The sequence below is a fragment of the Myotis nattereri genome (assembly GCF_964212035.1).
Source record: "Myotis nattereri genome assembly, chromosome: 10".
Classification (NCBI taxonomy): domain Eukaryota; kingdom Metazoa; phylum Chordata; class Mammalia; order Chiroptera; family Vespertilionidae; genus Myotis; species Myotis nattereri.
Window position 1 is genome coordinate 62,432,122 of NC_138085.1, and position 57,131 is coordinate 62,489,252.

The 57,131-nt window shown below is 41.7% G+C and overlaps 1 protein-coding gene across 2 annotated transcripts; it reads left to right on the forward strand.

The window, feature by feature from the left end:
- Positions 1-3,735: 3,735 nt before the first annotated feature.
- Positions 3,736-39,319, forward strand: KCNG3 (potassium voltage-gated channel modifier subfamily G member 3; the record flags this gene model as incomplete). 2 transcript variants are annotated; one of them, XM_081101201.1, is made up of 2 exons in its annotated part: positions 3,736-4,391; positions 38,674-39,319. In XM_081101201.1, the coding sequence occupies 2 exons, from the start codon at positions 3,736-3,738 to the stop codon at positions 39,317-39,319; spliced, it is 1,302 nt and encodes a 433-aa protein (XP_080957327.1). The 2 variants fall into 2 exon arrangements, with proteins under 2 accessions (XP_080957327.1, XP_080957328.1); XM_081101202.1 differs by having other exon boundaries at positions 3,736-4,358.
- Positions 39,320-57,131: the final 17,812 nt, after the last annotated feature.

The window sequence follows — 57,131 nt, forward strand, 5'->3', positions numbered from 1 at the left end:
AGTATAGATAATATTGTAATTCTGTAGATCTACAGACCTTTTTGGTTCTCCAACTCGGGAATGACTTGATTAAAATGAACAGAAGGAAGAGCTGTCTGGTGGCATATTACAGGATTCACAGGAGGAGGAAAGACCTGGATTGCAGGGAGATCAGATAGAAGGTTGTGGCAGCAATGCAGGCCCTAAAGATGGAGTGATTAGAGTTTGGAACTAGAAAACCTGGTTCCAGCCCATCTCTACCATGATGCTGCTGACTGGGGTACCTCAGGCAAGTTACAGCCACCACATCTCTGGAGCTTTCTTACTCCTCCCTAAATAATGGGTTGATAAATTGAGATGCCAAAATCTCTTGGTTCTTTCAAATTCTAAAATTCTGCCTGATGCCTTTAAATTTTAATGCATTCTAAAGATTTATATATGAAGGCCCTAAATATCATCTGGAATCCAAGAAAGAATTTAGATGTCATAATTCTTAACATAGTTTTCAAAGTACAAAAGAGTAAAATTGTTTTTAAGAAGGTTTTCTAAACCAGACAAGCCAATTGTTTCTGCACCTTACTGTTTCCTTTGTTTAAGAAAATGATTTGGGTATTGCTGCTACAGCAGTGGTTGATGAATCAAATAGGAATATTACTCTGGAAACAAATGAAATGATTTAAATCCATCTCTAAGAAATGTTGGAGGCACAAATTGTATTGCCATCATATTAATTTGTTTTCTGAGCTCATATTTAATTCAAAATGTGATATTCCTTTAACTGGTCCAATCAACAGAGTTTAGAGCGATTTTAGATGGAGAACACAGGAAATAAATACAGTAATGTTGGAGCAAATAATCAACAAAATAATTGGTCTGTATTCTGTGGCTTGTGATGCTTCTAGAAAGTATTTTTAACAATTCCCTGAGGAATTGGCTCTTGTTGAAGCCAGGCTCTTCTCTCAACTCATATCTGCAAACTTTTCTCCATCCTCATCTGCTATAACAAACCAGTGTCCAGGCTCTGCTGAGCCCTCGGCCTCCGTGTTTCCTTTCTCATCTACGAAGACTTGGGGATGGGGTTTTCATTCCTGGGTTGCAGAAATGGACTTCTCCTTAGACTAACCCAACAGGCAAAGGAATCTTCCTTTAATAAAGGCCATTTATATGATTAAAACCTTCTAGGATGAAATCTAAATTCTGCAGTTGAGATCCCCATCCTTACAGCCAAGCGAATGTATTCATTCGCTTTCTCTAGACTTGAATCCTTCACATCTGAGAGTTTTCTCCTTGGAATGCTCCGTTCTTTCAGCCAGCTCATGATCATCACCTCCTTTGATTCTATCCTGAAATTCACTTCCTTCAGGATGTTTTCCTGGTTTAGTGGCTACTTAGCAAAGAAACAACTCCTACTTTTGAGCTTTCAATCATATTAAATACTTTTAAGATAAATTATTCGCACCTAGGGGTACATAACTTACAGATTTCCATTCTTTAAGAAACCACCCACCAATAAACTAAAAAATAAATAAACAAGTAAATAAATAAATAAACGTAAAAAGGAAAGAAACCATCCAAACAAAATAGAAACAGCAGAATCATAGATACATAGAACTGACTGACAGCTGGGGGGGGGGGGGGGGAGTTGGAGGCCTGGATGAAAAAGGTAAGGGATTAGACAAAAAAAAACAAAACCCCAAACCCACAGACACAGACAACAGTATGGTGATCGTCAGAATGGAAGGGGGCGCAGGGGGATGTGGAAGAGGGCAAAAGGGGGATAAACGGTGGTGGAAAGAGACTTACTTTGGGTGGTGAGCACAGGATGCAGTACGTAGATGGTGTCATTGAGTTGTACACTTTTATTAACCAATGTCATCCCAATAATTTAATTTAAAAAAAGAAAAGCAAAGAAACCACGTAGTGATTTTTTTTTTTTTTTACTTTCTGAAAGAACACTCCCAATTTTCAGGTGTCTTCTCCGCCCTCCCCCGCCCCCCCTTCAGGAATCCATACTAGACCTAGAGCAAAATGACTCTTTTTGGTGACCTCTAGTGGGCACGAGACAATCCTACAAAATTACGAAAAGTGAAGGGCAAAGTAGAACCCTTCTTAGTAACCAGCTGGGTTACTCTCAGGTCAGATGACCGCACATCCCATCCAGCTCCACCCTTATTTTTTCTTCCAGTATTTGTTTTGCATTTAACATCGTTTGCCTTACGACTCACCTGTTTCAGCTCTGCGCGGGCTGGACTGCCGGTGTCAGATGTCGCGTGAATTGCTGGGAGCAGTTTAAAACAATCCCGGCCAAGCGGAACCCATTGTCTAGGCATGGACCAGAGCAGAGCACAGGGCAGTTCGCCCTGCGGAGTCTTCAGGGGTTCTTAGAGCTCCAAAGGCCGGTGCTGCAGCCAGCTTTGGGGTGCGCGGGGGCAATCAGGACTTTATGAAAAGGAGGGTGCAGACGAAGGCAACGAGCAACTCTGTTCTTGCCGGTGGCAAGGCGATTCTCCCCAGACTTTCACCCCACTCTACAGCAAGAGTCATGATGGGGTCCGGGCGCTCTACCTGTAGGCGCCCTCTTAGGACCGGTGCCCCAGAAAGCGGGGGCCGGGGCCGTTCTCCTCCGCGGGAGAGTGGCACCGAGGTTGGGCGTTGGGGTGTGTGGCCGCCCTCGGAGCACGCGGTACGTGATCTCCGCGCCGGGAGAGGAAGAGCAAAGTCGGCAAGGAAAGCAATTGCTGGGGTATCTTCTCTGAGAAATCAGAAACCGAGCTGGGTTCTGGATAGTTTCTGGAAAAAGCTCTCGTTTCAAACGCCGTCTGTCCCCGCCCCTCCAATCCCGCACCCCAGTCCTCACCCGTGCTTACCACGTTCCCTCCCTTTGGGGGCTGATAACGGGCTCTTGGGTACTGTCCAAGCCATCCCGATGGCCCCGGGCGGGACGCGGGAGCAGGTATCCCAGCCGCGGGGCTTGGCTCCCCCCTCCACCCGGGGGCTCCCCGCTCCTCACCTCCCCGCCCCGCGGACCCCTCCCGGCCACTGCGGGAGCGGAGAGGGAGGACGGCGTCACGAGGCGGGGAGCCCGAGGTCCAGGGCGGGGCGCCGGGGAATCCCAGCCGGAGCGAGCCCGGGAGGTGCGGGCGCGGGTGGGAAGAGGAGGGAGGCGCGCGTCGGGAGGTGAGCCGAGCGGAGCCGGGAGCCGAGGAGGCCCCGCCCCCGCCTCTCCGAGCCGGCTCCTCGCCGCCTCCGAAACCGCTCACTTTGCTTCTCGCCTCTGGACGGCGGCGGGGCGGTTGCCACATCCGCGATCGGAGGGAGCGCCGAGGACCTGGAGCCATCCCGCGCCAGCTTCCCCTCTCGGCGCCCGCGCCCCTCCGGGGGGAACAGCGACCCCGCCTTGGAGAGGACACCCGGCCTCTGCGGGGGGACCTCCCGGTCGCGAGGGGCGGCGGCTCTGAGCCTCGGTCGCCGCCAGCGGGGTGCAGAGCTGACGCCGGAGGGGACTCCCGGGACACCTGCAGGTACCGCGGCGCGGAGGGAGTGTCTCTAGGAGCGACGCTGGGCAGCCGGGGAGGCGAGAGCCCAGGGGTCCCCGGGTCGGCGTAGAGCAGAAGAGGAGCGCGAGGCAGAGCGGGCCAGACCGCGCGCGGGCCCCGACGGCGCGCTCCTGGGTCGGCCCGCGGCCGGCAGACCCTGCGCAGCGGCGAGGGGGCGGCGGCGGCGCCCTCGGGCCTCGGGGCTTCGGGGCGGCCAGCCATGACCTTCGGGCGCAGCGGGGCGGCCTCCGTGGTGCTGAACGTGGGTGGCGCCCGGTACTCGCTGTCCCGGGATTTGCTGAAGGACTTCCCGCTGCGCCGCGTGAGCCGGCTGCACGGCTGCCGCTCGGAGCGCGACGTGCTCGAGGTGTGCGACGACTACGACCGCGAGCGCAACGAGTACTTCTTCGACCGGCACTCGGAGGCCTTCGGCTTCATCCTGCTCTACGTGCGCGGCCACGGCAAGCTGCGCTTCGCGCCGCGGATGTGCGAACTCTCCTTCTACAACGAGATGATCTACTGGGGCCTGGAGGGCGCGCACCTCGAGTACTGCTGCCAGCGCCGCCTGGACGACCGCATGTCCGACACCTACACCTTCTACTCCGCCGACGAGCCGGGCCGCGAGGAGCCGCGAGCCGGCGGCGCCGAGGCGGCCCCCTCCAGGCGCTGGCTGGAGCGCATGCGGCTGACCTTCGAGGAGCCCACCTCGTCGCTGGCCGCCCAGATCCTGGCCAGCGTGTCGGTGGTGTTCGTGATCGTGTCCATGGTGGTGCTGTGCGCCAGCACACTGCCCGATTGGCGCGCCGCCGCGGCCGACAACCGCAGCCTGGATGACCGGAGCAGGTACTCCGCCGTCCCTGGGAGGGAGCCCTCCGGGTAGGACGCACTGCTTCTTTGCCCGTTGCGTCCGTCCTGTCACGTCTGTCCGTCCCGGTCCTCGTCGGTCGCGTCTCTGTCCTGTATGCCTCGGGGCGGCCGAGCCAGTCTAGGTTTGGGGCCCAGCGAAGCCCCGGGCGCGGCCAGCAAGGGACGGGTTGGTGCTCACTCCCCACCCCCATTTCCCCGGCACGAGGGAGCGGCTCCGGTACTTATCAGACGCCCCTCTCTTGGGTGACTCGCCAGGCATGGAGAGGGGTCGGTAGAGACAAGCCTCCCACCTTTGTAGTTTACTTTTGAGCAGTTCCCAACCGGTTAGTTAGGTTTCTGCAAACTTTTATTGGTAGGATTCGACAATTTAAAATTGAACCGAGAGCAGTTTGAATTATTTGCCGATTTGGGGTGGTCTTTGAAAAGACGGTCTTGTTATTGTGAATGAGGTCTGCTCTACACTGTGCACACATTCTATGCACGCTGCTTAAAATGCCCTGTAATGGAATTGTTATATTTTAAAGGAGATTGACTTAACTATAGACTCAGTCTAAGTAATGGATGTCATGCTCTTCTCTCTCCTTCTTCCCTACAAAGTATGGAGTTCACAGAGCGCCTGCCCACCATTGGGTACCAAAGATTTCACACTGTGACACGCAGAGGGATCTTCAGTGTGGAGAGGGGAAAAAACATCACCTTGGGAGAGGAGAAACATCTAAACTGCTCCAAATCCAGAACCAGTATTTGAGTAGTTAATTTTTTTTTAACTTTACTAGGATGAAAGGAAAATATTGAAATCTTTCCTTAGATCATCCTTGGCTGAGTAAAGTTGGACTTTTAGGGGAGACTGCCTGTTTGGGCACAAATACAGAATTGCTTGTTTGTTTTACCTTTGATACTGTTTTAAGATACCCCTCAACCCTTTTTTAAATTAGGTTGCGCCAGTTAATCTTTTCCTGATAGGCATGTGCATGTTTCTAATGGTGTTATTTCTCTGCCTTGATATTGCAGTGGGTGTTTTCCACATAATATTCTTCCTTTGGAGAGGAAAGATTTTTTTTCCTTATAAATCTGAGAAGTAAATAAAATTGTCTAGTACCATGGAGTGCATTACTGATATCTTGGCATGAAATCCAAGAAACATGCTTTGGAAGGAAATTCATTAGAAAACTAATTTTGTTTAATGTATTAGGTTTTGAGTTTTCAATTTATCAATAAGAATTACTTATTTGGTACTACAACAGTACAGTTAAATTAATTTAGATACCTAAATACGTAAGTGCCTTTGATTCTTTTAGAGGGCCATAGGAAAATGATTGGTCTTGAAACGATTCAGTAGTAATTGTAGAATTCTACAGTTAGTGAAGGTTTAAGCTACATTAGCAAAGGAAGCAGGAGAAATGAGTTAACTACGAATGTTTAGGGGAGTTGGCTAAACCAGTATATAAGCAAAAACAGTCAAATAAGCTGAATAATAATTTTTGGGGGGCGGGGGTGCTTGGGGAGAAGGGAAGGGCAGTCTGGAGAGCTTAATGTAAAGCATTTGGAAAGAAATAGGAGACAAGGATAATAATGGGAGGGAGAGAAAGAAAGGGGGGAGAGAGAGAGAAAGAGAGAGAGAGAGAGAGAGAGAGAGAGAGAGAGAGAGAGAGAGAGAGACAGAGAGAGACCAAAAAGGGAAGAGACAGATGGAAAAGAAGAAGACTGCAAAAGAAGTGAAGAAAGAAGATAAGAGTACTGCTTAATTTGTGTATATGTATTTCATGTATGTATATAATTATTCAAGTCAGAACTGTTTCCTAGATACGCAGATATTTCAGGCAAAAGCATCTTTTTCTTGGCTTAATGGCCCAGTTTTAAGCTTCACTTTGATGGTAGGTATATGGAAATCAGTATCTGTAATGCCAAACAGGTCAACTGAAGGATGACTAGATGACTGAGGAGGTTGCACATTACAGAGGGACCCTCCACAGGCCTCCTCCAACCCCGAGGGCCCTAAACTGGCACTTTGAGTATAACCTCTCAACGCCTGCTTGCTTATGGTTGCTGAAATTAATCTTTCTAAAACAACATTCTGATCATTGGTTATATTTGACATCTACCAAGTAAAGTCAGAACTTCTGTCTTGGCCTTCAGGGCTAATGTCACAATATGTCTTCTTCTTTTTTTCTTTCTTTAACAGCCCATTGTAATTTTTTAAAAAATATATATATTTCATTGATATTTTACAGTAAGTAAGGAAGAGGGATAGAGAGTTAGAAACATTTAGCCCATTGTAATTTGCAAGAATCTTTTGAGTATCTGCTGTGTTCAAGGCACAGTTGGTGTTTCAAATATTGTAACTTTTTTTTTTTTTTTAAAGAAAAGGTGTCAAGTTGGTGATGTAGGAATCAGAGAGTTGACCAACAGTTGAGTTGTTCAGAGAAGGCCTTCAAGGTGTGGGAGGATGGAAACAAGCCATCTTTGGAAGGTTGCAGAGGTTGTGCACTGCCCAACATAGGACAAGGTATTATTTATATAAACTACAGTGTTCGCAACCTGTACAGCCATGTGTGCCACCTGGGAACAAAATAAGGAGAATTTTCCAGGTGAAAGAAACAGCATGGACATAGGCTTGAAATTTGTATATTATGTCCAGTGGGTATGAATCCAGTGAAGGAGTGAGAGGTAGATGAGAGCAGATGCTAGAAGGGCTGTAATGAGAGGGTGAATAGTTTTGTTTTACAGGCAGTGGTTAGTCTTTGATGGGTTTGGGGTGACTGGGTTATGTGTGTAAAATGACATCAGGAGTTTTGCACTGTTGATTGGAGATGGGGGAGATTGAAAACAGGAGGATGAGTTTGGAGATCTACCTAGAGGAGGGAATGAGAGCTTGGATTGCTTTGAGGTAGTGAGAATGGAGAAGAAATGACAACTCTGGGAGATATTAGGAAGAATCAAAATTAATCTAGGGCATTGGAAGGATACAGGCTCAGGGACTGATTAAATGGGCTTCCAGGAGCTAGGAGTACTTCCGCCACCTGCAGGCTCCATTTGTCCAGACTGGCCTGCTCCCTTGTTCCCAGACCATACTGTGCATTTCCTTGCCTATTGAAACTGGATCATACATCAAGCCCAGCTCAGATGCTATTTCTCTTTTGAAGCCTTTTCTGATTACCCTAGTAAATGTGATTTTCCTTCTGAATTTCTTGAGGGATTGCTTACTTGTGCTACTTATTTGGCATCTATAATATCCTTTCTAGCATGGTCATTATTTTTTCAAATAAACATGTCCTAGCTCCTAAACTAGATGAGTTGAAAATCCCTAGGAGGCAGCTAAATTCTCTTATACTATTTATTATGAGAGCATCTTTTAGGGAAAAAAATGTTTATCCCAGCACAATAAATACTACTGTTTATATTACATTTCAGAATATAACCTTCCAGGAATATATCTTCTCTTGCAGAGATTGAAGAGCTGTGTGGAATAGGGCTGTGGCCTTTGGATGGCCCACGTCTTAGTTGAGGACAGTGGGATCCTGTGCTAGAGTGAGAAAAGTCTATTAAATCAAAGAACAGTTATTTATGATGTACTTACTGTGCAAAAGAAGTAACAATATGATTTCTTTTTATCGGCTTTTTGAAATTGTGGAATGGCACACAAGCTGAAGTTTGGAAGAAATCTTGAGAGGTTTTTCAAATCAGTAATTTAAAAAATCTGTGGATGGATATGGTCTTTTAAATTGATTGGGTTTAGATGATTAATAATCATATAAATGATAGTTTAAAGCCCATAAGCTACCAAAGCAAGCCTTTCTCCATTACTCACCCATTCAGTTCTTTCATGCAACCAAAGTTATTTTCTGTCATTTCAAAGACATTTTATACATTTACAAAGCATATCATATATATTTTCAAAATAAACAAACAAACAAAAAATCCACAGGATGATAACACTGCCCTGAAACTTGCTTTATTAACTAACCAACATGTCATGGAAATTGTTCCATCTACATATATAAAAGCCTAAGTGACCGTTCGACCTTTCAACTGGTAGCTGTGACATGCACTGACCACCAGGGAGCAGATGCTCAATGCCCAGGCATGGAAACATGGAACAGACTGATGAATCTCAGAGGGAAGGGGGGAAGGGGAGGATGAGAAGAGATTAACCAAAGATCTTATATGTATACTAGAGGCCCGGTGCATGAATGATTTGTGCACCTGTGGGGTCTCTAGGCCTGGCCTGTGGGGATCGGGCTGAAACCGGCAGTCTGACATCCCTTGAGGAGTCCCGGATTATGAGAGGGCCTTTAGCATGAGTATAAAGAGCTGTCTGATTCTCTTATACAGCTGCATAATATTCCTTTGTATAGAATAATTTCTAGATATTTGTATTGTTTCTTGTGTGTAGGATATGCTGTAGTGAATATCCTTGTGCATGTGCATTATTTTGCTTTTATGAAAGTATATCCATAGGCTAACTTCCTGAAAGTTAAGTCATAGGGCATGTACACTTTTAATTTTCATAGATAATTCCAAATTGCTCTAAAAAATATTATATCAGTTTATATATACTTCCACCAGCAATATGTGAGAGAGTATATTTCTTCATAATCTACAAAATGTCAATTGTGCTTTTATTCTTTATCATGCTGAAAGGTGAAAAATGATATCTAGTAGCTATAATTTATTTTTGCCTTATTTTGAGTAAAAAGTACATCTTTTTAAAAAATACTTTTATTGATTTCTTTTAGAGAGAGAGGAAGGGATGTGAGAGCAAAACATCGATCAGCTGCCTCCCACATGCTCCCCACTGGGGATCGAGCCAGAAACCCTGACATGTGCCCTGACCTGGAATTGAACCAGCCACCTCTCTATTTCCAAACAACTGAGCCACACTGGCTAGGGCAAATTGTGCATCTTAACATTTATTTCGGGGGTCCTTTATCTTACTTTTTGGTGAGCTATTTTACCTCTTGCTCATTTTTGTCAATGGCTTTCATAGTTAGAAGATTTAAAAAAAGAAAAAAAAGAAATTAGCCCTTTGTTTATGATATGAATTGCAAATATTTTGTTCTCTCATTTAGGATCCCATTAAAAGCAAACCATATTTGCCTAGAACATAGTAGCTGTACTTGTAATATCTTTTTACTGAGAAAAAAATACATAAATGATTTTTAAGAACTGTGAATTGTAATCATCTGTCAATCATTTCTTGACTGCTGGCACTGTACCAGACACTGTGGATACAGAGGTACATAGACAGGGTTTCTGCTCTCATGGAGCTGGTGGGCTCTGAGAGGGGAGATAGACAACAAAGTCAACAAATAAATAAGAATTTCAGATAGTGCCCTGGCTGGTGTGGCTCAGTTGTTTGAGCATCATCCTGTGTACCAAAAGGTCACTGGTTTGATTCCTGGTCAGGGCAAATTACCAGATTGCAGTCTTGATCCAGTTGGGGAGGCAGCCTGATTAATGTTTCTCTTTCATGTTGATGTTTCTTTCTCTAAAACAATCCATAAAACATATTTTAAAAAAAGAAGTTCAGATAGTAAAAGAAAATGAGTCTAGAATGCATAGGATGTGAGGAGGCAGCGTGGCCTGAGACCTGAATGATGAGAAAGACTGGCCTTGGAAAAGGCAGGGAGAGTGTTCGGGACACAGGGAGCAGCAAATGCACAGGCTCTGAGAAAGCAATGAGCTTGCTTCTCAACAGAATAGAAAAGGAAGGCCCATGTGGGCCAGCATGTAGTCCTAAGGATGGGAGAGGGGTAGATGAGATTTGAAGGAGGCAGGACCTATCAGGCAGGGCCTGTGTGCCCTGGGAAGGAGTTTGGCTTTTATTCCAAGCGTGACAGCTAAGACTTTGGAAGGTTTTAAAGTAGAAGGAAGATAGGATCTGATGTATTTTAAAAACACTAGTGACCCCTGGGTCGAGAATGCCCCGAGGGGGCAACAGTAGAGGTGGCAATACCTGGCAGGTGGGATAATGTGGGGCTCGATATAGGGGAGTAGTACTCCCCTGAAGATGGTGAGAAGTGATTGGATTTAGGTAAAAATATGGATGCTGCTATTGATGACTCATTTGCCAGTGCTAGACAGTATGTGAGGTATCATTTATTGGATGAAGGGGTGTTAGGACCCACAGACATTAGGGTCCCTCTTGCTTAACTGCCTTGGCCCACATGTAGTGAGCTGGGAATCCAGTTCTTTTCTCTGTAGGATCTGCTTCCCATTTGGGGTATTGTGAGGAGAAGGCGCTAGAGGAGGGATCTCCTGAGGGTGGATGGGAGAGGGATCATGTACCATTTTCCTTTTTGTACAACCAAAAGCATCTCATTGAGAAAACTGCCCGCCCCTTCTGTTAAAGATCTTTGGTGAAAACATTCACAACTTCCCTTCGTGTACAATTCTGATAACTAATCTTAGAATGATGATGCTCTTAATGTAATATCTGATTGATAAGGCAAACTGAAGATTTTTCAGGCAATTTGACTTCTAGTAACATTTGAGTAATCATTTCAACACAGCCAGAGAGATTAATGTTCTTTTGGTATTTGAACATATACACCAGTAGTCATCTTTTAAAGTTACTAAGCATTGCTGCCTGTTTCACAAAAAGATGCTGCTTGCTTGTCAGAACTCTGAGAAAGAGGGTGAGATGTAAAGTAGCTGTCCTTTTTACTTTTTGGTCCCTTTTGCCCCTGAACTTCTGTCCCCTCAGTCAGTCTCAGCAGCGGTGTTCTCTTTTGAGTTTTAAATCTCTGTAGCATGCAAGGTCTTGCTGTGGTTTTAATCTGTTTTTTTTTAGAAATTATTTCCAACAGTTGCTTCGTGTTGGAACTTTGATCTTTAATTTGTATTGCTTTATGTTGTGGTGGTGAGAATTTGAGGAGATGTAAAGATGTTAAGATTTCTTGTAATGATATTTTAAGCCCAAGTTTAAAAAATGAAATCATCACAATGAAACACCAGCTGATGGAAATTTAAAAACCAATCATATTATTTATGTTGCCTTGTCGGCTAGTATTACATAAATCCAATAGGTTTTTAAGTACTTCAAAAATAAAAAGCAGTCTTTGAAACTGAAGATGGAAGTCTCAGTGATTTTACTTTGCAGATAAGGTGGATATTTTCAGAAGCCATTAATTAAAAGATCTCTGATAGTATTGAACATAACCCAGACCTCAGTTAAATTCTGTTCTTTCATAGTGGATTGTTTCTTTTAATATGTCGATAGAGTTTTTCTATCTGCTGCCAATTTTAGAGTTCAGTGGTAGCTTTCTTTTGTCAATACCTTTTCTTTAATCAAGGTGCTTTCCCCCCCTCCCCCTCTCTTTTAGTAAGCAAGTCATCATCAACATTTTTTCTCTTGATTTTTAAAAAAAATGAAAACTTTGCTCATTGGGAAAAAAGTATGGTTCTAAGGGTTATGAAGTGAAGAGTAATCATGCCCCTTTCTTCTCACTCCCATTACCTAGTTTCTGAGTATTCTTCCAGAAATTTTCTATACACGTACAAACATACACACTCTTTCACACATATGCATATCTATACTAATAAAAGGGTAATATGCTAATTAGACCAGACATCTTCCAGACATCCATCTGGATGTCCTTCTGGACAAAGCCACGGTGGCAGGGGTTGAGGCAGAGGCGGTTAGGGGCGACCAGGCCAGCAGGGGAGGGCAGTTAGGGGTGACCAGGCCAGCAGGCAGAGGCTTTTAGGGGCTATCAGGCTGGCAGGGGAGGGCAGTTAGGGGCATCAGGCAGTCAGGCAGAGTGGTTAGGGGTGATCAGGCAGGCAGGCAGGTGAGCCGTTAGGAGCCAGCGGTCCCAGATTGTGAGAGGCATATCCCCTGAGGGGTCCTGGATTGGAGAGTGTACAGGCTGGGCTGAGGGCCCCCCACCGGTGCATGAATTTCATGCACCAGGCCTGTCTCTATATATAAAAGGCTAATATGCTAAGTGTCCATCTGGGTAATGATGTAACATAGCACTGCTTGGCTTCCTCTTTCTAGCAGCTAGCCTCCTTACAGTTTCTTCAGTCCAGGAACACGGCTTCCTTTATAGCCAGGTGGAAACATTTCACATTTCACAAATGTCTGTGAAGTGTTTTCACGTGCCTCATCTCATCTGATCTTCACAGAAGTCCTGGAGTAGGTAGATAGGAGACTCGGTAGAATCCTATTTTCTTTTCATTAGCTGGAAAACAGAGATTTAGAAACTTGACCCTACTGAAAAGAAGTAAGAAATGTTGGACCTTGAAAATGACTTCGGGTTTTCTCACTGCACAGAATACAATCAAACACTGCTGCAGTTAAATATTTTACCCTTTGTTCTCCCTGCATGATCTACAATAATAATCTGCTTCGTGTTGATATTTACTGCCGTGTTGCTGACAATTACCTGAGAGAGAAGTTGGGGTGCCAAACTGGGCTGGAAAATGTTTAGCTACATCAGAAAACAGGTCTAATTAAGCAAGTTTATTCTACATCTATAAAAGGCTAAGTTGACTCGTGCATGCGTGATACATATAAAGCTCTTGCTGGCACCAATTGCACACATGTGTTTCTATCTGTCATTGTCGATAGTGAATTTGGTTGACACTCTATTATAAATAGAGAAAGGGTGAATAGCGATATTAAAATATTTCTTCTAATTAATTTCCTTTCAATGTGCACGAATTTGTGCACCGGGCCGCTAGTATAATTACATTTACACATTATATAGATGTAAAAGAATTTATAACTGGGATCATTCTATAATCTCATTTATCAGTTTAAAAATATGTTTTTATTGGTTTTTAGAGAGAGAGGAAGGGAGAGGGATAGAGCAATAGAAACATTGATGAGAGAGGAACATCATTGATTGGTTGCCTACTGCATGCCCCCTACCAGGGGTTGAGCTTCAACCTCTTGGTTCTTGAGTCAGTGCTCAACCACACCTGCTGGGAAGCAGTTTCGTTTTTCACTTAATATCTTGGAAATCTTTCCATATCAGTTTGCATAAATCTTCCTCATTCTTTGAAAATCTGTATAGTATGTATACTATACTATAGTATGGATAGGTCATAATTCATTCAACAAGTGTCTGTCCAGTCAATAATAGTAATGGCTTTAATAGGCAATATTTAATGAGTAGTACTTAACCTATGCTAGTCACCTGTTAAGTTTTCACGTGTATTTAGTCATCTAAGTCTCATAGCAGGCTTGTAAAGTAGTACTGTTATTATCCCCATTTTATGACTGAGTTTAGATAGATGAAGTAATATGTCCAAACTCACATATTAAGTGGTGACCTGGTATTTGATATACACGTCCCTGCTTTACTCTGCTGTGAAATGGTTAGTTTGACTCTAGTTTTTAAAAAATGCAAACAGGGGTGCAGAACACAATCTTTTTCACAGATCTTTGCAAATTGATGTGTAAGTATAAATTGTATAAATTCCAAAGGAGGAAAATGGCTGGGTTAAAAGGATGAATGAAATCTAGCACTACTCTTTATGAATAATAATAGCTATTATAAAAATGCAATTAATACTGAATAGAGTACTAATATTACTAATATTTTAATGGCAAACACTTGGAAATAGCCTTTTAAAAATACAACAGCTTTTTGAGATGTAATTCACATACCATCGAGCTCACCTTTTATTTTTTTTTTTTTTTAATATATTTTATTGATTTTTTACAGAGAGGAAGAGAGAGAGATAGAGAGCCAGAAACATCGATGAGAGAGAAACATCGACCAGCCGCCTCCTGCACATCCCCCACCGGGGATGTGCCCGCAACCCAGGCACATGCCCTTGACCGGAATCGAACCTGGGACCTTTCAGTCCGCAGGCCGACGCTCTATCCACTGAGCCAAACCGGTTTCGGCGAGCTCACCTTTTAAAGTGCACAAGTCAGTGGCTTTTAGTATATTCATGGAGTTGTATAGCCATCACCACCCATACTGTTTTAAACATAATGGTTTGGTGGTGTATTTGAAGGAGTATATAATGTTTACATGAATGGCTAAGAAAGGGTGTGGGCATTTTGGCTGGGCAGGTGAATCAGACAAAGCAACAGGCAAAATATTTGTGTTTGAATTAATTAATTTGTGAGCTAGTTGGTTTTGTTGGAGTGTTTGGAATAGTTATGCATATTTCTATTTTCTTAGCTTGAGAGTTGCAAGAACTCCTCAACTTTTGCTTTTACTTGCAAAGGGAGGTACTAGTATGTAATTGAGGCAACTGTCTAACTTATCAGACAAAAAATATGTCAAAGGAAAGGGATCTGATGGAAAGAACCTAGAAATTGAAGTTTGGAGATTTCCCTGGACAGTTAATTCACTGCCCTACTCTGGGCCTGTCCTGTCACCTGTGAAGTGGAGGTAGCATACAGAGGGTCAAATGAAAGAATGAAGACTGAACCCTCAACAGTAAGCTAAATTTCCTTAGGTCTTTATCTTTCCCTGTTTCACTGTTTATCTTTTTTTCAGATTGCATATGATTATGTCTTAGCTCCCTTTTAGTATAGAAGTTCTTGAGAATGGAAATTCTGTGCTTCACAACACATAGTTCAATACCTTGAACATGGATAGGCACTTATTTATTTAGATTTCAGAGAGGAAGGGAGAGGAAGAGAGAGATGGAAACATCAATATTGAGAGAGAATCATTGATCAGCTGCCTCCTGCACACCCCACACTGGGGATTGAGCCCACAACCCAGGCATGTGCCCTGATCCAGAATCGAACCATGACCTCCTGGTTCATAGGTCGACACTTAACCATTGGCTCAGTATATATTTTTAAATGAGTTATACATGTGAAAGACCATGCAAATACAGCAGCATCTTAATTTTTGATAGGAGACAACTCATAAATTGTCTTCAACCTAAGAAATCCATTGCAAATTGGTTTTATTGCCCCCAGTCATTTATTCATTAAGTTCAACAAACATTTATTGAGTGATTACCAAGTATCTGAGACTTTTTTTAAAGTAAACTTTTATTGAAATGTAAATTACAGGAGCATGCACACATAAGTGTACAGCTGAATGAATTTTGGTAAACACATCCATGTAACCAGGACTCAAACACAGAACTAGATCCCTACCAGCACCCAGAGGCCTCTTTCATGCCCCTTTCTGAGTCACTAACCCCTCAAGTGTATCCTGATCTCACACTATAAATGAATCTACTTGTTTTTGAACTTTACACATAGAATTATGTAGTATATCTTCTTTATTTTTAAATTAAATTTTATCAGGGTGACATTGGTCAACATGAACATATAGGTTTCATGTGTGGATTTGTAAGTTACAAAATCTGTATATAGCACCATATGTCTACCACCCAAAGTCAAGGCTTCTCCTGTTGCCTCATATTAGGACTCCCTTCTCCCCCCCATCCCCTGGCAACCACCTCACTGCTGTTTGTGTTCATATGTTTCAGTTTTATATCCCACCTGTGAGTGAAATTGTATGGCTCTTAGCTTTTTCTATCTGACTTATTTCACTTAGCACAATGTTCTCAAAGTCCATCCATGTTGTTGTAAATGACGCTATTTCATCCTTTCTCAGGGCTGAGCAGTATTCCATTATGCATAGATACCACGTCTTCTTTTTCAGGTGCTAGGGATATGGCAGTGAACAAAACAGAGCCCCTGCCCTAAAGAACCAGCTATTCTAATAAATAAATATGTCATATGTGGAGGTAAATACCATGAAGAAATAAAGCAGAATAAGGCATTTACAGAGTAAGTATGAGCCATGGTCAGGAAAGGCCTGTCTGATAAGGTGATACAAGGGCCAGAGGGATGCCGGAGGTGCCCGGGAAGATATCTGGGCGAGAGAGTTCCAGGCACAGAGTGTAACCCCCTGAGTTGGGCGTGCCGTTGATCTAATAGCAAGGAAGCAAGTGGTAGGGAATTGGGGGCAAGGTAGGGGAAAGTAGATCTTGTACAGCCTTAGAGATGCACCAACTAAAAGGATGTATTTTTGATAGTCTTCTTTGTTAAAAGAGAAAATGGTAAGTACTTTGGATTTGCATATGAATGTGGGTTTTAAGCAGAAGACATAATTTGACTTAATTTTAAAAGATCACTGTGGCCTGGTGTGGAGGCAAGAGGGGAACCAGTGATGTCTTTAGGACACCCTTTCACCTTGACACTCCCAGGGCTGCCTTGGGTCCTGGGTACAGGCAGCTAATGGCCATGTTGATCCAGGTTGTGGTGGCAGTTCCCCCCCCCCCCCCCATTCCCCCTTCATTTTTTGGGTAAAGATACTATTGTAATTGGCCAAGTTTGCCTCTGACATTCTTTTTTTTTTTTTTGATATCATTCTATGACACGGATTTCTACTTGTCCTTCACACCCTGTTGCAGGACTGGTGGGTGGTCCAGAGACTGTGGTCTGCATACAGTTCAGAGGCTCAGCCTGTTTTTGTACAGCCCCTGAGCTAAGAACGTAAAAAACATTTTTAAATGGTGAAAACACACACACACACCCAAGAAACAAAAGAAGAATACTGTTTTATGACTTGTGAAAATTATCTGACATTCAAATTTTAGTGTCCATAAATAGAGTTTTATGGGAGCATAGCCACGCTAATTCCTTTACATACTGTCTATGGCAGCTTTCCCGCTACTTCAGCAGAGACGGAATGGCCTGCAAAGCTTACAACATCTGGTGCTTTGCAGGATAGGAGTGTCACCCCTCCCTGGTCTATAATGGTCTGTCACAAGGCCCTGGCCTTCCCAGCTGTGCTTCCTCAGGCACATTCTTTTCTAAGCCTGAGTTTCTTTATGTGTAAAATAAGGATAATGATAGTACCTCTGTTTTGAGAATTGAGGATCCAGGATTTGATTACTAATTCTTGTCTTCTAACCAGCTTGATGCCCCACACTCTGCCTTTGGGTCTCAGTGAGGCCCACCCTGACTCAGATTGTTCTATTTTCCCAAAGAACTTTCCCTAACCACATTGTACTATTCAATCATGGCAGTTCTGGTGAGTGGAGGCTTTTATTAATATTTATGGTTGGTATGGGAAATCAAGTACTTATAAATTAGGGACGGTCTGTATTGATTTCAGATTACAGGTTTAGAGTTACCTGTTTACTCTGCATTGTTAAATGTGAGAGGTGGGTGGGAAGGGATGGATGATCAAAACTAGGATTCATCAGATAGGTCCCATTAAATTGGGGACTGTGTTTTTGTAACATGTTAAGCGTTTATGATTTTATAGGAAATAAAATGGGAAGTTCATTTAAAAATAGGAAGTGAGTCATATTTACTAATATACGAATAACGCCTTGAGGTTATATAACCAGGATGGCCTTTGCCCTCCCTCCCTAGCAGCTTCCTGTACATTCGGAGGAAGAGCTAGCATCCCGAATGAGGATAAGGTGAGATGATGCGGCTGTACCGAGAGCACAGGTGTGGGAGCAGGGCAACCTTGGGTGTCATGGAAGGGCTTCTGGTGCATAGCCTCATTTAGGTCTACGCTGCTTTCCCGAGTGCCAGGCACAGGAACACCATGGAAGTGGCAGAGGCACTAACCCGTGTTAGGAGTTGTATTCTCCGCCACCACTTACAGTTTAAAAAAAAAAGTTTCGCCTAAGAATGCCCTTGACAAAGCAATCAAAACTGTTAATTGTATTACACCCTGACTTCTAACTACATATTGTAAAATCTTCTGTGTGATGAAGTGGGAAGTTGCAGAAAGCACTCTGCTACAGACAGAAATACTGAGGCTGCCTCGAGGGAAGGCTCTGGTGCAGTTGGCTGAGTTGCAAGCTAAACTAGCAGCTTTTTCATGAGACACCATTTTTATTTGAAAGAATGATAGACAAACTGTGGTTATTTAGACCTGAGTATATAGCAGACATTTTCTCATAAGTGAATTAGGTGAGTCTGTCACTTTAAGAAAAACAACAGACAGTATTTGCTGCCAATGATAAAATTTGAGATTTCAAGTAAAAAATAGACATTTAAAAACTTGAATCTGCCATTGCATGCTTGCCAGCTTCCCAGTACTTAACAACTTTTCTTCTGTGATTGGTGATGATATTAATCAGTGTGATTTGTAAAATATCACAAAATGAAATGTGTTAACATTGGAAGGTCTGCATCCATCATTCAATAATCATCCTGAATGACTAATACTTGATGTTACAAAACAATGTGAGGGCAAAAGATCCACTCTGAGTGTCAGAGGACCCATGGACTTTAACCAAATACCAAAAGTTCAGTTATATGATTTGTTTCCACATGGCTACTAACCTTTAAGAAACTGCCACTTTATGCATTTTGGTGTAGTGTAAAACAGTATATCCACATTTATCAGAAAAGGCTATTAAAGTGTTTTTCCCTTTTTCAATTACCTTGTTTTTGTGAGGCTAAATTCTCTTCATATACTTTAAAATATCATAGCACAACATATTTTTTTTTCAATTAAATCATACTGTTCATCAGATTATTTATTCATTTGATTTTTAGATTCACTTGTTGATAGATGTGTATTTGTTGTTCATAATTTGTATCTTTACTTTTATCTTCTTCTTCCTCTTCTTAAAGGATACCTTTCAGCATTTCATATAATACTGGTTTGGTGGTGATGAACTCCTTTAGCTTTTTCTTATCTGTGAAGCTCTTTATCTGGCCTTCACTTCTGAATGATAGCTTTGCTGGATAAAGTAGTCTTGGTTGTAGGTTCTTGGTATTCATCACTTTGAATATTTCTTGCCACTCCCTTCTGGCCTTCAGAGTTTCTGTTGAGATATCAGCTGACAGTCGTATGGGTATTCCCTTGTAGGTAACTGAGTTTCTTTCTCTTGCTGCTTTTAGGATTCTCTCTTTGTCTTTTGCTCTTGGCATTTTAATTATGATGTGTCTTGGTGTGGTCCTCTTTGGATTCCTTTTGTTTGGGGTTCTCTGCGCTTCCTGGACTTGTAAGTCTATTTCTTTCACCAGGTAGAGGAAGTTTTCTGTCATTATTTCTTCAAATAGGTTTTCAGTATCTTGCTCTCTCTCATCTTCTGGCACCCCTATAATTCTGATGTTGGTACACTTGAAGCTGTCCCAGAGCCTCCTTACACTATCTTCGTATTTTTGGATTCTTTTTTCATTTTGCTTTTCCGGTTGGGTGTTTTTTGCTTCTTCGTATTTCAAATCTTTGCCTTGATTCTTGCGCTCCTCTGGTCTGCTGTTGGGAGTCTGTATAATATTCTTTATTTCAGTCAGTGTATGCTTAATTTCTAGTTGGTTCTTTATCACAACATCGAGGGTCTCATTAGATTTCTTGAGGATCTCACTACATTTATCGGCGGTCTCACCAGTCTTTTCGAGGGCCTTATTAAATTTATCGGCGGCTTCTAGACAGTTCTTTAAAGACCTTAAAAGTGTGGTTTTGAACTCTATATCCAACAGTTTGCTTTCCTCCAATTCTGTTGTTTGTGTCCTGTTTCTTTGTCTTGGCATTTTTTATGCTTCGCTGTGTCGATAGAGTGCCTTTCTGTACTAAGTGTCCCAATTACCTGAGGTAGACACTCTTGGTGCACCCCCTTGTGGGCTTTGTGCACAGTCTTGTTGTAGTTAAGCCTTGATTGTTGTAGTTATCACTGTGAGGAATTGACCTCCAGGCCAATTGGCTGTGAGAATCAGCTGTGTCTGCAGTGGGAGAACTTCTGTGCTGGAGATACCCCTCTGGGGCTAGACTTGCTTAGATGGGGCTTTGGTGCTCACTGAGTCTGTACCCTGAGTGTGTCTTTTATGGTTCCACGGAGCTGCAAACTGGATGGTCCCACTCTGACCTCTGGGCCTCCTGGCTCCTGGATCTCTAGGGAGGTGCTAATCTAGCTTTTGCCTGAGGCTATCCAGCAAAAGTCTCCCTGCAGGGCTTGGGCGGGGCGGGTCCCACGGGATCAACAGGGCAGGGTTAGCAATTATGGCTGCTCTCAGTCTTGCCCTCAGAGGCTCTGCTTCTCAGTGTCCCAGTAATCGCTGCAAGCCCCATGGAGAGAAAGCTGCCCTAGGATTCTGAGCGATGCCAGACAGTCCCGTATGAGTCTGGGTCCCTAGAGACTCGCCCGGAACTAGAGCTCAGAGCCTAAGACTCCCTCCCAATTGAAAACGACAACCTCGCCCTCAGCCGCCAGCTCACTCCGCATGCACTCCGCACCTTACTATTTTACTTCAGCACTGCGCCTCCTCTGAGTCTCGGTATGTTTTTCTCTTTCCTCCTAGTTGTAGAACTTCCACTCAGCCAGCCTTCCTGTGGTTCTGGATGATGTCCGTTCCGTCTTTTAGTTGTACTTTTGAAGTGGTTGTTCGAGGCAGCAAACTCCAGTGTTTACCTATGCCGCCATCTTGGTTTCTCAGCACAACATATTTAATGTGGAAACAGATAGGATAATTCAGCTTCCTATATGAAGCCAGACAGTAATGAGAATTGCAGAAAGGTAAAAGACTATCTTTACTCACTCTTTTGGTGTGTGGAAAATATACTTATTTCTCATAAAAATATGGCATGTATATGTAATATATTTGTTGTTTTAAGTTGAATAAATAAATAAATTTTTTTTAAAAATTGCTAGTATATATGTATTTTTTTAAATTTCAGAGAGGAAGGAGGAGAGAGAGAGAGAGAGAGAGAGAGAGAGAGAGAGAGAGAGAGAAACATCAATGATGAGAATCATTGATTGGCTGCCTCCTGCATGCCCCTCTCTGGGGATCAAGCCCGAAACCCAGGCATGAGCTCTTGACTGGAATTGAACTCGGGACCCTACAACCTGCAGGCCAGTGCTCTGTCCACTAAGCCTAACCAGCTAGGGCTAAATTGCTAGTTTTAATATCTAACGTGGTAAATATTGATAAAGATAACCTACCTAAAACAAAAGCTCTTTGGGGACCTCAGTAATGTTTAAGTGTAAAGGGATCATCTGAGAGCAAAAAATCTGAGAACCATGATTTTAAAGGCACCAGTTTCCAAGCCCTCAACTTCAATATGTTCACTTTCATAAAACCAGTCTGCCTGAGAACATGCCTGAGGTGAGGCAGTGTTCTTTCACAATTCCTTGTAACATTTTAAAAAGAGCATTCCTCTTACCATCCTGAGTCTTATTAAGTCAAAACCTATAGATACCACCAAAAGAGACCACTCAGAATATTAAAAATAATAATGCCTTTGCCATTCTCTGAAACAGAGTCATTTGACAGCAAAACAAAGAGAACTTTGGTAAGAAATATTGAGAGAATCAGTAAGATCCGTGAGAAAGTTCCCAGAAGTACCTTATTTCACTCAGGCAGCAGTGTCATGACAATGCTCAATCATCTCTTCTTTCTTTTCAAAATTATAATCCAATACTGCCTTCTTGTCTTTTTTCCTTTTTTCTATCAATCATCTTTTCTTTTTTTTTTCTTTTCAGTTCTCTCTTCTTTCCCTACCCCTGTCGCCTGCTCTTTCCCTCTCTGTGGTACAATTCAAAAGTGAGAAGGTTTGTCTTAGGAAAATGTACTACTTACACATCATTTGAATTGAAAAAAATAAATCAGTCTATTCCTTAAGAAAGTACATCAATTTGAATGATTGGTTTGACAGTAAGGATTGACTTTGCATAATTACATGGTGAGCATTTTCCATAAGCTGAATAAGCTAGATGTGCAGTTCCAAGGTTTTGATGAAAATATATTGAAAGCACATGATAAGATACACATATTTAATTTAAAATGTTGTGTTGACAAAGATGTACTGAAATATTTTAATATCCCAACCTTTTCTAATATTATCAGATTTAGAACTGGTGCCTCAAAGTAGAAGAGTAACTGGTATATTTAGCAGTCACTGGGTAAGTCTTGGCCTAAGTGCTGTTGTTTTCATGCGGTACCTCCTAGGAAGTGAGAAAGTGGACGATTCTAATTATGGGCAACAAATTTGATTGCAAGTTATGTGATTGTCAATTTGTCCTTTTAACAAGTTTGAAGAACATAATTGATTTCACAGTAGATAAATCATTAAAAGTAATTTCCCCCCAATTTTTAATTGTATAAATATCAAACCTATGGGAAAGTTGCAAGAAAAATGCAATGAACAGCCTTATATCTTTCACCCAGATTCATCAGTTGTGAAGATTTTGCCTCATTTGTTCTATCATCTATCTATCATAATCTCTCTATATAAAAGGCTAAGTGACTGACCATCCATCTGTCCAACCTCCGTCTGTCCAACTGTCCAACCAGTACATATGACATGCACTGGCAATTTAAAAATAAACGTTGACTTGCGCATGCATGATATATATAAAGCTCTTGCTGGTGTCAATCACACACGTGTGTTTCGATCTGTCATTGCTGAGCAGGAATTTGGTTGTTTTTGTTGACATTCTGAAGCTGAAAGAAAGCGGTGTTGTCAACAGAATATGTCTGAAGACCAACTGTTGGCACAATGTACCTCTGAAGCCAAAAGAAGCTGCCGTCATCAATAGAATGTATTTGAAGACCAACTAAATATTAAATTATTTCTTCTAATTAATTTCCTTTCAGTGTGCATGAATCTGTGCCCCGGGCCACTAGTATAATCATAATTATTATTCATTTGTTCTATTTGTCTATCTATAATTATTATTACACTGCTGAAAAATTTAGGAGTTGGTTACAAGCATCTTGACTCTTCATCTCTAAATACGTAATTAAGCATTTCTAAAACTCAGGACATTTTCCCATCTAACAACACAGTGATCACACTCAGGGGTCACATGAGCCAAAAGTTTGGGGGACCACTGTGTTCAAGTGGGCTAGAGGCAGAAACAGCTGCTAGGATGGGTTTGGGGGACTGAACTGCTATAGTGTCATGAAGTGTCAGCAGATGCGCAGGAAGGGGGTGTCAGGCAGGGCAACAGCCACCCAAGTGACACAGTAACTTTACCTTTACATGAAGGGGACAGGGTGCCAAGGAAGCATTTAAACCCTGAATAACAATACTGAAATGCCTGGAAGACAACATTAAGTTTGGATTTTATCCACCCATTTATTTATTTACTATTAATGTGCATTAATTTTATGGTCACCAAGAATACAGTTGTATGATATGATGTAAGATGTTTTGAAGGAAAACAAACATTTTAATTTGTGTCACTGTAAAGGAAACTGAAGCAGTGTGACTAGTCTGCATGTCATCTCGTGAGCACCTTTGCATATGTGCTTATTTCCTTGTGTGCAGGAGATGGGAGTAGGTGAAATAAATATTACAGAGCTCTCCTCTATATAACCAACAACACATGAATTGCCTTCTTGAAACAAAGCACTCTGAGGTTATTAGTATGTCAGGTTACAGGGAAGGCAATGGAGAAGTCAGGTGACATACTGTGGGTCACAGAACAGCAGAGCTGGGAATCTGCCTGGGGCTATTTCCGGAGCTTATGTGCTTGTCTGAAACTCCATTGCTTTCTGTGCGGCAGTAACTGCCTTTGGGCATGGAGATGATGTGTGGGGGACTTTGACTCGCATCCCAAGAACTAAATTAAGGATCACATTGGATTTAATTGATAGTTATTTTTACACATGTCATTGAAGAACAAGTAAATGAAAGAGAATTTTTCAGTCTCTATAAAGATAAAAATAAAGTTTTACTGGGTAACAGTACAATATGCAAAAGGCTTTTAAGATAATTTGTCCCTCTTTCTCAATTAATCTGTATAATTTATTTAAATTTTGGTGTTTTAAGACATTACAGCTAATATTCTGAGGAAATTTTTTTCAACTATGAGACTATTAAAAATAAAGTACCCCCCCCCCCCCCAAATAAAACAAAACGTAAGCATTAGAAAAAATAGAATTCCTGGCCGAAACCAGTTTGGCTCAGTGGATAGAGCGTCGGCCTGTGGATTGGGGAGTCCCGGGTTCGATTCCGGTCAGGGGCATGTGCCTGGGTTGCGGGCCCATCCCCAGTGGGAGATGTGCAGGAGGCGGCTGATTGATGTTTCTCTCTCATCAATGTTTCTGGCTCTCTGTCTCTCTCCCTTCCTCTCTGTAAAAAATCAATAAAATATATTTTTTAAAAAAAGAAAAATAGAATTCCTTATGCCACTCAAAATGTGTTTTCCTTGATTACAACTACCAAAAACCTAAGAAGCAGAACAAATCAATCTGTGAAATAAAAGAAACACATTTCTACAAAGGTAGGAGAGGAAATTTTGCATAAAACCATCACAAAGTCTTTCAGGCATGTAAAAACTGTAGATTCTGGTATAATGAACACCTGTGTGCTTACTACACAACTTAAGGAATCCTATATAATAAAAGGCTAATATGCAAATTGATCGAATGGCAGAATGACAGGTCACTATGACGTGCACTGATGACCAGGGGGCAGATGCTCAACGCAGGAGCTGCCCCCTGGTGGTCAGTGTGCTCCCGCAGGGGGAGCACTGCTCAGCCAGAAGCTGGGCTCACAGCTGGTGAGTGCAGCGGCAGTGGCGGGAGCCTCTCCCGCCTCATGGCAGCACTAAGGATGTCCAATAAGCCGTCAGTTGGACATCCCCCAAGGGCTCCCAGACTGTGAGAGGGTGCAGGCCGGGCAGAGTGACTTCCCCGAGCGGACGAATCTTGTGCACTGGGCCTCTAGTAAGAGATAAAAAATATATAGTTTAGTCCACTGGGTGCTTCTCTCCCAATGAAATCTCTTCCTTTTCCACAGAAATAACCACCTTCATGACTTTGATGTTATTTCTGCATATTTCACAATACTTTTATGTATGCTTGCATATACATGTACGTATCTACACATAAATTATAGGGTTGTTTTGTTAGTTAAAACCAGTTTTGTAAAATGGTATCATCAATGGAATTTTAGCTCAACTTTATGTTTTTGAGATTTGTGCATGTTTGTATCTATAGCCCTTTCATTTGAACTATAATGTAATAAGCATTGATTTATTCTTCTGTCAGTGGAAATTTTGCTATTATGTAGTGCTGCAATGATTAGTTTTGTTCATGTCTCGCTGCACATATAGGAAAATGTCTTTAATGTATCTCCTATCACTGGAGGTGCTCTGTTGAAAGATATGAGCATCTCTCCTAAATGTTGCTAATAGCCAAGACCATCTGCAGAGTAATTGTACTGATTTCTTTTCTCACCGGTAGTGAATAAGAGTACTGTTGCCCAATCCTTGCCATTTCTTTCTCTTTTTTCTTTTTTTGAGGGAGGAAAGTTTAACCTTTATTTCGCAGATCTGCTAGTCCAGGGAAATTCCGGATCCAAAGCCTGAAATCTCTTTCTTTCTCTCTCTTTTTTAAAGTCTTTAAAAAAAAAAATGTATGTACTAATGGGAGATATCTGTAATATTATCAACAATAAAAAATATATTTAACAAAAATAAAATAAATATGTTTGTACTGATTTTAGACAGAGAGGAAAAGAAGGGGAGAGGGACATAGGGAGGAAGGGAGGGAGAGAGGAAGAGAGAGAGAGGAGAGAGAGAGGGAGAGAGAGAGAGAGAGAGAGAGAGAGAGAGAAACATCGATCAGTTGGAGCCTGTACACACTCTGACCAGGGGTTGAACCTATAACCCAGGCATGTGCCCTGAATGGGAATTGAACAGGCAACCTGTCGGTGCACGAATGATGCTCCAGCAACTGAGCAACACCAGCCAGAGCTGGAAGATGGTCTATTGATTTTCCTTCTAGTTTCTTGATTCTTCTACTAACGAATTGCAATTAAATGACAGGGATTAGAACCCATCTGATAGTTATACATGGGAATAGATTAATTCTCACACAGAGATTGATTTCCTTGTAGCATTATTTACATGAATTTGTGTCTATTTGGGTCAGTGCTGAAGGTGCTGGGAGAGATTACTGCACCTGCAGGATGAAGGGGGCTCACCTGGAGTGGAGATTGCAGGTGGCCTGGGCAGGCAGATGCTGATGGGTCTGGGTTTCTGTTGCTCTCATCTCTGGGAAGTTTTTAGAAGTGACCATCAGAGCCACAGATTTGGGGGTTCATCACTCATATGTATGTGTGTGTCCACCTAGAAGATGGTGGTCTTCTAGAAACAAATTTCTTAACATCTGGTGAAGAGAAGCTACCCTGATGGCTTGGACTTTGAGAGCCTCATGTGAGTCACACACAGAACCACGCATGGTTTCCCCACAGTCATCCCAGAGTCAAAGTCCTCGATTAGAGGGGAATGAACACGAACACTGACGTATGGTGCTGCTGAAATTCTTTATGTAATTTCACTCTGAAAAGATGCTGCTAAGAAAAGAGAATGGTTCAGAGTGGCCATCTCCTGTAATAAGATTTTTCTAAATGGTTTTCCTTTCTTCACTTGCCTTTTGATTTAGGGACAGCCTCAGGGGTTTTGTCTGGTCACATCTCTCCAGGAGGTTTGGGGTAGTGAGGAATGTCTGCTGAGTGCTGGAAGTCTGCCCGCATCCTTGTACCCATGGCTCTGTGCCTCTCACAGCCAGCGGCAGGATCTTGTTGAAGGCTTCTGGCATCTGTGCGTCACCATTTCATTTCATTCCACTCCACCAGTTCGGACCTCCCACTTTTGTTGCCTGTGTCAGAGCCTCCTGACTGTGCACACCTTCCAGTCATCCCACAAACTCCTGCCTGATGGCTATTCCCCACAGTACACTTGGCCTCTTCACTGCTGGCTGGCCTGGCAGTATGCCTGGCACATAGTAACCTCTTAAGAAACGCTTATTGAATAAGTGAATCCACCTGTCACCAAATTTAATGGGTTCCCTTTGCTTTTAAGTGGTGACTTGACTTTCAAAACCCATCAGCTTTGCCATAAGACTTCAGTGTTCACACCCAACCGTAATTCCTACAATCACTCCCTCTTCCCACTGCACCCTCACTTTGCAGCCAAGCGAGGCTCCATGTTCTCTGAGCACCATGATGCTTTTCTGCCAGTGTCGCTTTTCTGACCTGGCCCCTCTTCTCCTTTTCCCATCATCACTGCTTTGTGCTGTCTTTTATTTTTATGTTTGAATATTTTAGTAGTCCCCTAACCAGACCTGTTTACAGATTCTTCCCCAGCAGAAACGTTCATACTGCCAACCCAGCACCCCAGCTATGCTACTGACTTAGCCTGGAGCTTGTTTATAAAATAGGGGGTAATAGTGATGACCAACTTGTGGGCCCTGAAGAGTAATAATAATATATACTTAAAGCTTATTTTTTGCCGTGGTTAGTGTGACTCAGTTGGCTGGGTGTTGTCCCATTCACCTGGGGATTGCTGGTTCGATTCCCAGTCAGGGCACAAGCCCAGGTTGCAGGCTTGATTGCAGTAAGGTCCCTATAGGAGGCAGCTGATCAATGTTACGCTCTCACATCGATGTTTCTCTCTCCCTTTCCCTTCATCTCTCTGTAAAAAGCAATTTTAAAAATTGAAAAAGTTATTTTAAAAACCACATAGTTAATACTTGAATACATTCCAATTATGAAAAAAATCAACTATTCATAGATGCTTATCCTTAAAAAAAAAAGTATTCCTACCTTTACAATTCTCTACCTACTAATCTCCTTCTTTCTCCTTGAACAACCACTGTTAACAATAACCTGGTTTCTCTTCAGGGTATATATGTGCCTATAAATATGACACAGTATATTTAAAGCATCAGCCTCAAAGCAGTAATTTCAATAAATGGTACCCATGATTATTGCCATCAAATCAACTTCAGGCTCCAATTTACCTTTCTATCTTTATTATCTTTATCATCTGCTACCTCCTTTAGGCTTTTTTTTTTTTAACTTTTAAAATGTAATTGCTTTCACTACCTCAGATTTACCCAGCACTTTCATGACTTTACTTGTGCTGGTCTTTCCAATTTTTTAATTGTTTTTTCCTTTTTGGTTCTCTGAGTGATATTTTCAACTCTGTCTTCTAATTCACTGAATTGATCCTCAGCTTCCCCTAATCTGCTGTGTATTCCTTCCAATGTGTTCTTTGTTTGTGTTATGTCATTCTTTACCTCAGACTGTTCTTTTTTCATAGTTACTGTATCTTTTTTTATGCTGTTGAGCATCTTTACCCTCATTACTCTGAACTCTGTTTCAGGTAAATTTCTTATCTCTGCTTCATTTATCTCTTCTTCTTCTGGAGAATTCTCTAGTTCTTTCATTGGGTGGTGTTTTTTTTTTGCTTTTTTTTTGGTCTCCTCATTTTGGCTGTCTGAGTTTGACTATGTATTAGGTAGATCCTCTACTCCTCTCACTCTCTAGTGCAGGACAGTGTTAAAGGCTGTTTCTGACTAATTAGATCAGGTAAAGACTCAAAGCCTCCAGAGACCACCTCTGCCTTGGTAGGATTTCAGCTTGAATTGTCCCGGCCCCCTCTCCCCCCCCTTCCCCTGCCCCTTCCCCCAGGCAATTGTCCTCAGGTGTGGCAGAGATTTTTTTTAATAGGTGGGGCAGTTGCTTCTGCTGGAGGCTAATTGTCATTTTTAATCTTTTGAGTGGCCTCAGAGCAAGGTATTTTCCAATAGGGTGTGTCAACTGTCTTCCCCCCAGGCAAGGCAAATGTCTGTGTGTGAAAGATGTTCTCCGCTGTGTGAGGGAATGATTCAGCCCAAGAAACTTGGGGTGTCTGCCTTCTGAGCTCTATCCCCTCAATTCCCTAATCCTGGCTTCTGCTCTCACAGCTCCAGTCCACTTCACCCTCCCTCTGCTGGAGCACAGGTGGGTGGCTCCACAGGGAATTTTGTGCATTGGCCCTTTAAGAGGGTGCCTGAATTTTCAGCTCTCTTTCCCTGACATACAGCCCCCCGCTGCTTTCAAAGCCAGATGTTATGTGAGTACCCTCCTTAGTTTGGTGCTCTCTGCTGTGGGGCCCAGCGTGGGGATTCGAACCCAGAGTTCTCAGTGGTAGCCCTCCACTGCTGAGATATCTCTCAGGGACTTGCCTGCCGGGGTCCAACCCCAGCAGGTCCAGGGGTTCCCAAAGGCGTAGACGGAGTTGGCGAAGAAGGAAGGACACGGAGACAGTGTTCAGTTGATCAGCAGCCTATCCAGGATCTCCAGCCAGGATCTCCAGCCAAGTTCTGGTCTTGATCTCCAGAGAGGTTCTGCTGTTTATTGTCTTGTTACATCCGTATTTATACCAGTTGATTTTAATCCTGTCAATTTCTATTACAAAGGTTAGGGCGTTTCTTATCTCCATTCCAGGGAGTAAAGATTATGTAGCTTAAGCATGATTGTTTGTAGTTAAAGTGATTAACTACCCGCCTGGCACTTAGTTAAGGAGTTTCATCCCCTCCCTAACTTCAGGGAAAAATCCCTACCTGGGGAAACAACCTTTCTCGGAGAGGTGACCTTGGTTAAAACACACAGCGCTAAGGGGAGCAAACATATTAAGAACAGTATGCTGTATACGCCAGGTCCCTTGAAACATATGCTGTGCAGATGTTTCTATCCTGCAGCGACTGTGTCAAGCAGCAAGGATGGACCGGCTTCCGGCACTTGCCATCTGTGAGTGCCCGGCCAGCAGGTTCGCACCTCTGCTCCTCCTACCAGCCTCTATGCAGCCTCCACTTTGCGTCCTCTGGTAGCAGGGTTCTCTCCTGCAAGTTTTCCGTTGATTATTCAGGAAGTTTTTCTGTATTTTAGTTGTAATTCCAGTTTGTTCCTGGGAGCATGTCGGTACAGCATCCACTTACTCTGCTGCCATTTTTAATCCTCCTCCTGGTCTTTCCAAAAGACAGGGTGAGGCAGAAGTCAGTTTCAGTGGTGAGTGCATGGAACACAGGGTTTATTCTTGTATTACTTATTAATTATTGTATTATATTCCATATGAACAACTGTAAGCCTACTTTTGCCCCACCCTGTAATTGCCATTTTATCAAAGAAGCTTTCCATCATCCCCCAGAGGAAGGAAAACTCACCTTTTTCTGAAGTTCGTGTACATTGATCACCGTCTGCATTTTATATTAGAGATGAGGTGAGTAAGGTTGTTGTAAAGGAGGGCGTATCTTGCCTTTCACTAAGTTGTAAAATTGTTAAAGCTAAAGTGTAACTTTTGTGGTTGTTTTAAAGTTGTTTTTTTTTTTAAGATATATTTTATTGATTTTTTACAGAGAGGAAGGGAGAGAGATAGTCAGAAACATCGATGAGAGAGAAACATCGATCAGCTGCCTCCTGCACATCTCCCACTGGGGATGTGGCCGCAACCCAGGTACATGCCCTTGGCCGGAATCGAACCTGGGGCCCCTCAGTCCGCAGGCCGACGCTCTATCCACTGAGCCAAACCGGCTTCGGCTAAAGTTTTTATTTTCAAAAAAAACTTTATCCTCACAAGAGGTTGCAAAAATAGTACAGAGAGTTCCAGTGTGCCCTTAAATTCAGCTTCCCCCAATAATAACATCTTACATAACTATAGTTAAGTTCTATCTTTACCCCATCTTCAAAGGCCTCCTGGTGGCTCTGTAGAGCCTGGCATTCAGTAGGCACTGGCAAGCTTTATTGCTTGATGAATGAATTAGTGTGCTCCACAAGCTTAGAACACATCCACATCAATGGACTGTCATCCCATCCTTACTCCAGGGCCGGCTAGCACTGGCCCGTCTCACAAGACCCAGACTGAAGTCAGGGACTTTTCATGCCTCCCTTTGTGAACACTTGGTTGACCTACCAGGCAGGAAGGATAAAAAAAAAAAAAGCGTTCTGGAATAAAAGCCCACATTTGAGGTTTATTTCAAAATAATGCTGGAGGAGGGAAGTGGATGCAGGTGTGGAATTGGCTGATGGTTGATGGGGGCTGCGTACTTGTTGGCTCATAATATCGTTCTGTCTTCTTTTGTATGCTGAATGGTCGCAGTTCGCCATCTCAGAAGCTAAAAAATACTGCCACATTGAGAAAGCATCATAATCATTTCGTTCTTAGGTTTTAGAATTCATCGCCACTGAGTCACACTAGCAAGGCAGTGTTCCCAGCAGGAATATGCTGTGGGCATAGCTCATTTTCTTGTGCTTCACTTGATTGTGCTTCACAGGTATTGCATATTTTTTACAAACTGAAGGCAAGACCCTCCACCAGCAAAAGGATTACAACTGGCTTGGTTGTGATACTCGCTTTGTTTTGGTGGTCTGGGACCAAGCCCCCAATAACTCTGAGGTATGTCTGTACCTCAGGTTCTACCAAAATGCACTTAATGCGTGTTTTAGGGTTGAAAATGGAATTGATTATGCTAGAAAGAGTCAGAGAAGGTAAGGATTATTTGTAGTAATTGCCTGTGAGTTTTCATGGAAACACACACATTTTTTTTTTTCCTCACAGAGATATTTATTTATTTTGTTGGCTCTATTAAAATGTCCTCCATTTTTACCCTTTTTTGCCTCCCTCTACCCTGCCTCCACCCCCCTAACCACCAGGCTTTTACCACATTAGTGTCTGTGTCCATGGGTTATGCATATGTGCATAAATATTCTTTTGTTGATCTCTTTCTGTCCTCTCCATCCTCTTCCCCTCCACACTCTGATTTTTTAAAAAATATACTTTTATTGATTTTAGAGAGGAAGGGAGAAGGATAGAGAGATAGAAACATCAATGATGAGAGAGAATCATTGATCGGCTGCCTCCTGCATGCCCCCTACCGGGGATCAAGCCCGCAACCCAGGCATGCACCCTTGGCCAGAATCGAACCTGGGACCCTTCATTCTGCAGGCCACCGCTCTATCTACTGAGCCAAACCGGCTAGGCCACACTCTGATTTTTGGTGGAGATTGATATACTATCAGTAGCCCCTGCCTTAGCAGAGCAAGTGTTATGGTCCTTGGATATACAGTCAAGAACTAGGTAGTTTCGTTGTGGAGGGTCACTGGTCCCTGTTTATTCATTAGGAAAGCATATGGATCTGGCGCCTGTGTTGCTGAAACAGAGGTCAGAAGAGACGCTGCTGTGCAGTCAGGAGGTAGAGCCCCCGTTTACCCAGGCAAGGGGGAGAGCTACATGTTCCTGTCTGCTAAGTGAGAAAAGCAAGGAGAGCCGCGTGGAGGTGGTTATAGGGAGGAGAGATCCTGCAGAAGAATAGCAGCCCCATAAAAACTCCCGAGGCCTCCGCAGCCAGTCCTCAGTGGTGGAGGAGTGACCTTTCTGTTTCTCAGTGTCCTTATCCTGCACAGATCCTTAAGAAATGGCCATCCAAATAGGGGCATGAATAAACCACATATATCAAGCAAGGAACATAAAGTAAGTATACCTTGATCACAACTACGAGGAAGACATAAATCCCAGCCAGGGTTTCATGTATTATGTAACCAATGAGTATCTATTATTAATCTGCCATGTATTTATTAGCTGGGTGCCTCGAGCAAGTGACTTCTCTTTGCTGGGGTTTCCTCATGTGAAAGGGGGGAACATAGCAAAGCCTATTCATTTCAGTTGTTGTGAGAGTTGAATTAATGCATGTAAACTTATAGGAAGATGCTTGGTGCTGGAGTAAATGCTTCATGTGTGTTTTTATTCTCATCAGTGATCCAGATTGGAAGACGCGTGGTATGGCTTCTTTCTGTAAGGTCATTAAAGTGCATTAAGAAAAAAAGTCAACAAAACTTGCCTTTCCCTCCATTTAATTTACAGTTGTGGAGAAAACACATTTGTGGACATGAAAGAGACTGTAGGTAATGTGGTGGACACTGATGTGCAATTGGTAGGCTGTTTTAAAAAATGTTTTTATTTCGGAGCGAGGAAGGGAGAGGGAGAGAGAGAGAGAAACATCCATGATGAGAAAGAGCATCATTAATCGGCTGCCTCCTGCACACCCTCCCTACTGGGATCAAGCCTGGAAGCCGGGCATGTGCCCTGACTGGGAACCGTGACTCCTGATTCATGGGTTGATGCTCAACCGCTCAACCACTGAGCTACACCGGCTGGGCCTGTTGGACATTTTTATTACACCATCTATTACCACACTGTATGTGCCTGTTAGAACTGTGATGGAAGTGCCTTGTACGTTTAAGTCTGAAAGCTTGGGGTAGGAAGGGTGTAACTTTTCCTGAGGTGGCACTTCTGGGGTTGAGCTGGTTGATTCAAGCTGCTGACAACTCCATCATGGTGATTGCTCTTCTAGTTGATCATGCTTTTCACTTTTTCTCAAAAACATTTTTTTAATTAGAAAAATAATATGTGACCTGGTAAAGCATTTAACACAGTGATTCTCAACCTTCTGGCCCTTTACAGTTCCTCATGTTGTGACCCAACCATAAAATTATTTTTGTTGCTATTTCATAACTGTAATGTTGCTACTGTTATGAATCGGAATGTAAATATCTGATATGCAGGATGGTCTTAGGCGACCCCTGTGAAAGGGTTGTTTGACCACCAAAGGGGTCGCGACCCACAGGTTGAGAACCGCTGCCTTAGAGGTCCCAGAAGAACAAAGAGGCTTCTTGTGGCCGTGGTTATACCAGGGCTTAAGGTTCTATCAAAGTCACTTACATTGTGCTGGACAAACACCTATTAAGCACTTGCTAAGTGTCTGATGGGTTTGGGAAATAAGGGCAGGAGATACAAAGATGACTAAGGCAGAGAACTCTCTGAGGTGATGTGAATGCTTCATATCTTAATAGGAGTTTGGGTTTTAGAGGTTATGCATTTTTCAAAACTCAGTGAATGTACATGAAGGTTTGTGCTTTCATTGCATGTAAGGTTTACATCAAAAGAATATAGAAACAATTGAATTCTAGTCAATGATATGTACTCTGAAGTTTTTAAAGGAAAGTACACTGATGTTTGCAATTTACTTTAAAATGCACCCAAAATATAGATTAAACCAGCCAGCATGGATCAGTGGTTGAGCGTTTGACCTATGAACCAGGAGGCCACAGTTCAATTCCCGATCAGGCCACATGCCTGGGTTGCAGGCTCGATCCCTAGTGCAAGGTGTGTGGAAGCCAGCCGATCAATGATTCTCTCTCACCATGGATGTTTCTGTCTCTCTCTCCCTTTCCCTTCCTCTCTGAAATCAATTAAAAAAAATATATAAAATAGATTAATAGATGGAGAGAGATGAATAGGTGATAGGCAAGTATATTTAAAATATGAATGAATTTGCTTCATGTTTGAAATTTTTCATAATAAAATGTTGATGGAAAAAGATGAGAAGATAGCATCTAGGGAGACTGACCCTCGCACAGCACAGTTAATGGCCTCTTATATCCTGTCCTACTCTTTTTTTTGGAGGTTGTTAGGTTGTGGGAGTAGATCTGGTTAGCAATAAAAGCATTGTTCTCCTTTGGAGCCCGTTTGTAAACCTCTGAGTCATTCCCAGATGTACCTTCAGTCATGACGGATCAGAGTAATTCCAATAACTGATGATGGCCATTGTTGAGGTCCTCCAGAACTACAGAAGGGAATACATTTTACATCATAACTTAGTATAGTTACAGCTAAATGAAACAAAGCTCCATGAAACTATACTTGGATGCACTTAATATTTTCTCTGTAATTTCTGAAAATTGTCAGTTTTGATCCATCAACGGGTTAAGAACAGACAGTTGAAAATTGCTGCTGTTTGACATACATCATTTAGTATTAACAGTGCACACTGTCATAAAATCATGAGCGTTTTCAAATGTTCCTTAGAATTTCAAAGCTCAACAGAGTCAAGTTTTATTACAGGTGCCACTGTAATTTCTTAGTTGTGTGACCTTGGGAAAGGTGTTGAACTTTTCAGCCTCAGTTGTGTCATCTGTAAAATGGAGATGGTAGGGGAAATACGCACTTCATAGACTTCTCGAAAAGGATTAAACGAGATGGTGTCTGTGAAGTGCTTATTAGCACAGTGGCCAACTGAAAGGCCTCAATAAGTGGTAAATATTTTTATTAGCGATGAATCCATGAACTTCTATGTTTGGGCCTCAAAGGAATCAGAATGGGCTTCAAAAAATATGTTGTCCCCTAGTAGCTTCTTTTAGCTCTTTTTACCTATTTGTTTTTTATGGAAGTGACCTTTGGGAAGGCCCAATTGTTGGCTCTAGTGCTCAGTAAAAAGTACTCATTTTTCCAACAGTTATTGGTGGTGGCATTGGCAAGAGTGTTATTCGGAAACATGGGGAATGTTGGCAGGTTTAGTGGTGTTTGCTGTTGGCGTCTGCCTTGGCATAATCCTAGGTGAGAGAGGGATGCCTGGGGTTTCTCATTGATTCATCTCCTTAGCATGGAATTCTGGCTAAACTGCATCTGACTTGGGAGGTGGGCAAGAGGAGCCCAGAGGGCCTCATTATGGAGGAGTTTACCTCTTTGAAATCCCCTCTACTGAGGAATTATTCTGCACCATTTGAATTTCATCCTTTTTCATCTGAACAACTTTGGCTGCTGGTAGAAATAATTAAACAGAAAGTGTTCTGGTATTTCTGGCACAATTTAAAGTTTTTTACTCTTCTTAATTTAATAGAATCCTAGGATTTTATTGCTGGGAGAGCCCTTAGGAGATCGGTGCAACTCTGCCACTGGATAGGTGGGAGTCCTCCTTCATAGCGGGAGCCAGCGCTCCTGCCCACGTGAGCTGGAGAACTGGAGATGTCTTAACCATAGGCACTCGGAGAAAACCATTCCTGTTACTACTCTATGCGGACCTGACTGCATGCATCACTTTATTACCTAGGATTGCACCCCATTTAGAGTTCTCAGTGGCTTAACACAACGAAGATTTATCTGTTGCTCACATATCATGTTCAATCCGAGTCGGGCTCTTCTCTGTGCAGACCCTCAGGGACTTGGGCCGCATCTTGTAGCCAGTTAGGACACATGCCTTCCAGTTGCCATGGTGGGGGATCCGCACTCACTCCTCTGTGCTTCTGCCCAGAGGTGATAGAGTCGTTTTGCTCACGGCTCATCTGTCAGAACTGGTCATATAACCCTGCCTAATTGCAGAGGGGTGGAAATATGGGGGAGAAGGGGCATATGGAGTATTTGATGACTTACCAGGGAGAGTGATACTATGGTAATATATATGTTAAAACTATAGATTGAAAAAAAAATGTAGCTTCTTATTCTCTAGATCGGCCACGTTTCATCACTCTCCCAGTTTTCTAAGCCTCCAGGTTCATAGAGGTCATCATGGCAGCAGCTTTTACTGATAGTCTGGTGGGGACAGGGAAGCGGCTGCCAACCACAGGGTCATGGGGTCCGTGAGCAGAGCGGCAGAGAATACAGAAGAGAAATAGTGGGGGCAGCTGTGACTTCATCTGCTGACACTGTGTGTTTACTTTGTGTGGTAGGTTGAAAAGTACCCCTCCTCTGCCCCCAAAGATATCAGCTCTTAATCCCTGGAACTAGTGGATGTTACCATACTGTACCTGGCAGAAGGACTGGTACAGATGGGATTAAATGAAGGATCTTGAGATGGTGGGATTATCCTGGGTTATCCCAGCGGGCTCTCAATGCTGTCACATCTTCAGAAGAAGGATGCAGAGGGACATTTGACACAGTGACAGACGAGGAGGAGGCAGTGGAACCACCGAGGCAGAGACTGAAATGAGATGGCTGTGAACCAAGGAATGCCGACAGCCACCGGAAGCTGGAAGAGGCAAGGCGTGGATTCTCTCCTAGAGCCCCAAAGGGAGTGTGGCCCTCCTAACACTTGATTTTGGCCCAGTGGTATCGATTTTTCACATCTGGCCTCTAGAACGAGGGAGAAATAATTTTCTGTTGTTTTATGCCACCAAGTGTGTGGTAATTTTAAAAAAATATATTTTTTAATTGATTTCAGAGAGGAAAGGTGAGGGAGAGAGAGATAGAAACATCAGTGATGAGAATCATTGATCAGCTGCCTCCTGCATGCCCCACCCCGGGGCTCAGTCCTGGGACCCGAACTGTGACCGCCTGGTTCATAGATCAATGCTCAATCTCTGAGCCATGCTGGCTGGGCTGTGGTAATTTTTTATAGCTGCCATAGGAAACATATACTTGGGTGCCCAGTTTCTTGGTGAGCAGTGGCTATTGCTGTTATAACCAGTGCCCGGAGGATTTGGTGGCTGGAGTGAAGACTGGGGAACGGTGGTTGGAGAATGGGGTTGGAGTGAGGATTTTTTTATATCCCCCGTTTTTACCTTTAAAATTTGAACTATGTGAATGCACTACCTATTCAAACAATAAATAAAAGCAACCTTTACAGCCCTGTGAATCATGGTTACTTTTGTGTGTCTGTTTCCCTGACTAACAACCGGTGTAACTTGTGCTCTGTGACATGCATTTTGAGGACTTCTTCTCAAAACGTTGCCCACGGACCTTACCATCTCGCCTCCTCTAATGTCTTCTCTTTCCATTGTACTTCTGATGATTGGGTCTGAGCCAATGATGGGAAAGAATTATGTGAAGGAAAATGAATGACGGTGTAATAATTGTAACTTTTAATTAGAATCTAAAAATGCAATTTAATTAAAAATTACCTCCGAATTACCTCTCATTCTGGATCTAGGCTTCCTGACCGGTGTGCTGAGGTTTCATTTTCTCAGCCTTGGTGACTGTGGTCAGGGGCGAGAGTGGCCAGAGCCCCCAGGCTGGTGGCTTCTGCTTCAAGAATAGAACCCCTTGATGCCACTGTGTTGTGTAAATACTAGTATCTTCGGTTTAGTGTGTGCAGTGATGTGGAAAGGTTGGGAAATACTGCTCTGGCTAAAATGTGGCCTTATATTTTTAAAATGTCTATTGCATATAAAATAGCTATAAAAAACAAACAAACCAGTTGGGTCTTTGGGAAAACCCCAGTGATGGTTTGGCTCCAGTGCAGGCGTCCTCAGCCCCTTTCCCACTGCGACACGCGGCATGGATGGTGGCTCTGTGCTGGGGAGGCTGCTGGCACTCCTTCCTGCAAAGCCCCAGAAGCAGGCTCAGCTTCAGTGTCTCCCACACAAAGCCAGAAAAGAAGGCAGAGTCACATTTTAGGAGATGATCCTGAGTTCACTCTAATTTACCGAGAAATGCATGATTGAAAACCCGGGTGTGTCTGTTCTATAGGAGCAGAGTTTTCTGACCCATCTCATAACTGACGTCACATTTCGTATTGTGGCTAGCTGAGTCCAAGTTCATTTCCAGTTCGCCAAGTAAGAGATTTTAAGTATTAGTGACAAGCGAAAAACAATGCAGTGGTATTACATGCAGTATACAAATAAGAGCTTTATCAAGTTCAATTGTCATTTGAACTGTAATATTTGTTGTTCCGTTACGTCCTGGTGGGTCTGATGATGTTGGTAATGCTGTCCTTTATGTTTTCTGGAATCAGTAACTGAATTAATATGTCAGTGTAGTACTATCTGAAGAACTCAAAGAGCTATTAAAATGCTTAAAAATAAAATGATCAATTCTTCTTTTGTTCTCTTGACAGGATAATTGAAGCTATCTGCATAGGTTGGTTCACGGCAGAGTGCATCGTGAGGTTCATCATCTCCAAAAACAAGTGTGAGTTTGTCAAGAGACCCCTGAACATCATTGACTTACTGGCAATCACGCCGTATTACATCTCCGTGTTGATGACAGTATTTACAGGCGAGAACTCTCAGCTCCAGAGGGCCGGGGTCACCTTGAGGGTGCTTAGAATGATGCGGATTTTTTGGGTGATTAAACTTGCCCGTCACTTCATTGGTCTTCAGACACTTGGTTTGACTCTCAAACGATGCTACCGAGAGATGGTTATGCTACTTGTCTTCATTTGTGTTGCCATGGCAATCTTCAGTGCACTTTCTCAGCTTCTTGAACATGGGTTGGACCTGGAAGCATCCAACAAGGACTTCGCCAGCATCCCTGCTGCCTGCTGGTGGGTGATTATCTCTATGACTACAGTTGGCTATGGAGATATGTATCCTATCACAATGCCTGGAAGAATTCTTGGAGGAGTTTGTGTTGTCAGTGGAATTGTTCTGTTGGCATTGCCTATCACTTTCATCTACCATAGCTTTGTGCAGTGTTATCATGAGCTCAAATTTAGATCAGCTAGATATAGTAGGAGCCTCTCCACGGAGTTCCTAAATTAATGCATTGCAAATCAAGTCTTGCATACACCTTGTTTGTTAGAAAGACTTACTGCTACTTCATATTCATGTGTTTCTTGCTCGGTGAGCACTGCAGTGTGGTACTGTCATCAACTTGGTAGGGTAAGAATTATCCTTCCCAGCTGAAGGGATAAAGCAATTTACTTATTATGGAGTAAACAAGATTGAGACTGCAAAGGAAAAGTAATGATTTCTAGAGTTAATTTTAATACCTTATTTTATTTAGACTTGTTTCCTCCTCCTTGCCTTGAACAATGACACTTTTTTTTTGTTTTGAAGTATATTATTTGAACATTTTAAAATGGAAAGCTACTATTGTCCAAATGTTTTTCTATCTTAAGAATTTAGAAGAGTCTTGGAAGTTATGGTGTTTTTTGTTGGAGAGTAACATTTTCGTTTCTAAATGTTTTATAATCTCTCATATCAATGTCAGAAGTATCCTGGAAACATATGTCACATGCAAGAACTGTTTAACAAATACTTACAAAATTTGGCTGAATTTAAACTGTATCACGGAGCTAGATACAAGCAAGAATAGTATTTGGAAAACTTTTCCAGCATTTCTCAATTCTCAGATTTATTTTTGTTCCTATTATTCACTTTATCATGCAGCTTCATGGAAGCTTGAGTATGCCCTTACTTTTTCATTCCGGGTTTCTTTTATCTCTTTGCTGAAAGGACTCAAACAAGTATTTTAGAATGAAGAGAGCTTGTATTATTTAGTATTTTATTGGAGTTTATTGTATTTGAATTCATTGCTGTTACTAGGTGATAATTGTCTTAACATTCAGATGTCCAAACCAGATTTCCACATAAGAAATAATAGAAGTGGTTTGATATTACAACCCATTTTTTTCTTCTTCTGCTTTTTCCCCCACCTAAACAACATGGGTTTAAGTCTTACCAGGCGAAAGGGTTTTTATATATACCAAAGTCATACTTAGATGTTATCACTGGATTAACATAAAAAAGAGAAATGAAATATTTTCTTACTCTTGGTTGCTGTGTAGCTAAGCCATTTTAAGCCAGCTGAGAGCAATGAATACATACTCATTTGATCTGATCTTCACCATCATAAATTATGACCACACCAAAGCTTCTTGCAATAATACTGAATAATATGCCACATTAATTTGGCTAGATTATTAGGCCTAGATGTAAAACTGATGACTGTTTAGTGCTAAACTCTAGCAAAGTGAATTAAGATTTTTGCTTTGTTAACTAGCTGCCATGAAGAAGTCAGTGTATATACACAAAAAGTTAAAGTCGTTGATTATTGAATAATTTAATGTTGTACACTGTAATTTAGTCGGCGGGGCGGGGGGGCCGGAGGGAAGGGCTGGGAGGGGTGGGACCTTGATACATTTATCCAAGAAAGGATTACCAGAAGTGTTCATTAAAGGAATATCAGCCATCGTCTGGTTTAGGTAGAAAACCTGGGCAAGAGAGGCTATGACTGTGAAGGAGTTAGGGCTAACACCTGGATCTCTAGAAATCGAGTCCAGCTGCTTATTTTTAACAAATTCTGGGTTTTGAGAAGCCACACTTCTTTGCCAGTGCCATTGCTGAGATAATAATAGCAAAACTGTTCCTTTCCCCCTATTTCCTTTCCTGAGTTTATGTGATATTTTGGCCATTAAGAATCTCAACCCACCCAGCCTAGCCGATTTGGCTCAATGGGATAGAGTGTCAGCCTGTGGGCTAAAGGGTCCCAGGTTCTATTTTTGCCGAGGGCACATGCCTGGGTTGCGGGCTCCATCCGCCCTCCCTCCCCCCAAGTAGGGGGCATACAGGAGGCAGCCAATCAATGATTCTCTCTCATCATTAATGTTTCTATCTCTCTATCTCTCTCCCTTCCTCTCTGAAATCAATGGGAAAAAAAATTTTAAGAATCTCACCCCACCCAGACAGTATGGCTCAGTGGTTGAGCATCAACCTATGAACCAGAAGGTCAAGGTTTGAATCCCAGTTAGGGCACATGCCCAGGTTGTGGGCTCAGTCCCCAGTAGGGGGAGTACAGGAGGCAGTCAGTCAATGATTCTCTCTCATCATTGATGTTTCTCTCTTTCTCCCTCTCTTCCTCTCTGAAATTAATAAAAATATATTTTTTTAAAAAAGAATCTCACTCCATCTTCCCTACTACTAGTGGTATGCTACTTGTCACTACTCAAAATAAATTCTGTTATTTATTGTATTTTAATATATTTGAAATAAATGGCATGGATTTAATTTTCCTTACCTATTTGGATTAAGGCTTTGTGAGCCATACAAACAATATGCAGATGACAGCGTCCCAACATTATTAATTAAGATATGATCGCCATCCATTTTGCTGGCACAGGGAACTCGTTGTGGGACTACTATGTCTTATCTTCCCCAAGTAAATGAGAAGTGTCTTGAGGACTGGGATCCTCTTTCTTGCACACAATTTCATATTCCCGCAGTGTCGATGACAGATTTGGGCCGAAACTGTGCACTGATGTGGGGGGAGAAGCTTCTGTGTGAAGAGGCAAGGAGAAGCAAACTCCTATGCATGTGCTTGAGAATACCCACATAGACCTTGAGGCTGCTCTTAAATAACAAGTCAGAAATCTCTTGTTGGTGCTGCCAGACTCCTCATAACGGAGCATGTGGGAAAAATTCTAAAGACAGTTCAGCTACCTATTTACTAAGAACGATGACGGGACATGGGAGAGTAGTTCACTTATGAGTAATATATATAATGGATACTGTAATTTTTTTTAGGACAGAGGCATTTTATAACAACTTCCCTTAAATGTTACTGCCTTTAAAAAATCATTCAATAGGACTTCTTTCTGGGTTGTGCTTTTAGACATTTCTCCTAACTCAGTCTTCCTGGCACAAATGCTTTCATTTAGGATCTTTATTCGTAGCAAGAAGTCAGATAGTATCCTAATTAGAACGCCCAACGAGGAAAGAGGAATGGTTCTGATTTTATGTAGGGCTTGTTTTTTATTCTCTAAAATAGGATTTTTTTCAGGATTAAAGCTAAAATTAGAGAACACATTTGAAAGTATTCAAGGCCTTATTTATCTTTTGCTTTTATGACTACTGTTATTGTGGGTTGCTGGTGAAACAGTTGCATTTGCTTTGCTTTTGGGTTTTGCAGTTACTTGTGGCCACACTTTTGTAAGTTTTTACTTTCTTTAAAAGTGTAGAAATATATTCTTTCACAGTGGCTGTCAGTAAATTAAAGTAATATTTCCTGTTTTTAAGCTTTTGTCCTGATGTCTTGCCCAGGTCTCCCATGAGCTGGGAAGCTAGGAGGTGAGGGAGGATGGATTAAATTGAATGTTGGTGTTGGAAGGATTTTCTTTGTTGGCTTGATATTTTCTAGAAGCAGCTTATTTCCTCTTTGCTATAGAAATGAAAAATAAAAAACTGAAAACTCCTAGCTCTGTTTACTGTTAAGCTTACATAACGCCAGACAATGCATAACTTCCCAAAATATTTCCAGAGTCCCCTGACCCTCCATAAAGCTCTATTCACTTATGGTATACAATGTATAATACAATCAGATATGGTGTAAATAGTGCTCAGGGTCATAGGAAATTAGAACTGAAGGGCCCTGGAAACCTCTGGTCCCATCCAGATGTTAGCAACGAGGGCACCGTGTTCCCAATGGGTTGTGACTTAGCCATTGTCACCCATAGGGAGACCAGCTTGTCCCTATTTGCCTGTGACTTTCTTGGGTTTAGCACTGAAAGTGCCCCACCCTGGGAAACCCCTTAGTCTAAGGTGAGTTGGCATCCTAATGTCAGGGCAGGACCCAGAAACCTTGCTTATAGACTTTTGGTGCAGTGCTCTCTGGGCATATTTCTATTTTATTTTATTACATATTAGAGACCTGGTGCATGAATTCATGCACGGGTGGAGTCCGGCTAGCCTGCCCCGATCAGGCAATGGGGCCACAGGCAGATGGAGGGCCAGCCCACTCCTGATGGGGGGTGGGGGGCAATCAGGGGCAGGGCCAGCCAGGGGAGGGGCCACAAGCAGTTGGCCACCCCTGGTCAAACTCCAGGTTGAACTCCTGGTCAAACTCCCAGTGGAGGGGACAATTTGCATATTAGCCTTTTATTATATAGGATTATTTTATTTCTCTTTTGTTTTTTATTCTGTGACTAACAATTTAAAATATTTTCTTTGGGACACCTTGTTATAGGTCAAATAAAAAGCAAATGTTGCTTTTAGACACCCTAGAAGTCAGGAAGGAGGGCTTGGGACCAGTGTATAGGGAAGCCAAATTTTCAGTAGAGTTTTTAAATTGCAAAAATTCTCAGTTATGTACCCATTTACATATATACAAACAAGTGCAGTTCCTGGTTACCATTGCAGTATTTAGAAGGTACAGGTTGAGCAATGTCATAGCTGAATGGGAAGTAATATGGATTGAAGCTTGAATGGAATGTTCTGGAAAAGTTCCATTTTGGTCAGGATGCATGCACTTCTCTGTTTGTTCAGCATGTTTCATATGGTGTTTTGCTTCCTGCCTTTCTAGTCCCATCTGCACTCAGAGCACGGCATATCAGTTCTGCCCCTGAAAGTAAATTAATGATTTACTGCTCTATGCTGTGGAGCCTTCCAAAGACTTGTGGAAATGCCATTGGCAAGCACGATTATATTGCCCCATTCTGTGACTAACGTTTTTTCTTTTAGCAATTCCCCACTTACGTCTAAACATTTAGATTTTTCCAATTCTATCTCAATAAGCACTTCAACTTTTGACCATTAGTGTAAGTGCAGTTGTCAGTTTATTATTTATTTAGGGGATTGAACTTGATTATCTGCATCTATGCTGTAATTTAAGCAAATTAATTTTAAGTAACTTTGGTGAGAATCCTTTGATTTATATTAAATATCAATACTGTACCAAGTACAGTGAAAGCATAAATGACATTTAGTGGATTCTGGAAGCCAGGGGGAATAAATAGAATTTGGGTTTCACTGACCAGGACTAATTAATGCTATGTCATTTATATCTAAAGTGTTGCTCTTGCTTTATTTATGCAACCTTGTATTAAAACTAAAACTAAAATTTCCCATAATTTTGTATTAGGTAGGTGTTTTTTTTTTCTCCCATAGGTTTAATTTGTTCTGAAATAATTCTGTGACCATGCCCATGATCCAGTAGAGGCCATCTGTAGGGTGTATTGTTATAAAGTGCTTTGTTTTTTTAAAGAAAGGAAGCATAAGTAATGACAAGTGTTTTTCCTGTATTACAAAGGATTTGTTTAGCTTACATATTGCTTTTTACCGTATGTTAACAAGCTTGACCTTGCAGCTGTGATGGACTTACATGCTTTCCTTCTCTGTGGACAGAGGGCAGGAGACCTTCACTTCCTTAGTGGAGAGCAGTATTTGAGTTACTGAAACTCTGATACCAGAGAAATGTGTGTGTTCGTAGCTATGCATATATTTATTTTGTCTTAGGTGTTTAGCCACTGCTCCTCTTTCATATGAAACGCTTGGAAGTAAAATGCAACATTATGGAATCACTGTGAGGCTTCGCTTTCAGGGCCATGTGAAAGCTGTTTGTTTTGGTTCATAGGACAGAAATGGAAAGTTCACATTTTTTTTATTTCTAGATAAATTGTCTAATATCTGTATCTTTAGTCAGAAAATTTTACCATTTGGAAGTTTTTTTTAAAAACACACAAATAATATAAGTAGTATAGTTGTAAAGTTAGGATAGTGGGTCATAGTCCCCTTCTTGGTAAGATATGGCTTGTAATCTTGTAATTAAGGGAAATCACCATTTATTACCTTCCAGTCAACTCAGTTTAAAAGGTCAGATAGAAATTGAATATAAGTATATTTGTGTCTTTTTCTTAACATTTTAAAATGTATTATTTTTTCTGTGCTGCAATACAAGGCAGAGATAGGAACGATGTGGCATGCAAGAAGTAATTAGGTGCATCCCACTTTTTAATAGGTTTCCAAAAGTGTATAAAAAAAAAGGTTTGGAAACATTATACTTTAAATACAGGAACTTAGTTAGGGAATCCTTTTAATCTGTGAGTCATCCTTCTGTTGTGTTACTATCCCCTAAAGTATATGATTTTAGATTTGATTTTTCAAGTACATAAGAATGAGATGTCTTCTTGAGAAGGGCATACCTGCACGGGGGATCAGATTTAGATCAAATTATTGAAAAGCTTCTATGTATCAAATCAGATTTGAGAAATTATCATAACACTTGTCTTAATAACGAGGCTGTTTTCAACTAATAAAAAGGTGTGGTTTTCTGGTCCTCACAAAAGTTTTCTAAGGGGTAGCTGGGGATGGTAGATGGATACCTTCTTTCTAATACCTGTTCTAGATCTTTGCTGCTTTTCTTTATCTCAAATTAGTGACCCACATTCCTATTCTGTTGAAAACCACACAAGTGAGGTTAGGTATGTCTTCACTATGCCAAAAGGCAAGTGAGTGGCTAGGGAAGGGAGTGAGAAATAGTTACTGGATATTTAGCTAAATTGACCAATCAATTGGTTAGCATTGTGATTTTGTTGATAAGTTTTAGGCTATTTTGGAAGACTACTAGTATTTAGGGAAGTTAAAAATATGAAACTAATTAAATAAGAGGCAGTCCTAACAATGCATTAAAAAGAGAGAGAGAGAGAGAGAGAGCCCGGCTGTCGTGGCTCAGTGGTTGAGCATCGACCTATGAACCAGGAGGTCACGGTTTGATTCCCAGCCAGAGGACATGCCTGGGTTGTGGGCTCGATCCCCAGTGTGGGGTGTGCAGGAGGCCACCGATCAGTGATTCTCTCTCATCATTGATGTTTCTATCTCTCTCCCTTCCTCTCTGAAATCAATAAAAAAAAATTTTTTTTAAAGAGAGAGATGTAATTCACATACCATAACATTTATCATTTTGAAGTGTACAATTCTGTGATTGTTTGGTATATACTAGTACACAGAGCTTTGCAGTTATCACCACTGTCTAACTCCAGAAGGCTTCGTGTACCTCATACTCATTAGTAGTCACTCCCTACTTCCCCCTCACCCATCACCCTGGTAACCACTAATCGACTTTCTGCCTCTATGGATTTGCCTGTAGACATAGCATATAAATGGAAACAAATGGTCTTTTGTGTCTGGCTTCTTTCACTTAACATGTTTTCAGGGTTCATTCATATTGTAGCACGTATCAGTACTTCATTTTACTGCTAAATAATATTCTGTTGTATGGATATACCACATTTTGTTTATTTCTCTTCTGTTGGACATTTGGGTTATTTCCCCTCTTTGAATGTTATGAACAATGCTGCTATAAACATTCACATACAAGTTTTTGTGTGAACATATGTTTTTCATTCTCTTGTGTATATATCTAGGAATGGAATTACTAGGTTACTGGTAACAATAAGTTTAATTTTTGAGGAAGGTCATATCATATTGCAAAGTAGCTGCTGAACATTCCCATTAGCAGTATGTGAGGGTTTCAGTTTCTCCATGCCCTCCCTAATGCTTATTTTTCTTTTTTGGGGGTATAATGCCCATCCTAGTGGGTATGAAGTATTATCTCATTTGATTTGTATTTTCCTAATGACTGATGATATTGAACATTTTTTATGTATTTATTGATTATTTGTATATATCTTTGGGTAAAATGTCTATTCAAATCCTTTGCCCATTAAAAAAAAGGGTTATTTGTGTTTTCATTGTTGAATTCTAGGAGTGCTTTATATATTCCGGAGATTAGACCTTAGCAGATACTTGATTTCCAAATATTTTTCTCTCAGTTTGAGGGTTATTTTTTTCATTTTCTTTTTTTTAAAATATATTTTATTGATTTTTTACAGAGAGGAAGGGAGAGAGACAGAGAGTTAGAAACATCGATGAGAGAGAAACATCGATCAGCTGCCTCCTGCACATCTCCCACTGGGGATATGCCCGCAACCCAGGTACATGCCCCTGACCGGAATCAAACCTGGGACCCTTCAGTCCGCAGGCCGATGCTCTATCCACTGAGCCAAACTGGTTTCGGCTCATTTTCTTAATGATATCATTTACAGTACACAAGTTTTACTTTTTTATGTAGTCCAATATATTTTTTTCTCTTGTGCTTTTGGTGTTGTATCTAAGAAATTCAAAATTTACTCCTCTATTTTCTTATAAAGAATTTATAGTATTAGCTCTTTCAGGTTGGTGATATGATGTGAGGTAGGGGTCCAGAAAGTGTGAGTTGCTCTTATTTTACGAGATTGTTTTGACTATTCTGGGTCCCTTGCATTTTTATGTGAATTTTTATATCAGCTTGTTTATTTCTATTTTTTTTCTCACCTGAGGATTTTTTCCATTGATTTTTAGAGAGAGTGGAAGAGAGAGGGAAAGACAGAGAGAAATATCAATGTGAGAGAAACACATCAGTTGGTTGCCACCTACACAAGCCCCGACCAGGAGCCTGCAACCGAGATACGTACCCTTAACTGGAATGGAACCCGGGACCCTTTGGTCAGCAGGCTGTCGCTCTGTTCACTGAGCCAAACCAGCTAGGGTAGGTTGTCCATTTCTACAAGAAAAAGGCACTTTGAATTTTGATAGCGATTGTAGATCAATTAGGGAAGTATTACCATCTTAACAACATTAAGCTTTCCAATCCTTGGACCCACTGTTTTTCCATTTACTTAAGCCTTCTTTAATTTCTTCCAGTGTTTCATAGTTTTCAGTGTATAAGCCTTTCACTTCTTGGGTTTAATTTATTCTTAAGTATTTATAATTTTTTATGCTATTATAAATGGAATTGTTTTCTTAATTTTATTTTCAGATTGTTTATTGCTAGTGTACCAGGCATTTGTATATTGATCCTGTATCCAGTGACCTTGTTGAACTTGGTTATTAGCTCTAAAAGTAGTTTTGAGAATTTTTTACAGTTTTCTATGTATAAGGTCATATCGTTTACAAAGAGAGATAGTTTTACTTATTCCTCCCTTTTATTTTTTTACCTTCTCTGATTACCCTGGCTGGAACTTCTAGTACAATGTCAAATAGAAGTGGTGAGAGGAGACATCCTTGTCTTATTCCTGATCTTAGGGGTACGACTTCCAGTCTTCACCATTAAGCATGAGGTTAGCTGTGGGTTTTTCATGGATACCCTTGGTCATGTTGAAGAAGTTCCTTATATTTCTAGTTTGTTGAGTGTTTTCATCATGAAAGGATGTTGAACTCTAATGATATGTTTCAATGAAGAGATGGACAGATTTTTCTGTGAGTTGAGTTGTTGTACTGTCTGTGTCAGGAAATAAACTTGGTTGCCCTAACTGGTTTGGCTCAGTGGATAGAGCGTCAGCCTGGGGACTGAAGGGTCCCAGGTTCGATTCCAATCAAGGGCATGTACCTTAGTTGCAGGCTCATCCCCAGTAAGGGGTGTGCAGGAGGCAGCTGATCGATGCTTCTCTCTCATCGACGTTTCTAACTCTCTATCCCTCTCCCTTCCTCTCTGTAAAAAATCAATAAATATATTTTTTTTAAAAAGAAATAACCTTGGTTGAAATGAGTTTCTAAATCTAGACAGGATACTAATCAGCTCGAAGCCATAGAAGTGCTCACTGCTGGTTTTTGCAGTTTGTCAGCTGGTGGACATCTAATGGATTCTAAGACTATTAAACGGATCCTCTTTATTAACCCAAGTTCATTTAAGTTTGTATTCACTTGCCTAAAGATACAGAGACACACAGACACAAAAGAGATAAGATGCTTTGTTTCCGTTTGTTGGCTTATTTTAATTCCTCATTATTCCCTGACCTTGTGCTTCTCATACTCAGATGCTCCAGGAGCACTAGGAGGATGCCAGACTGTGGAGAAACGCAGGCTGTCTCCCTGGACAGTCAGTGGTCGAGCTCCTTCAGCTCTCTGCCTCTGTCTGTCTTGGAGATGGCCTTGGGAGAAAAACTGGAGAAACACAGGACCTGTCAGAGCTTCCTGGAATTGGGTTTCCTAGTGTTTTAAAGTTTGCATTTTCTAGAAAGTGCAAGTATCACTGAATTTCTGGGGGAAGAAGCCATTCATTTAAAAAACAAGACTTGGTAGTTGATTAACCTAGTATTGCTATAGGAAAAAAAATCCTTCGTGTGCACATAGTAGGAGCCTTTACCTAATACAGGTCAGTGCTGTGCTGCACCCTATGGGGTGCACAGAGATGGCCACCAGCCGGTCTCACCCTGACAGATGCCCTTTGAAAAACCCCTTAAGTTCTGGGCAGAAGATCCATTCTGTGATTTAACCTGAGGCAGCTTTGTACAAATACTAAGCCCAGATTTTTTTTTATGTAATCCCTCTCCATGAAAGGAATCATTCTGCAATTCCCCCAGGAAATTATGTCAGTTAAAATAATTGGAGAAAAATCCGGTGTTATTTATAAACAACACTTCCTCAAATGGCTTAGATTAGAAGATCACCTTGCAAGATCGAGTTTTTCAGTCTGACTAACTTCTAATGGATAGAGCCCCACTGGCATTTTTTTCATGATTAGTATTGCTAATATAGTGTTTGCCTGAATACTTACTGTTCTTTAATTTTGTACCTATACCCCAAAGGTCTTGGCTAATGGCTACATTTTAAATAAATCACATGAATATGCTGGGTGGATGTTAATAAGCTTGAATGCAAATGTTCATAATCTTCAAGCCTAAAGGAGTTATGATCCAAGATTTGGGGTATGCTACATTTTTTTTTGCTAAAATATTAGGAATGAAAGGTTTCAAAGAGAGGTATGCTTTGTTACAAATATAAAATAAATGTGTATTCAGTAATACTCATAGCAACCATTCAGTGAATGCTTGGAAAATGGTTCCAATTCCCAAAGTTTATAGAGTAATGAAAATTATGGCAACTTTTTAATTAAAATGAATGTCCTAATGTTCTATAATTATTTTATTTTTGTTTAATACTTTTATCAAGTATTCTGAAAATAAATCTGACCCTAGTTGGTTATCCTTAAAAAATAAAATTTGCTGAGAAAAAAAAAAGTATAGCCAGCAGTAACTCAAAAATACATCATTCTTACTGTATTTATAGGTTCATTTGTTACAGGGAACATGTAGGTCCCCAGAGGCAATGGGTGTTTATTGTAAAGCACAGCAGCTGCCTGACTGAGCCTGTGGGTCTGATGGTCTCTCCTGCCTCTCAGGGTTGGCAGTGGGCGTCTCTGCTCCCTGCACATCTTCCAGGGTCTTCTCCACTTGGTATCCACTGGTGGATTCTCCTTCTTCTTGGCCTATTCAAATCCCAGACTAGTCTTACCATCTCCCGGGTTGGGGGACAATCTTTTGGAGGTGGGGAGATTGAGGGCATTTGTCTGTAGAAGGAAATGTTGGGACTGCCATAATGTGGTCTGCAGAGACATTGCACAGAACCACACCCTGGGCCACTAAGTTTGTGGCATTTTGCTGATTAGACATGATGTGCAGGCAGAAGCAAGTACTTGGCCTTGTCTGGTGTACTCCAAGCAGAAAACTGATTTTACCCAACTGCTGTTGTGATGAGTCACAGTCACCACAAGAGCGACTCATTCTGTGGGCAGAAGCCGTGGCTGATTTGTGGCTGTCTCTAGAAGTGCAGGTATGTGAGGTCAGTAAATAAACAGATGTCTAGATCCCTTGAAAGGAAGGAGCACTTCAGGTATTTACTCTTACAGGTCCTCTGTCCCCACCTCCACTATTAACCAGTACATTCGGACATTTTTGCAAAGGAGCAACTATCTGAGTTTGGTGCCAGTGAAAACTTGTCAGGCTTCGTGCCTGTTCTGTAGGCGTCAGGAGGAACTCCCACAACCCACGAGCGCATGATGCCTGACATCACCGTGGAAGTGGAATTCGGGTTGTGGATCTTTCTGGTTATTCTGTGTGCAGCTATTTTAATGGGAACTTTCATTTCTCCATCTACAACCTTGAATTCCTTTTCATCATGTGCAAGCACAAGAATAAAGTTACCAAAATGTTTGCTCTGGAGTTTTCCAAATTTTGTATATCATTTGTCTCTGTAGTTATAATGTATTCAGTTACATAGTCTAATTTTTTTTTAAATATATTTTTATTGATTAAGATATTACATATGTGTCCTTGTCCCCACGTTACCCTCTACCCCGCCCCCCTGCTCATGCCCTCCCCCCCCCCCCCCCCCGTTGTCCGTGTCCATTGGTTAGGCCTATATACCTGCATGTAAGTCCTTTGGTTGATCTTTCCCCCTTACCCCCACCCTCCCTTACCCTCCCTCCAAAGCCCGACAGTCCAATCAATGCCTCGCCATCTCTGGATCAGTCCTTGTTCATCAGTTTATGTTGTTCATTATATTCCACAAATGAGTGAGATCATGTGGTATTTATCCGCTCTCCAGTTCCATCCATGCTGTGGCAAATGGTAAGAGTTCCTTTTTCTTCTTCCTCTTCTTAAAGAATACCTTTCAGCATTTCATATAATGCTGGTTTGGTGGTGATGAACTCCTTTAGCTTTTTCTTATCCGTGAAGCTCTTTCTCTGACCTTCTATTCTGAATGATAGCTTTGCTGGATAAAGTAATCTTGGTTGCAGGTTCATGCTATTCATCACTTTGAATATTTCTTGCCACTCCCTTCTGGCCTGCATGGTTTCTGTTTTTTGAATCCCTTACTTTGCTTCAATTTGGAAATTTAATGAGAAATTCCTGCTTAACTTCTCCTCAGAGCAATAGTTTTCTAGAGTGCTTAAATTATTAGGTGAACAAAATTAGATTTTTTTTCTCCTAATGATACTGGGAGTTTGGCAAAGGAAACGAGTGCAGTAATTTTCATACTTAAGAAAATCTATCCCTGGCTTGTTGGCTCAGTTGGTTGAAGTGTCATCCCATACACCAAAAGGTTTCGGATTCCATTCCCAGTCAGGGCACATATCTAGGTTGTGGGTTCGATCCTTGGTGGGCACGGGGCATGCACAGGAGGCAACTGATTGATGTTTCTCTTCTACATCGATGTTTCTCCCCCCCGCAACGCCTCTTCTTCCATCTAAACATATCCTTGGGTGAAGATTTAAAAAAAAAAATCTACCTTGTCATTAGTTTACCTTTGTATTTAGGCATAATGAATACTGTCTACCTTCATTTTAAGGACAACATTTTTAACATGAATATAATCAGTAATCCAATTTTTTCACTGAGTGTCATTGCATCAAACTATTCAATAATTAAAAATATATAGTGACTATAAGTTTCTGGATGAGAGCAGAAATCTGGGGTTTATATTTTTCCACTTTATGTAGTATCAATAATTTTTCACTTTCAGGGCCCAAAACTGATGATGGCTTACATATTAATGCACCTAATGGTGGTGATGACTTAGATTTGTATTATCTTTCATTTTATATAGCTATTGAGTGGACATATCCAAAGATCAACTATTAAACTATCTCTAACTTGAAAGTAAAGAACAGATCTACTTTTATAAAAGTCATAGAATGTAGATTTTTAAATATATTATACATACCAAGTTATCTATTTTTTTTTAAAATATATTTTATTGATTTTTTACAGAGAGGAAGGGAGAAAGAGAGTTAGAAACATCGATGAGAGAGAAACATCGATCAGCTGCCTCCTGCACATCTCCCACTGGGGATGTGCCCGCAACCCAGGTACATGCCCTTGACCGGAATCGAACCCGGGACCCTTCAGTCCACAGGCCGACGCTCTATCCACTGAGCCAAACCAGTTCCAGCACCAAGTTATCTATTTAAGCCACTTAAATTATTTAGGTAGAGGTAAATGTATGTCTGCTTTACACTAAAAAGTACCTTACATATTCAACCATGTTTTTAGCACAGTAGGTCAGTTTTATGGTGAAATATGATAGGAAACATTTTTATTTGATGTATTTTAAACTTTGCTTATTGCCTAAGTTTAATTTTGCTCAATAAACTTATCAGTTCATCATCTCTCATGAGACTAATTCCTCTTACGTTAGTTCAGGATAGCTTGAATTTTGCACACATTTGTGCTATTTTCAGGAACCAAGTTGACATAGCCTTATATCGAAGGTTAGCCTTATGTGGAGCGCCTTATTGCACAGATTTTAGAGTATTTAATTTCTAGTGTTATTTTTAGAATACAGAATCTCGGGTATTTCTGGACATAATAAGAACTTTGAGAAAAGTTCTCTAGTTATGGGTAAAATATGTGAAGTAAATTGAGAATGTCTTAACACTTCTGACATTTGTATTTATGTTAACTAAAGTTATACCTCAGTTTTTTTGTTGAATTTTGTACTGTTATGTGATAAAGTTTACCACTGGAGAAATTGCTGTGTATGTATGTGATAAAGATACTTGCCTTAAAATAGAGCATTTCTGTTTTGCAAACATTCTATGGTCAAATTGTCTGTCCAGTTACTCGTCTTTCTATGTATCTGGTGAATGAGGGGCAGATAGTCAGTCCATGGAGGTAAGAAAGAAGATGAACGTTTTTTCATTGTTAATAATCTGAACCTGGACTAGAAAGTATTTTCGACATGTAAAAGATTTTATGCAACAAATAATATGCCGGTTGTGTGGGATTTACTGCTAAAGATTGCAAGTGATTGGGTAGACCAAATGTGTAATGCTTTTAACCATTATTTTTATTGACCCTATTCTCAGTGGAAGTAGTGATTCAACTGTGTATATGATCAGTTCTACTACTTCCACTGTATATACAAAACTACTGCTAATTGTCCTCATCAGTTGCCACTGCATATGTCATGGAGGGATCAGATGTCCTGTATCAACCAATAGGGAAGGTAATTAGAACAGTCAAGATTGTATTGTAGTTTGGGATTTAAGGTAATAATTTTATTGTTTGGTAGCTCTTTTAAGAATGATGGTTTAAATGGACATAATGGTGGTTTATCTTCTAATAAAAAGGTTATTAAAATCAGCTCAATTTATGTGGCATAATTTTGTTTTCTGCTTTAATATGGGGTAGGTCAAAAGTGCAATCATATGAGTCATAGCTCTTCTTTTTCATCTGTGTGACTTATGTATTTATGTCAGATCTTTAATAGTACCTGTAAATGTATATCAAATATTTAATTAATTGGTGATTGAAGCTTTCTAGCATCTTTAGTCCTTACGGAAATATTTTATAGAAATTTAACTTTGTTATAATATAAATATGTTGTATGTATATCTGGAAAAAATCTGTACAGCTTGAACATTTGAATAGTTAATAAATTTTGACTTTGCGAACCACCTACAGCTGATACTAAATACAAGTACTATCTGTTGAGTTGACTTCATTCATTAGTGTAATTCATTCTTAGTGGACTTACTTGCCCTTTGTTCTGCGAGAACTTCACTTTGCAATAAACTAATGGTGGATGAAGCACAACAGGTGTCTCCTGGCGGTGACAGTGCCTCTGATGGTCACGTGGCTTTGAATCAATCATTTCATCTTCCTCTGACCTGTTTTCACATTCTCTTTTTCTCCCTTTTAACTGCTCCTCTTCTCTGTCATAAGAACATAAACAATCTCTGTGAGGTAAGTTCCCAGGCAGTGATCATGGGTACCTATAGGCACGTAATGTGTGTGGAGTTAAATCAAAACCTTGGAAAGTATATATTCTAAATGCGGCTGCCTGTTCATGGTGTGTTCTCAGTGAAAAGGCCACGTGACCCCCCTCCTCCCCTCCACCCCTCATCTTTCTCCACACCCCTGACTTCCTGCAGGCAGTGAGCTCAGATTTGACATTCTTGTACCTCGGTGGCCCTTTAATTTGGACGGTGTTTCATTCTTGCTGCCAGAAATGCCTTGCTCTGGCACCACCAGCAGTGGTGGAGTCATCCCCAGGATGGAGGCCAGCAGTGCCTCAGGCAGGGCCTTCTGAGGGCAGAGACCCTGCTTGTCCTGGTGATCTCGGGAGACCCTGACAATGGCTTCACTGGGAAAAGCACCCCTCCTGGCGTAGATGCCAGGACTTCTGAGGGTAGGAGGTAGGTACCTTCTGGGACAGCTGTTGAGCCAGGATCCAACATTTCAGTTGAGGGTCTCTGCTGACTGAGGTGGAAAACAGTGTACTCTGCCCAAGTGCCCTAGGTGAGGTTCCCTTTGATTTATTGCTATTAAAGTCATCGCTTCCAGAGCTGGGCCCAAGTTCTAAACACAGTGGGGAATCACAAGAAATGTGTGTTAATTGCATTTATGATAGGAGTCCATTCGTCAGGCAACACTTATGTGCTGTTAACGAGAGTGATGATTGCTAAGCCACAGGGTTTGCTTCTCAACTGGGGTTTCTTTGGGTTTGTTTTTTTAACTAATCATTAGGTTTTTGTTTTCTTTTAAGGAAAAATAATAGCAAATGTCAGCCTGAACAATAATATGTGGTTGGATTGTTTTTCACAAATTTAAAAGAATTACAAGCCATTGTGTATGATTGAAAATGTCGATACCTAAGAAGATAATGTTTTGGTAAACAACAACCACCCCAAAAATGGGAAGAATTTTCAGACCTCCCCCCTGTTCTTTCATTGATGTCTCAAGCTGACATGGTGAAAGATCTGTCACTCAGAAGTTGCATCATCGCCAAGCTCTCTAAGTCTTAGGCAGGTGCTGCGAATCTACCTCATCCTTTGTGTTAGGCTGTGAATACCGTGAGGTTCTGACGAATGTTTGGCCAAAAATGGGTTTGGCACTCAGCTACTAGAGCAATGTAACCTTTCCAAGGCCAAGGAATTTTTTGGTGTGTGGGTGGTCCTTCTGTCTGCTAAAAGTGGTGAAGGAAGTGTTTCTACTTTGCTAAGTTCTGAAGAATTCGTGGAGGGTGAGGTGGGGGGTTTTGAGGAGCTAGAGAGGTCTAGGAGAGAGGAACTTGACTTTACCGAGGCAGTGAATTCTTTTATTAGAGTTATGTAGGAGAGACTGGACACATCTTGAAAATGAACCGAGTTTTAAAAATGTGTGAACATGGTGGAGTCCACATACTGGAGAATATAGAAAACAGGAAGGGAAAAATAAGCACATATTCCCCCATCAGTGTAACAAGGTACTGTCACCGCTTGGCTTTATTTTCTTCCTCTTGCCTCATTTCTCTCTGGGCTGGGCTCTAGACACACATGTGGAAGACACACTCTGTCCTTGAGGAGCTCCTGGTGGAGAAAAAACCCACAGTAATAAAACATGAAAGTGGTCCAGGGGTGGGGTACAGGTGAGGAAAGGCTGCTGTGACTCCCAGAGGGCACTCACCTCATTTAGCTCAGGAGTCAAGGAAGGCATCCTGGCGGGGTGATGCTCCATTTCAGTTTAGGGGGACAGACAGGGATTTGCGACACTTAACAGGGTTCGGCAGGTACCAGAGCAGCAGGACGTGGCTTGTTCTGGCTATTGCACATGGTCGGGCAAGGACACAGAGAAGCGTGTGTGAGCGGTGCTCTTGGGGGTGCAGAGGCCAGATTAGGAAAGGCCTCGTGTGCCAGCCAAGGAGGCGGGCCCTCTGCTGCCGACAGAGCGAGCCATTGAAGGACTAAGTGAGGGGAATGGCCTGGCAGGGATTTGTCCTGAAGGGGGAATCATTCGTTCAACTAAGTTAAGGGTGGAGAGAGACTGGGGACAGTGAGATCATTTAAGAAAACTTTTGAACAATAATAGATACAGAGGCAGAGCTGCCTCAAACAGATTGTCAAACTGCAGCGGGAAGGCCGGGGAGGGCTGGGGGGCAGGAGGGAGGGGGGTAAGAGATCAACCGAAGGACTTGTATGCATGCATATAAGCATAACCAATGGACATAAGACACTGGCGGGTAGGGGAGGCCAGGGGATTGTCAAGGGCGGGGGAAAAAA